Here is a 72,089-nt window from a genome sequence, read left to right on the forward strand (position 1 = left end):
GACTAAACTTATACCGTGCGAGCAGTGACCTCAGCCCAATCGACCGTCGCTCCCATTGCCTCTTGCTCAATAAACCACAACTTTGTTCCTATCCGAAATGCACATCGTGTCTCTACATCTGTAGGAAGACGACCCATCGCAGCTTGCTGTGGATCTAATTTACGAGAGTTAGAGTTAGCTAAAGTGCATGTAATATGTAGCAAAACAAATAGAACAATACATTAAATGAGAAGAAGTAGACTTACCACGGTTGCCTCGAACGCCAACCGTCCGCCTGCACCAAAGTGCGAAGTACCTACGACATCTAGCCATCTCTTCGAAGCCCTCCTCTAACCCTCGAACAATTTGGGATGGTCTCTATTTTGCTTCTTGAAGAACTTCCAATCAGCTTTGTCTCCCCAGCTAGGTTTAGCCAACCCTTTTGTGATGGAAGTATGCAAGGTTGATCTACGATGCTTCAAGACCAAACCCATGCACTCTCGCATATAATCCTCATTAAACTCCCGATTTGGTGGGATAGGGTATCTTTGTTTTAACTCATCGATGACCGCCTGCTTCTTTTGGCCATCTTGATACCACCAATCAGTAGCAATGCCGCTCTTAAAGTGATGACTCATCAGCCTCCTCATGGTGGCCATCACTTCTTTGCCCTTTCTATCTTCTATTATCTCTCTGACAGCTGTGATTTGATAGGAGAGATCCCCTGATGAGTAAGGAGGACTAACGGTAGTAGAGTCAGGAGGAGTCGAAGCTACGCGAGCACTTCCGGAGCGAGGAGTAGCAGTGGGAGTAGGACAGGGAAAGGGACCTGACTGATACTGTGTCTCCGGACCAAGTGGAGACCTGTAGGAACATGAGTGTGCTGACTCGTCTACATCTCCCGAGTTAGCACAACATGAGCCGCCCTTCCTACTCTTCCTTCCCTTATGAGAGGCATTCGAAGGTGATGACCCCGCAGTCGAAGGGGCACGAGGGGACGGTTGGGTAGTACGTCCACCCATCGGTGTAGGGGAGGGAATTGCTGAGGTCCTCTGAGATAGCAGAGAGAAAAACCTCGCTGCCTCCTCATCGCTCATCTATGCTACAAACTCGTTGGGACTCCCGACAAAGCCATGCACGGCTAGCAAAGGAGTTCCCCGAGGGGTAGTTGCAGTGCTACGTGGAAGAGGAGTCGGACCAGGGGTAGTTGTAGTGCTAGGTCCGAGAGGAGTCGGACCAAGGGTAGTCCTCGGGATAGTCACCTGAGAGGAATCAAAGTCCTTTGGAGCATAAAGATCATGAGCTCTTCTCCTGCGAGGCTATCCATACTCATCGGATGAGCGAGTTGATCCTATGTCTAACATAGACACAAACACAAAAACAAAAAACAAAAAAACAAACATAAGCATAGGCATAGGCAAAGAGGGAAAGAAGAGGAAGAAGAGGAAGAGGAAGAGGAAGAAGAGGAATAGGAATCTAAAGAATAGGGAGACAAGAGGGAAAAGAGAAGGGGGAGGAGAAAAGGAAGAAGAGGGAAAGGAAAGAGGCAAAGAAGAGGAGAGAAGAGGAAAAGGAAGAGGAACAAGAGGAAGAAGAGGGAGAGAAGAGGAAGAAGAGAGAAAGAAGAGAGAAAGAAAAGGGAAAGGAGAGGGGAAGAGAGAAGAAGAGAGAAGAGCATAAGAGAAGAGGAATCTCTTATGCTCATGCATAAGCATAAGCATTCTTATGCTCATGCTTATGTTTATGTGAGAGCATAAGAGAACGGGGAAAGAGAGAAGAAGAGGAAGAGAAGAGGAATCTGAAGAAGAGGGAAGAGAAGAGGGAAATGAGAGAAGAGGAATCTCTTATGCTCATGCTTATGCTTATGCTCATAAGAGAAGAGCATAAGAGGAAGAGAAGGGGGAAAAAAGAGCATAAGAGAAGAGCATAAGAGAAGAGGGAAATGAGAGAAGAGCATAAGAGAAGGGGAAAAAAAGAGCATAAGAGAAGAGGGAAATGAGAGAAGAGCATAAGAGAAGGGGGAAATAGAGAATAAGAGGGAAAGGAAAGAGGGAAAGGAAAGAGAGAAGGGGGAAAAAAGAGACATATGCTCATGCTTATGCATGAGCATATGTCTACTTCGCTTATGCTCATGCATAAGCATAAGCATGAGCATATGTCTCATTTTCTTATGCTCATGCTTATGCTTAAGTATAAGCATAAGCATAAGCTCATGCTTATGCTTATGCATGAGCATAAGAGAAGGGGGAAATAGAGAATAAGAGGGAAAGGAAAGGGGAAAGGAAAGCGAGAAGGGGGAAAGAGAGAATAAGAGAAGGGGGAAAAAAGAGACATATGCTCATGCTTATGCATGAGCATATGTCTACTTTGCTTATGCTCATGCATAAGCATAAGCATGAGCATATGTTCATTTTATTATGCTCATGTTATGCTTATGCATGAGCATAAGAGAAGGGGGAAATAGAGAATAAGAGGGAAAGGAAAGGGGAAAGGAAATCGAGAAGGGGGAAATAAAGAATAAGAGGGAAAGGAAAGGGGAAAGGAAAGCGAGAAAGGGGGAAGAGAGAAGGGGGAAACAGAGAATATGAGAAGGGGGGAAAAAGAGACATATGCTCATGCTTATGCTTATGCATGAGCATAAGAGAAGGGGAAATAGAGAATAAGAGGGAAAGGAAAGGGGAAAGGAAAGCAAGAAGGGGGAAATAGAGAATAAGAGGGAAAGGAAAGGGGAAAGGAAATTGAGAAGGGGGAAAGAGAGAATAAGAGAAGGGGGAAAAAAGAGACATATGCTCATGCTTATGTCTACTTCGCTTATGCTCATGCATAAGCATAAGCATGAGCATCTGTCTCATTTTCTTATGCTCATGCTTATGCTTAAGCATAAGCATAAGCATAAGCTCATGCTTATGCTTATGCATGAGCAAAGTGAGAAGGGGGAAATAGAGAATAAGAGGGAAAGGAAAGGGGAAAGGAAAGCGAGAAGGGGGAAAGAGAGAAAGGGAAAAGAGAGAATAAAAGAAGTGGGAAAAAAGAGACATATGCTCATGCTTATGCATGAGCATATGTCTACTTCGCTTATGGTCATGCATAAGCATAAGCATGAGCATATTTCTCATTTTCTTAAGCATAAGCTCTTGGTTATGCTTATGCATGAGCATAAGAGAAGGGGGAAATAGAGAATAAGAGGGAAAAAGAGGGAAAGAAAGAGAGAAGAAGAGGAAAAGGAAAGAGGGAAAAAGAGGAGGGAATAGATTGAAGGAGGGAAGAAGGAAAGAGTTTGAGGGGAAGAGAGGGTTCCTACGCCCATCACTGCAGCTAGCGCTTAAGGCACTAGCTGTAGGCTAGTGCAAATAACAAAAATAATAAATGGAACAAAGAGGAAGCACTTACCTGAAATAGTACGTCCGGCTCAGTGTTGTGGACTGGCCCTACAAAAGAGAGGAAACAACCCATTTTTAAAAAAATAAGATGTTAGAGGAAGGAGGACATTACAATAGTAACTTCTTGAAAGGAGGAGATTGAGGAGACAAGGAAAGGAGGAGATTGAGGAGACAAGGAGAAAGAGAAGGAAGAGAAATATAGAAAAAAGAGGTGAGTCTTCTTTCTTTCTTGAAATCTCGTTTTTGTTTCAATCCTTTGAAAACAAGCATGAAAACTAGTTTACAGGTTTAGCAATACAAGGAGAAGCACTCACAAAACTAAAGCTAATAAATAAACAACCTACATTATTGAAACAAACTCACCTCTTGAAGAACTTCCTCTCAGGAAAGGAAAGAGGGAAAAGGGTAGAGAGGGAGTACAAGAGCTAGGAGAAGGGTGAGCAGTGGGGAATAGAGTGGGAGGTTGTCGAAAATAGTTGGGAGGTCATCGAAAATAGGTGGGAAAAGAGATTGGCTTGCTTACTTGAGAGATTAGAGAATAGGATAAAGAAAGCACCGTGCGACGAAAGTCTCCAATTTTAACCCACAATGTTGCTATATAGTGACGCTTATCCGTTGCTATATAGCGATGTTTTTAATTAAAAACGTCACTATATAGCGATGGAACAGAGCAAAAAGGTCGCTATATAGCGACGCTTGTAGTCACTTTTTTGTTGTAGCATGAAAAAAACTCATAGATGCTCTTTTATAACTATTAATATCTCTTTTTCATGCTTATGTTGTGATTTTATAAGTGTAGATGGAAAGGACGAGTGGAAGCTCATCCGATGATGCGCCAATGCCCGGGAGCACGAAGTGGCTTACGGAGAGGTTATACTATCATTGCACTCATTGCAAGCGGCTTCAATGGATTCCACCCTAGCCTTCTCGATGCTCAACATAGAGATCTCTTTTTGAGATATCCACCTATTTCACATGTCCATGTAAGATGTTTTCATAATCAGTCTACAGATTAATCAGCTTAAATTGAAGAAACTACATTCAATGCGATTTGATAGTAAGCATACCTCACAATACCATAGATCTTGAATATAGCATTTCTAACATCTTCTTGTAAGCACCCTTTTATTGCAATTGGGAGGATGAACTATCAAAGCAACAATGAAGTCATGTCAACAATATAACATAATAATAATTACGCTAACGCATCACGATTATCGGTACCCTAATTCTACTTAGAATACTTGTAAGACCTTGTGCCAATCATGGGACTTGAGCCCACTAAGCTTATTGTCCTTTGAAAATGCTCCTTTCAAGCAACGCATGTACCATGTCGGTGTTTGAAAAGAGGCAATGTCTGCCTTGACCGCTGCCTCCTCCCTCGTAGAGAGGATCCACGTTGCTTTTGGGAGGACAACTTTTCCTGAAGCATGCACTTGGGGCCACAAACGAGACATCCTATTCATAGCATGCAAGTCTTCTCACACTCCTCTCAAGTCCTTGGAACCAACCAAGTGTGCCCAAATAGTAGCCCCCACATTCTTGAAGATATGCATGGGATCCAAGAGATGATTGATTTGTAATTGACCCCAATAAGGAAGCTCATGAAAGATCGATAGCCTCTTCATACCAGGAGGAGGTTCCTCTCCATTCACCCTCCAAGCTTGAATCTAGTCACTTGCCTTCAAATATGATGGTGGTGGATCAAGCTGACCTCCACGTGCGAGATGGTCAAGCGGAAGGTATCGAGCATGACTTGCATAAACATTTTTCCTCATATGTTTGGAGTAGCGTGCAAGCCATTTCAGAGTCGGTCCACAAACAGGACAAGCATGGTACCCACTTGTAACAAGTCCTGCACACGTGCATGAATGTGTTAGTACAAGACATGTGTGCAAAAGAGAGTCAAAAAAGCATAATCCCTTATTGTACCTCCACACTCTCCATATCCTGGGTAGTCATGCATGGTCCACATCAAGATATCCCTGACCAAAATATCATTGGTATGTCTAGGAGCTTTGGAAATATCAAAGACCTGCACTCCTCACTACAAGGCATAGGCCATTTTCTGATGAAAATACCGATGCTTTTTACATTAAAAAATTTTTTTTTCATGGGCACAAACGTCACTATAAGAGTCGCTAAAAGCATCGAAAAAGAACCGTCGCTATATAGCAACACTATTGATCATCACTATATAGCAACATTGGTAAACGTTGCTATATGGCGATGATTAACAGAACGAAAAAAAAAGGGTTAGTGGGGCTAAACAGGGCTTGCTATGGCCTTGTTTAGCCCCACTAACCCTTTTTTTTTTTGGTAATTACAAAACAAAGTTTTTTTATAACAAAATTTCCCTTGCGAAAAGGGTGATACAAAATCGCTCTTGTGAAATGATGAGCAACAAAAGCATATACATGTCGGACATATACAAAATTGTTTGTAATAAAATTACCCTTTCAAAAGGGTGATAAAAAATTGCTCAAATGAGCAAATATACAAAATAACATATAGGGCGAAGAAAATGCTACTACCACTACTACTCATCCAAATCCGAATCGTCCTTGTCTTGTTGGCCTATTCCTTGGTCCTCATCAGCTGTGTCTTCTCCCTCATTCTCATCACGTGCATCTGATCCTTGGCCCTATTGATCGCTCGCCTCCGATGATCGGACGCTTGAGCTTTGACCCTAAGAGTGAACCATATAAATCGAAACTAGATTGGAACTTAAAATAAAAAGTGAGATTACAAGTAGGAGTAAACTTATACCGTGCGAGCAGCCACCTCAACCCAATCGACCGTCGCTCCCATTGCCTCTTGCTCAATAACAACGGCTTTGTTTCTATCCGAAATGCGCATCACGTCTTTGCATCTGTAGGAAGATGACCCATCGCAGCTTGCTATGGATCCAATTTACGAGAGTTAGAGTTAGCTAAAGTGCATGTAATATGTAGTAAAACAAATAGAACAATACATTAAATGAGAAGAAGTAGACTTACCACAGTTGCCTCGAATGCATACCGTCCGCCTACACCAAAGTGCAAAGTACCTATGACGTCCAGCCATCTCTTCGTAGCCCTCCCATGACCCTCAAACAATTCGGGATGGTCCCTATTTTGCTTCTTGAAGTACTTCCAATCAGCTTTGTCTGCCCAGATGGGTTTAGCCAACCCCTTTGTGATGGAAGTATGCAAGGTTGATCTACGATGCTTCAAGACCAAACCCATGCGCTCTCGCATATAGTCATTATTAAACTCCACATTTGGTGGGTTAGGGTATCTTTGTTTTAACTCATCGATGACCGCCTGCTTCTTTTGGCCATCTTGATACAGCCAATCGGTAGCAATGCCGCTCTTGAAGTGATGACTCATCAACCTCCTCATGGTGGCCATCACTACTTTGCCCTTTCTATCTTCTATCATCTCTTTGGCAGTTATGATTTGGTAGAAGAGATCCCCTGATGAGTAAGGAGGACTGACGGTAGCAGAGTCAGAAGAAGTGGAAGCCACACGAGCACTTCCAGAGCGAGAAGTAGCAGTGGGAGCAGGAGATGGAAAGCGACCTGACTGATACTGTGTCATCAGACCAAGTGGAGACCTGTAGGAACATGAGTGTGCTGACTCGTCTACATCTCCTGAGTCAGCACAACATGAGCCACCCTTCCTACTCTTCCTTCCCTTACAAGAGACAAGCGCAGGTGATGACCCCGTGGTCGAAGGGGCACGAGGGGACGGCTGGGCAGTACGTCCACCCGTCGGTGTAGGGGAGGGAATTGCTGAGGTCCTCTGAGATAGCAGAGAGAAGCATCTCACTGCCTCCTCATCGCTCCTCTGCGCTACAAACTCGTCGGGACTCCCGACAAAGCCATGCGCGACTGGAAAAGGAGTTCCCCGAGGGGTAGTCGCAGTGCTACGTGGAAGAGGAGTCAGACCAGGGGTAGTCGTAGTGCTAGGTCCAAGAGGAGTCAGACCAGGGGTAGTCCTCGGGGTAGTCGCCTGAGAGGAATCAAAGTCCTCTGGAGCATAAAGATCATGAGCTCTTCTCCTGCGAGGCTGTCCGTACTCATCGGATGAGTGACATGATCCCACGTCTAACATAGACACAAACACAAAAACAAAAAAAAACAAACAAACATAAGCATAGGCATAGGCATAGGCATAGGCAAAAAGGGAAAGAAGAGGAAGAAGAGGAAGAGGAAGAGGAAGAAGAGCAAGAGGAATCTAAAGAAGAGGGAGAGAAGACGAAAAAGAGAAGGGGGAGGAGAAGAGGAAGAAGAGGAAAAGGAAAGAGGGAAAAGAGAAGGGGGAGGAGAAGAGGAAGAAGAGGGAAAGGAAAGAGGGAAAGAAGAGGATTTTAGAGGGAAAAGAGAAGGGGGAAAAGAGAAGGGGGAGGAGAAGAGGAAATAGAGAAGGGGGAAAGAGAGAAGGGAAAAGAGAAGGGAAAAGAGAAGGGGGAAAAGAGAAGGGAAAAGAGAAGGGGGAAAAGAGAAGGGGGAGGAGAAGAGGAAATAGAGAAGGCTTATGCTTATGCATGAGCTTATGCAGAAATAGAGAATAAGTGTTAGAGGAAATAGAGAAGGGGGAAAAAGAGAAGCACATTCTCTTTTAGAGGGAAAAGAGAAGGGGGAAAAGAGAATGGGAAGGATAAGAGGAAATAGAGAAGGGGGAAAGAGAGAAGGGAAAAGAGAAGGGAAAAGAGAAGGGGGAAAAGAGAAGGGGAAAAGAGAAGGCAAAAGAGAAGGGGGAAAAGAGAAGGGGGAGGAGAAGAGGAAATAGAGAAGGCTTATGCTTATGCATGAGCCTATGCGGAAATAGAGAATAAGAGTTAGAGGAAATAGAGGAGGAGGAAAGAGAGAAGCATAAGCTCATGCTCATGGATAAGAATAAGCATGAGCTTATGCTTACGCTTATGCTTATGCTTAAGCATAAGCTCATCCTTATGCTTATGCATGAGCTTATGCGAAAATAGAGAATTAGAGTTAGAGGAAAAAGAGAAGGGGGAAAGAGAGAAGCATAAGCATGAGCATAAGCTCATGCTCATGCATAAGCATAAGCATGAGCTTATGCTTATGCTTATGCTTATGCATGAGCTTATGTGGAAATAGAGAATAAGAGTTAGAGGAAATAGAGAAGGGGGAAAGAGAGAAGCATAAGCATGAGCATAAGCTCATGCTCATGCATAAGCATAAGCATGAGGTTATGCTTAAGCTTATGCTTAAGCATAAGCATAAGCATAAGCTCATGCTTATGCTTATAAATGAGCTTATCCAAAAATAGAGAATAAGAGTTACAGGAGATAGAGAAGGGGGAAAGATAGAAGCATAAGCATGAGCATAAGCTCACGCTCATGCATAAGCATAAGCATGAGCTTATGCTTATGCTTATGCTTATTCTTATGCATGAGCTTATGCGGAAATAGAGAATAAGAGTTCGAGGAAATAGAGAAGGGGGAAAGAGAGAATCATAAGCATGAGCTTAAGCTCATGCTCATGCATAAGCATAATCATGAGCTTATGCAAAAATAGAGAATAAGAGTTACAGGAGATAGAGAAGGGGGAAAGATAGAAGCATAAGCATGAGCATAACCTCATGCTCACGCATAAGCATAAGCATGAGCTTATGCTTATGCTTATGCTTATGCATGAGCTTATGCAGAAATAGAGAATAAGAGTTAGAGAAAATAGAGAAGGGGGAAAGAGAGAATCATAAGCATGAGCATAAGCTCATGCTCATGCATAAGCATAAGCTCATGCTCATGCATAAGCATAAGCTCATGCTTATGCTTATGCATGAGCTTATGCGAAATTAGAGAATAACAGTTAGAGGAAATAGAGAAGGGGGAAAGAGAGAAGCATAAGCATGAGCATAAGCTCATGCTCATGCATAAGCATAAGCTCATGCTTATGCTTATGCATGAGCTTATGCGGAAATAGAGAATAAGAGTTAGAGGAAATAGAGAAGGGGGAAAGATAGAAGCATACGCATGAGCATAAGCTCATGCTCATGCATAAGCATAAGCATGAGCTTATGCTTATGCTTATGCTTAAGCATAAGCTCATGCTTATGCTTATGCATGAGCTTATGCGGAAATAGAGCATAAGAGTTAGAGGAAATATAGAAGGGGGAAAGAGAGAATCATAAGCATGAGCATAAGCTCATGCTCATGCATAAGCTTAACCATAAGCATGAGCTTATGCGGAAATAGAGAATAAGAGTTAGAGGAAATAGAGAAGGGGGGAAGAGAGAAGCATAAGCATGAGCATAAGCATAAGCTGAGATTATGCTTATGCTTATGCTTAAGCATAAGCTCATTCTTATCCTTATGCATGAGCTTATGCAGAAATAGAGAATAAGAGTTAGAGGAAATAGGGAAGGGGGAAAGAGAGAAGCATAAGCATGAGCATAAGCTCATGCTCATGCATAAGCATAAGCATGAGTTTATGCTTATGCTTATGCGTAAGCATAAGCTCATGCTTATGCTTATGCATTAGCTTATGCAGAAATAGAGAATAAGAGTTAGAGGAAATAGAGAAGGGGGAAAGAGAGAAGCATAAGCATGAGCATAAGCTCATGCTTATGCTTATGCATGAGCTTATGCGGAAATAGAGAATAAGAGTTAGAGGAAATAGAGAAGGGGGAAAGAGAGAAGCATAAGCATGAGCATAAGCTCATGCTCATGCATAAGCATAAGCATGAGCTTATGCTTCTCCTTATGCTTATGCATGAGCTTATGCAGAAGAGGAAATAGAGAAGGGGGAAAGAGAGAAGCATAAGCATGAGCATAAGCTCATGCTCATGCATAAGCATAAGCTCATGCTTATGCTTATGCATGACCTTATGCGGAAATAGAGAATAAGAGTTAGAGGAAATAGAGAAGGGGGAAAGAGAGAAGCATAACCATAAGCATAAGCTCATGCTCATGCATAAGCATAAGCATGAGCTTATGTTTATGCTTATGCTTAAGCATAAGCTCATTCTTATGCTTATGCATGAGCTTATGCAGAAATAGAGAATAAGAGTTAGAGAAAATAGAGAAGGGGGAAAGAGAGAAGCATAAGCATGAGCATAAGCTCATGCATAAGCATAAGCATGAGCTTATGCTTATGCTTATGCTTAAGCATAAGCTCATGCTTATGCTTAGGTGGAAATAGAGAATAAGAGTTAGAGGAAACAGAGAAGGGGAAAAGAGAGAAGCATAAGCATGAGCATATGCTCATGCTCATTCATAAGCATAAGCATACGCTCATGCTTATGCTTATGCATGAGCTTATTCGGAAATAGAGAATAAGAGTTAGAGGAAATGGAGAAGGGGGAAAGAGAGAAGCATAAGCATGAGCATAAGCTCATGCTCATGCATAAGCATAAGCTCATGCTTATGCTTATGCATGAGCTTATGTGGAAATAGAGAATAAGAGTTAGAGGAAATAGAGAAGGGGGAAAGAGAGAAGCATAAGCATGAACATAAGCTGATGGTCATGCATAAGCATAAGCATGAGCTTATGCTTATGCTTATGCTTAAGCATAAGCTCATTCTTATGCTTATGCATGAGCTTATGCAGAAATAGAGAATAAGGGTTAGAGGAAATAGAGAAGGGGGAAAGAGAGAAGCATAAGCATGAGCATAAGCTCAAGCTCATGCATAAACATAAGCATGAGCTAATGCTTATGCTTATGCTTAAGCATAAGCATAAACTCATGCTTATGCTTATGCATGAGCTTATGCAGAAATAGAGAATAAGAGTTAGAGGAAATAGAGAAGGGGGAAAGATAGAAGCATAAGCGTGAGCATAAGCTCATGCTTATGTGTAAGCATAGGCATGAGCTTATGCTTATGCTTATGCATTAGCTTATGCAGAAATAGAGAATAAGAGTTAGAGGAAATAGAGAAGGGGGAAAGAGAGAAGCATAAGCATGAGCATATGTCTCATTTTCTTATGCTCATGCTTATGCCGCATAAGCTCATGCTCATGCATAAGCATAAGCATGAGCTTATGCTTATGCTTATGCTTAAGCATAAGCTCATGCTTATGCTTATGCATGAGCTTATGTGGAAATAGAGAATAAGAGGGAAAGGAAAGAGCGAAGGGCAAAAGAGAGAAGGGGGAAAGAGAGAATAAGAGAAGGGGGAAAAAAGAGAACAGGGAAAAAAGAGAATAAGAGAAGGGGGAAGAAGGAAAGAGTTTGAGGGGAAGAGAGGGTTCCTACACCCTGTTGGAATACTGAAAGGAAAGAGTAGAGTGGACACAAAATCAGAATACTTGCTTATGGAATGAAGAAAAGTGAGGTCCTTAAGTAGGCACCTCATACAAGGTCACTGACATCACTGATGACCTCAAAGCTCCACAATCATCTCCTCAATCTGCTCCTAGATTCTCTCAATCATCCTATGTGGCTCTTCCACCACCTAACTGTGCTTGTGGGCACCTAACTGTGCCTCTAGCACTCACACATAGAAACATAAGGTGTGCCTGAGGCATACACCTTGAGATATCCCAACAAACCCCCCCTCAAGGAAATGCCTCAGGCTATGTCAAGGATACATCTAGTCTCATAGTTTCTCATGCCATCTCATGGTGGTCAAGGATAAATCTATGGCTAGGTTCTCATGCTAGCAAGGGTTACCATGGGTGTAAGGTAAACAAAAGGGATACAAAAAGACCTTCCAATGGTTATCTCCCCTGCATGTACATGCACACAATGTCTGCAGGAGGTACCATGGAACAAAACATACACATGGCCTACATCATAAGGTGACTAGAGGTGTTTACAAAACACACAAAACACAATAGTTTATTTTCATTCAGTTTGGAGGACTATCCAGGCTGAGTACCTTGACATAAAAAGAGAGATCTAGAGCATACATAGAGATGTTTAAAATGCATAATCTTCATGGGATGCGTCATCTTGTGGAGGCTCAACTGTAAGTAGATTTGCATTTTCTGTCTTTGCTTTGTCTCTGCAAAACTTCTCACTATGGTTGTTTTTGCCACAGTGCTTGCATGGATTAACTTTGAAGCAGTCCTTTGAAAGGTGATTTGTCTTTCCACAGTGATTGCAAGGAGTATACTTGCCCTTTTGGAATTTCATAACATAAGCAGTGTCATTGCCTTTCCTTAGCTCCATATGTCTTTCTTCTTCTTGGAGAGCTGAGATAATGCCTTCAAGGTTAGGATTAGGAAGATTCTTCAAAGTGCTAACAATGTGATCAAAACTTTCAGGCATACTCTTAAGTAGTACTGCCATAGCATCATCAGGGGTGATAGGAGAGTTGATAGAAGCTAACTGAGTCATAAGACTCCGCATATAGTTGACATGAGCAGCTAAAGTAGTATCACTTGCCATCTTTAATTCAAAGAAAGAGATTTTAAGTGATAGTTTAGATATGTGAGAGCTTGCACCAAAAATCAAATCTAGCTTCTGCCATGCTTCCGATGGAGACTCCAAGTCAGATATATGATGTATGTAATCATCACCCAAAGCTACAGCAATTATACCATATGCTTTTTCTTCTCTTGCTGGATCCCTTGCCAGTCGTGTCGGAGCTGAAGATTCTCCAGCATTTGAGGCCGTAGAAGAAGCGGTAGGAGTATGTTGGCTCTTTCCTACTGCTTTCGTAGGAAGAGCTGGGTATTCTATGTTGCAGGGTTCCGAGGCTTTTTGTCACCTACAGATATATTGGAATTGTCGTTGTAGTATAAGTGTAGCTTAGGACCTCAAGTCGTGTTCTGGTGAGAGACGTAGGCTTAAGTGTGGTAAGCAAACAAAATGCAAGTATGTGTAAAAGGCACGTAAACCATTGTTGTTGGGGTAATGAAGGCTTTCGCCTTCATTGGGGGTTGTAGGGTTTAGGAGGAGTTTAAGGGTTGAGAAGGAGGTTCCAGGGTTTAGAAAGAGTTCAAGGGTTCAGAAGGAGGATCCAGGGTTTAGAAAGAGTTCAGGGTTAGAAAGAGTTCCAGGGTTTAGAAGGAGGTTCCAAGGTTTAGAAGGAGTCCAGGGTTAGAAGGAGGGTCCAAGGTTCAGAGTAGAGTACATGATGGAGAACTCGTCTCCCTCGTAGATCATGGAGTTTAAGGGTTTAGGAAAGCATAGGAGTGGGAGAGGAAGAAGGTGTAAGAGCATGGGTGAAGGAAGAGAGAGAGGAGGAAGGAGGAGGAGGGAAGAGGAGGAGGGAGAGGGAGGAGAGAGGAGGAGGAGGAGGAGGGAGGAGGAGGAGGAGGAGGAGGAGGGAGGAGGAGGAGGAGGAGGGAGGAGGAGGAGGAGGAGGAGGAGAGGGAGAGGGTGGATTGCAGGGTTGGAGGAGAGGGGAGAAGGGTTGCAAGGTTAGGACATGCTTTTGGACGTGCAGTGCAAGGAAGCATGGACACTTGAGACAAATGCTTGGAATACCAATGTAGACTCAACACAATGCCCCAAGAGTGTGGGCTTCATTCCATTATGGGGTATTTATACAAGTTGGAGAGCTTCTCTCTCTGCATGTAACACAAAGTCGTATCACAAAGTTGTAACACAAGGTTGTATCACAAAGTTGTAACACAAAGTTGTGTCACAAAGTTGTAACACAAAGTTGTGTCACAAAGTCTTAACACATTCTCTCTCTTCATGTAGAAGATGTAACACAAAGTTGTTACACAAAGTTGTTACACAAAGTTGTTACACAAAGTTGTAACACAAAGTTGTAACACAAAGTTGTGTCACAAAGTTGTATCACAAAGTCGTAACACATTCTCTCTCTTCATGTAGACAAACTCGTAACACAAAGTTGTTACACAAAGTCGTAACATAAAGTTGTGTCTAGAAGTTGTAACACAAAGTTGTAACACAAAGTTGTAACACAAAGTTGTATCACCTTCTCTTTCTTCATAAGTTCATGTTGGCACAGAGTCAACATACTCCCGGATCCATTTTATTACCCGTCCTCGGGTTATGGCTTATTTTGATTTCAGAGTTGGGATGCCATGTGCATAATTCAGTGGCTATTTAGCTTGTGGTATGCGAGTCGTTCCTGCTATAATGCTTTTGCACCACACAATTTGTAGTCAATAGTCAAGAAACTTATCTCCTCTTAAGGAGGGGTAGATGACTATGATTGCCAGAGGGGATCTCGTTGCTGAGGTTGCGGATGCTGCCATCGAATCTTCTTGGGAAGAGGTTTAGCGGGGGTCTCGTTGTGGAGGATTGGTATAAAAGGATGGTGGTCAAGAAGCTTATCTCCACTTAAGGAGGGGTAGATGACTATGAATGTCAGAGGGGATCTCGTTGCTGAGGTTGTGGACGCTGCCATCGAATCTTCTTGGGAAGAGATTTGGCGGGGGTCTCGTTGTTGAGGCTGTCATTTCTTGCTATCTTGCATACATGTTGGATGCGATTGCACCCGTAGCATTGAGCTTGTAGATAATTAGTATGCAAGTTTGATATTTTTGCATATAAGAGACGGCTGTGATGTTTGGCGGGGGTCTCGTTGCGGAGGCTGCAGACTCTGTTGCCAATTCATCTTGAGTTTTGGCATAGCTTTGTGTACTACGTGTGAATTCATTGCATGCTTTGAGAGTATGGAATGAAAGTGTGTGATACTATTTTTTATGCAATCTATTATGTGCCTATGCAAAATCATGTGAGTGCATGTGATGTGTCTAACTATATGCTTATTTGTGGGATTTGATAGGGAAACTAAGACTCAAACATCCCTAATGTGCAAAAAACGTGCGTATGCAGTGAGTGTGCGTGTAACAATCTAGTGCAAACTATATGTGCAAAAACGTGCATATGCGAGTGAGTGCTTGTGATACAATCTAATCCTAACTAAGGAAGACTTGGTTTCCCAAATCTTCATTTTTGTCGGGGATGGCTCGCGTGTTGATGTAGTAGCGCTTCAGTCGGCTCCCGTTTATTGTTGTGTTGAATTGGACTCCATCTAGTGTTTCAAGTAGCACAGCTCCAATGGGATTCATCTTTCGTACTCGGTAGGGTCCTTGACCTAGATACTTCAGTTTTCCCTTGTGTACTTTGGCATTGTATAACAGGACTAAGTCGCCTTCCTTGATGTCTTTAGCTTTCAGATTCCTGTCAAACCATGCCTTTCTTCGACGTTTTTCTGTTGTCATGGCATGATAAGCAACTAGTCTTGTCTCTGTATGCTTTTCCAACTGACAGAGCCTTTCTTTCAAGGACGCATGATCACCCATGCGTTCATGTATTGCGATGCGCAGACTTGGTATTACAAATTCGAGTGGGACCACGGCTTCAAGGCCGTACACCAATTGAAAAGGTGTGTTCCCTGTACTGACCTTGAATGTGGTTCTGTATGCCCATAAGGCTGCATTCAGTTTCTCTGCCCAATCAGAACGCTGTGGTTCTACTACCTTGGTGAGGATATTGCATATGATTTTGTTTGTGGATTCTGCTAGTCCATTCCCTTGGGGGTAGTAGGGTGTGCTTTTTCTATGGATGACCATGAAGCCAGACAAGAGTTCTTGGATTACCTCATTGACAAAATGTGTGCCTCTATCCGACACAATTTCAATGGGGCATCCGAGTCGGGTGATCACATGTTCGTACAAGAATCTTGCTGTACTTTTGGCATCTACCTTTCTGACTGCTTTAGCTTCAGTCCATTTTGTAAAGTAATCAGTGGCCACAATGATGTAGCGTGCCTGTGTTCCTTTTGCTGCTGGATGTATGGGACCCACATAATCAATCCCCCATTTTTCAAATGGCTGTTGTGCAACAACTGTTGTTAGGGGATTGAAGTCTTTGTGTTGTGGTTTAATAGTTCGTTGGCATACATCACAGCCTTTTACATATAACACCTATTTCATTAATTTTGGACTTTTTGTGTTGTTTTTGGACGAAGCCCAAAAATCCTTCCCAAATGAAAACTTTACTTTATGAAAATATCCTTTCCAAATCAAAATTTTACTTTCTAAAAAGTTTCTTCCCAAATCAAAAGTTCACTTTGTGGCACTGTCATATTCACATAAAAATATTGTTTTTTCAATCTATACTTTTGCACCAACATGCAAGAATTTGAAATAATCCTATATTAGAAATTCTAGCTATATCTAAGTTATTTGTTAATTTAATTATTTTTAATATTTTTCCTTGATGTTTTTCCTTCCCAAATCAAAAGTTCACTTTGTGGCTCTATCATATTCACATACAAATATTGTTTTTTCAATCTATACTTTTACACCAACATGCAAGAATTTGAAATAATCCTATATTAGAAATTCTAGCTATATCTAAGTTATTTGTTAATTTAATTATTTTAAATATTTTTCCTTGACGTTTTTCATTGACATGATAAATTTATAAATCCATGAAAGGAGACTTAAATATTTCATGAAAATAACATTGTCACTCGGCAATATGCACAAAATTTAACAAAACTTTTAATAAATAGAAAGAAGACATGATGCCATAAGACCAAAGAGGGATAATAGCAATTGTAGCTAAATTATGTATATGATTACATTGAGAGACGTTGCTCTTAGCTACAGTCTTTATATCCAAAATGATATAGATTGAACATATGTTTACAATTTAAATTGTTGCTCTTAAAGAGCCTCAATTCGTGCCATCTGCATAATTTGACACCCCATTGTCTTATTGCTCAATGTCACGACAGTCCCTTGCCAGTTGCCATCTGCATAATTTGACCTAGGCTTGTCTTGCCAAGCCTTGCCCCTTGGGTGCATTGACTCCCCATTGTCTTATTGCTCAATGCGATAGTCCCTTGCCAGGTGCCATCTGCATTAACTCCCTGTTGTCTTGCCAAGCCTTGACCCTTGGGTGACATCCAGTGCAAAATACAGGTGCCATCTGCATTAACTCCCACAAGTTATCTTGCCAAGCCTTGCCCCTTGGGTGCATTGACTCCCCATTGTCTTATTGCTCAATGTGATAGTCCCTTGCCAGGTGCCATCTGCATTAACTCCCTATTGTCTTGGCAAGCCTTGACCCTTGGGTGACATCCAGTGCATATTTTGACTCTTATTTGACATACGAGGTGATGACTCTGATTATAATTGTCTTGGATTGGCTCCTTGCCTAGTACCCAAATAAAATCCTTCTGAATCAATGGACTTCAATACAAAGCTTTAATCATGGACATTCTTCATTTGCGCTATCTCCTTCTACTTCCTCCATGGCGAGCATCCTTAAAAATTCGTGTATGACCCTTGGGTGACATCCAGTGCAAAATACAGGTGCCATCTGCATTAACTCCCACAAGTTATCTTGCCTACCCTTGCCCCTTGGGTGCATTGACTCCCCATTGTCTTATTGCTCAATGTGATAGTCCCTTGCCAGGTGCCATCTGCATTAACTCCCTATTGTGTCTTGGCAAGCCTTGACCCTTGGGTGACATCCAGTGCATATTTTGACTCTTATTTGACATACGAGGTGATGACTCTGATTATAATTGTCTTGGATTGGCTCCTTGCCTAGTACCCAAATAAAATCCTTCTGAATCAATGGACTTCAATACAAAGCTTTAATCATGGACATTCTTCATTTGCGCTATCTCCTTCTACTTCCTCCATGGCGAGCATCCTTAAAAATTCGTGTATATGCAAAATAGTTTGTTGTGGTATTTTTATTTTTCCTTCTACCTCATATCCCATGTGCTTCTTTGATTTCTTTGCCCTTGAATGCCAAGACACTATGATTGTCTCTGTCGAAACTTGAGAGACTGCTTCATCATTTGGGACCCACTCCTTCATTATACAATTAGTATATAATGTGTTGTTATCCATATTCTCCTTCCTGCCCTTTGGCTCATACCATACCGCTGTAAATGTTGTAGCTCTCCCTTGGTCATCTCTTTGCACATCAACTACTTTTGCAACCCAAAACTTCACATTCTCATATTCATCATCCGATGGCCGAACCACAACAAAACAATCAACCTCTATATCTACTTGTGGCATAAACTCTCTCTTCTTCGGTCCACAATATGGACGTGGGAGTAATGATACAAAATCATTTTCAAAGACTGGAGCTGGGCGCAAATCGTTATGAACATTTGGCCAAAACATATTGCATTCTTCCTTGACATCCTTTGAGCCTCGCATTCTCTCAAGGTCCTTTATTAAATTTCGTGTCTTGTTAATTACAGTGGTAGTGTGTTCTCTCCAAGCAGGCTTCGAATCAGGATATCTCTGGAGCATTTCCTCTTTGTATGTAATAAATGCTTTTAATCCATCTATTTCACAATTAGACCTCTCATTAAATTCTTGTATAGGAGCCCATGTTGGATACCTTTCCTTGCTGGGAATTGAAGTTAAGAGACTGTAAGGTTCTTCAGGTTCCCATTTTGTATCATGAGAATACTGTTGCCATTGCATTACGGGTTTTTCATCTTTTAAAAAAAAACGAAAGTAGTGTGGATTGGTATGACCTGTCAATGCATCACCACCCGTTTGTATGAAAGGTAGAATGAAGCTCTTCCAATCATACATTCTTTCGAGCCTCTCACATACTGTACTTTCCTTACGACCACCAACTTGCCTACCACATCTTCTTACCAAGTCATCTATTGTCTCCACATCCTTGCATTTAAGCTCCCTTGAGACTGTGCTAAAAACTTGATCGATATCCTCATGTGTATGCCCAACATACAAAAATCCACATTCGACCTCATTGAAGATTCGATGAGCAACTAGCATGGAGCAGAAGGCAAACATAAGTACATTCTTATTTTCTCGCCAGCAATTATCAGCTTGTATTCTCAAAGTCGGTGGCAGGCGACCTTTTTCTGCATGTACATTGCGAATTGCCTTCATAATAGATGTTACAACCTGATTGCTATCATGTAGATGCAAGGAATCAATCCATATATCTGCAAAGAACTTAATTCCATGCACTAACACTCCACATAGATGTGTCTTTAGAAAGTGCTTTCCTTGTAATTTAGGTGGAGTGGCAACAAAACGAGGCAATGTTGTTGTATTCTGATCCATGCCATCTACAATAAGACACATGTAGTCATCAGGATGCGAAATAGCTTGCTCCTTCCAAAATGCATATTTTTGTCTGGAATGTCGAATAAGGTCATGATGAGATTTTCGGTTTTTTTTGTATAATTCCCTTTGATTTGGACATGTTGCACTCTCAATCGCTCGCTTTAAATCATCACAGACATTGCACTTTGACATTTTTTGCCTCCTTGGGATTTTAACATATCCAAAGTTCTTCTTCCAAAGAGTATACAAAGTATGAGAAGAAGCTACAGCATCCCCTCTTTGCCTTTGCTTTTCTGCAATAGAGTCAAATACTTCGAGCTTTGTCAAGCCCATTGGAAGGTGCATTTCAGTGATCGCGTCACCGTTAGGGAGTTTGGTAGATATATGGGGTTGAGGCAAAGCATTTTCATGTATGAAGTCTTGTAAAATTGCTGCTGCCCTGACAGTTGAGATTCTTGATTTGGACCTTCCTCTATTACCGTGAATGCTAAATTTGTTGCCGCCCTTTGCCTTGGTGACTAAATCCCAATATGTACCATGGGATAATCCAGTAATATTGCGATATGCCTTATTGCAAATCCTTTTTCCATTTACGAGAGGTTTTACCTTTTGTCTTGAACTTAGCCTTTTATTGCCATTCTGAAGAAAGCAAGAGAGACTTGTGAGAAGGTATTCATTTCTTTCGCTTCCCCTTCTTTGCCACACGTGTCCTCTACATTCCCTGATGTCTGCAAGATCAATGAAGCGCATACATCTTCGCTTGCAACATAGATATCCCAATGCATTTAACATGTTCTCCTCCTTCATTACTCTCTTCCTCTTTGGTTGCTTTTGTGGATCTGCCTGGATTCTCTTTCTCTTCATGCATATGTATGACCGTTTTCGTTCCTCGTACACATTGTTATCTGTATTTATGCACTTCTTCTCCTCACATTTGTTTGTAACCAAGCATCCATGATTGGTCGTTGCATCCTTGTTCATATCACAATCAAAGTTAAATACTGAATAATCCTCTGTTGATCTCATCCTCATTTTTAACATACTCTTAGGACCATTCAATGAATTCAATATTCTACGAGAGTATTGAGAACCTTGAAACTCTTCCACTCCTGAGAGAACATCACTCATTGGGACATCTTGCATGGATTTCACAAATCCACAACCTTGATTGACACCAGGTTTGTTAATATGCATGAACTCATCCACACTTGACAAGACATCGCTATTGAAACCTTTGCCCTTCTCACTGTGCAAGAATTCATCCACCCCAGATAAGGCTTCGCTTCTAAAATCATTTTGTTTCTTGGAACCAATGAACTCATCCACTCCAGATAAGATGTCACTTCTATAATTGAGTATATTGAAATCATCCACATTTGAAGTGATAGAGCCTGGCACATGGGCACGCTTTTTAGGTCCTTTGATATTGTAGTATGCGTTGTCTTTATCATTGAAAACCACGTGCCTCTTTCTCATGTTTAAAAATTGCATGCTCCATCTCATATTCTTGCCTACCTCATAGTAGGGATCACATAAGGATGTTATGTTATCAACCATACCATCATCAGTGACTTTTAGAATCCTCATCTGCGCAAATGACCATTGCTCCACTTGTTCAAATCCCAATACTTCACCTTCTGCTACAATCTTATTTGCAAATGATCTCATTTGTAGAATGTCCCCTATAGTAAAATCCAAGGTGGTGCACTTTGTATTCTTGATAATGTCTGTTGCATAAGTCTCATCTTTGTCCCATGCTATAAATGATTTGTTGGATGTATTGTAGGGCATAACATCTCCAAGTGTTTCCATATCTCCACATTTATACTTTAGCTCAACATGTGCGCTAAGAATCTTTGATACAGTAACTGCTACCTTATCTTCGCCAAGTCTTCGAAAGTGGCAAAGAGAATTGGGATCACTATCATGGATTGTAGCAAATGCAACTACTTCTCTTTTGCTACATAAAATCACATCCATCCCTGGAACAAAATCTATAGCCATCTCCTTTGTGAGAGTCCTTCGCAAGCAAGCTGCAGTGGCAACAATTACATAAATATTAGTCTCTTTTTAATAATCTACTTATTTATTATAATTTTTAATTAGTACTTAATTTATTAGTGGGAGAAGTTATGCGATCAAATACTCATCAGATGGACATGCCAAGTTATCCTTTGCATGGTCAATCTAGCATTAAATACTATTTTTGCTCTAGTGTCATGCACATCCGTAAAAAAACATGAGCCTACTAGGTACGTTATCCAATCAAACACTAGGTACGGATGCGGGTGCCACTTTGCATGTAAGTCAATTCCACCTAGTTGAGGTGTACAAAAAGTGTTGTGCCCATCGGATATGCTTTGCATGGTCCATCGAGCATTAAATACTATTTTTGCTCCTATCATGCACATCCATAAAAAAAACACGCTGCTAGGTGTGTTATCCGATTAAGTACTTATGCGATGGGAATGCCACTTTGCATGTAAGTCAATTCCACCTAGTTGAAGGTGTGTGCAAAGTATTGTGCCCATCCAATATGCTTTGCATTGTCGATCAAGCATAACACACTATTTCTGCCTTACTGTCATGCACAACCATATAAAAACATGGCCATAGGTGTGTTATTCAAATAAGTACTTATCAGATGGGGGCTCCACTTTGCACACAAGTCCGTTTTAACTACATTGAGGTGCATGCAAAGTATTGTCACCATCGGATATGATTTGCATGGTCGATCACGCATTATACACCATTTTTTCCCTAATGATATGCACATTCGCACAAAAACACGCCATTAGGTGTGTTATCTGACCAAGTACTTATCGGATGGGTGTGCCTCATTGAGAACATTTCAATACCACCTAGGTTGAGGCGTAAAAAAAGTTTTGTGCCCATTGGATATCCTTTGCATGGTCGATCGAGCATTAAATACCATTTTTGCCTTAGTGCCATGCACATTCGTCAAAAAACGCAGTCCTAGATGTGTTATTCAGACTAGTACTTATCGGATGGGGGCTCCAGTTTGCACGCAAGTCTGTTTCAACTAGGTTGAGGTGTGTGCAAAGTATTGTCACCATCAGATATGATTTGCATGGTCGATCACGCATTATACACCGTTTTTCCCTAGTGGTATGCACATCCGCAAAAAAACACGCCCTTAGGTATGTTATCTGACCAAGTACTTATCGGATGGGTGTACCTCTTTGACAACATTTTAATACCACCTAGGTTGAGGTATAAGAAAAGTATTATGCCCATCGGATATGCTTTGCATGGTCGATCGAGCATTAAATACCATTTTTGCCTTAGTGCCATGCACATTCGTAAAAAAACACGCTGCTAGGTGTGTTATCCGATCAAGAACTTATGCAATGGGAATGCCACTTTGCATGTGAGTCAATTACACCTAGTTGAAGATGTGTGCAAATTATCTTGGCCATCCAATATGATTTGCATGGCTGATTGAGCATTAAATACCATTTTTGCCTTAGTGCCATGCACATCCGTAAAAAAACACGCTGCTAGGTGTGTTATCTGATCAAGCACTTATGCGATGGGCGTGCCACTTTGCATGTAAGTCAATTACACCTAGTTGAAGGTGTGTGCAAAGTATTGTGTTCATCGGATATGCTTTGTATTGTCGATCGAGCATAACACATCGTTTCTGCCTTAGTGTCATGCACAACCATATAAAAATACGGCCATAGGTGTGATATTCAAATAAGTACTTATCAGATGGGGGATCCACTTTGCACGCAAGTTCGTTTCAACTACGTTGAGGTGCATGCAACGTATTGTCACCGTCAAATATGATTTGCATGGTCGATCACGCATTATATACTATTTTTTTCCTAATGATATGCACATCCGCAAAAAAACACGCCATTAGGTGTGTTATTTGACCAAGTACTTATCGGATGGGTGTGCCTCATTGAGAACATTTCAATACCACCTAGGTTGAGGCGTACGAAAAGTTTTGTGCCCATCGGATATCCTTTGCATGGTCTATCGAGCATTAAATACTATTTTTACTCTAGTGTCATGCACATCCGTCAAAAAACACGTTTCTAGGTATGTTATAGGATCAAGCACTTATGGGATGGGCATGCCACTTTGCATGTAAGTCGATTCTAGCTAGTTGAAGGTGTGTGCAAAGTATCGTGCCCATCGGATATGCTTTGCATGGTCGATCGAGCATTAAATACCATTTTTGCCTTAGTGCCATGCACATCCGTAAAAAAACACGCTGCTAGGTACGTTATCTGATCAAGCACTTATGCGATGGGCGTGCCACTTTGCATGTAAGTCAATTACACCTAGTTGAAGGTGTGTGCAAAGTATTGTATTCATCGGATATGCTTTGCATTGTCGATCAAGCATAACACACCGTTTTTGCCTTAGTGTCATGCACAACCATATAAAAACACGGCCATAGGTGTGTTATTCAAATAAGTACTTATCAGATGGGGGCTCCACTTTGCACGCAAGTCCGTTTTAACTACATTGAGGTGCGTGCAAAGTATTGTCACCATCGGATATGATTTGCATGGTCGATCACGCATTATACACCATTTTTTTCCTAATGATATGCACATCCGCAAAAATACACGCCATTAGGTGTGTTATCTGACCAAGTACTTTTCGAATGGGTGTGCCTCATTGAGAACATTTCAATACCACCTATGTTAAGGTGTAAGAAACGTTTTGTGTCCATCGGATATGCTTTGCATGGTCGATCGAGCATTAAATACTATTTTTGCTCTAGTGTCATGCACATCCGTCAAAAAACACGTTGCTAGGTATGTAATCCAATCAAGCACTTATGGGATGCGCGTGCCGCTTTGTATATAAGTCTATTCCACCTAGTTGAAGGTGTGTGCAAAGTATCGTGCCCATCGGATATGCTTTGCATGGTGGATCGAGCATTAAATACCATTTTTGCCTTAGTGCCATGCACATCCGTAAAAAAACACGCTACTAGGTGTGTTATCTGACCAATTACATATCGGATGGGTGTGCCTCATTGCGAACATTTCAATACCACCTAGGTTGAGGCATACGAAAAGTTTTGTGCCCATCGGATATGCTTTGCATGGTCGATCGAGCATTAAATACTATTTTTGCTCTAGTGTCATGCACATCCGTCAAAAAACATGCTTCTAGGTATGTTATCCGATCAAGAACTTATGGGATGGGCGTGCCACTTTGCATGTAAGTCGATTCCACCTAGTTGAAGTTGTGTGCAAAGTATTGTGCCCATCGGATATGCTTTGCATTGTCGATCAAGCATAAAACACCGTTTTTATCTTAGTGTCATGCACATTCGTCAAAAAACGCAGTCCTAGATGTGTTATTCAAACTAGTACTTATCGGATAAGGGCTCCAATTTGCATGCAAGTCCGTTTCCACTAGGTTGAGGTGTGTGCAAAGTATTGTCACCATCGGATATGATTTGCATGGTTGATCACGCATTATACACCGTTTTTTTCCTAGTGGTATGCACATCCGCAAAAAAACACGCCCTTAGGTATGTTATCTGACCAAGTACTTATCGGATGGGTGTGCCTCTTTGACAACATTTTAATACCACCTAGGTTGAGGTATGAGAAAAGTATTATGCCCATCGGATATGCTTTGCATGGTCGATCGAGCAGTAAATACCATTTTTGCCTTAGTGCCATGCACATCCGTAAAAAAACACGCTGCTAGGTGTGTTATCCGATCAAGCACTTATGCGATGGGAATGCCACTTTGCATGTAAGTCAATTCCACCTAGTTGAAGGATCGTGCCAATCGCGGATATGCTTTGCATGGTCGATCGAGCATTAAATACCATTTTTGCCTTAGTGCCATGCACATCCGTTAAAAAACACACTTCTACGTTTGTTATCTGATCAAGCACTTATGCGATGGGCGTGCCACTTTTCATGTAAGTCAATTCCACCTAGTTGAAGGTGTGTGCAAAGTATTGTGCCCATCGGATATGCTTTGCATGGTCGATCGACCATTAAATACTATTTTTGCTCTAGTTTCATGCACATCCGTAAAAAAACACGCTGATAGGTATGTTATCCAATCAAGCACTTACGGGATGGGCGTGCCACTTTGCATGTAAGTCAATTCCACCTAGTTAAAGGTATGTGCAAAGTATTGTGCCCATCGGATATGCTTTGCATGGTTGATCGAGCATTAAATACCATTTTTGCCTTAGTGCCATGCACATCCGTAAAAAAATACGATGCTAGGTGTGTTATCTGATCAAGCACTTATGCGATGGGCGTGCCACTTTGCATGTAAGTTAATTCCACCTAGTTGAAGGTGTGTGCAAAGTATTGTGCCCATCGGATATGCTTTGCATTGTCGATCAAGCATAACACACTGTTTTTGCCTTAGTGTCATGCACAACCATATAAAAACACGGCCATAGGTGTGTTATTCAAATAAATACTTATCCGATGAGGCCTCCACTTTGCACGCAAGTTCGTTTTAACTACGTTGAGGTGCGTGCAAAGTATTGTCACCATCGGATATGATTTACATGGTCGATCACGCATTATACACCGTTTTTTCCCTAGTGGCATGCACATTCGCAAAAAAACACGCCCTTAGGTATGTTATCTGACCAAGTACTTATCAGATGGGTGTGCCTCTTTGACAACATTTTAATACAACCTAAGTTGAGGTATAGGTAAAGTATTATGCCCATCAGATATGCTTTGCATGGTCGATCGAGCAATAAATTCCATTTTTGCCTTAGTGCCATGCACATCCGTAAAAAAACACGCTGCTAGGTGTGTTATCTGATCAAGCACTTATGCGATGGGCGTGCCACTTTTCATGTAAGTCAATTCCACCTAGGTGAAGGTGTGTGCAAAGTATTGTGCCCATCGGATATGCTTTGCATGGTCGATCGACCATTAAATACTATTTTTGCTCTAGTTTCATGCACATCCGTAATAAAACACGCTGATAGGTATGTTATCCAATCAAGCACTTACGGGATGGGCGTGCCACTTTGAATGTAAGTCAATTCCACCTAGTTAAAGGTATGTGCAAAGTATTGTGCCCATCGGATATGCTTTGCATGGTTGATCGAGCATTAAATACCATTTTTGCCTTAGTGCCATGCACATCCGTAAAAAAATACGATGCTAGGTGTGTTATCTGATCAAGCACTTATGCGATGGGCGTGCCACTTTGCATGTAAGTTAATTCCACCTAGTTGAAGGTGTGTGCAAAGTATTGTGCCCATCGGATATGCTTTGCATTGTCGATCAAGCATAACACACTGTTTTTGCCTTAGTGTCATGCACAACCATATAAAAACACGGCCATAGGTGTGTTATTCAAATAAATACTTATCAGATGAGGCCTCCACTTTGCACGCAAGTCCGTTTTAACTACGTTGAGGTGCATGCAAAGTATTGTCACCATCGGATATGATTTACATGGTCGATCACACATTATACACCGTTTTTTCCCTAGTGGCATGCACATTCGCAAAAAAACACGCCCTTAGGTATGTTATCTGACCAAGTACTTATCAGATGGGTGTGCCTCTTTGACAACATTTTAATACAACCTAAGTTGAGGTATAGGTAAAGTATTATGCCCATCAGATATGCTTTGCATGGTCGATCGAGCATTAAATTCCATTTTTGCCTTAGTGCCATGCACATCCGTAAAAAAACACGCTGCTAGGTGTGTTATCCGATCAAGCACTTATGCGATGGGAATGCCACTTTGCATGTAAGTCAATTCCACTTAGTTGAAGGTGTGTGCAAAGTATCGTGCCCATCGAATATGCTTTGCATGGTCGATCGAGCATTAAATTCCATTTTTGCCTTAGTGCCATGCACATCCGTAAAAAAACACGCTGCTAGGTGTGTTATCTGATCAAGCACTTATGCGATGGGCGTGCCACTTTGCATGTAAGTCAATTCCACCTAGTTAAAGGTATGTGCAAAGTATTGTGCCCATCGGATATGCTTTGCATGGTGGATCAAGCATTAAATACCATTTTTACCTTAGTGCCATGCACATCCGTAAAAAAACACGCTGCTAGGTGTGTTATCTGATCAAGCACTTATGCGATGGGCGTGCCACTTTGCATGTAAGTTAATTCCACCTAGTTGAAGGTATGTGCAAAGTATTGTGCCCATCGGATATGCTTTGCATTGTCGATCAAGCATAACACACTGTTTTTGCCTTAGTGTCATGCACAACCATATAAAAACACGGCCATAGGTGTGTTATTCAAATAAATACTTATCAGATGGGGCCTCCACTTTGCACGCAAGTCCGTTTTAACTACGTTGAGGTGCGTGCAAAGTATTGTCACCATCAGATATGATTTGCATGGTCGATCACGCATTATACATCATTTTTTTCCTAATGACATGCACATTCACAAAAAAACACGCCATTAGGTGTGTTATCTGACCAAGTACTTATCGGATGGGTGTGCCTCATTGAGAACATTTCAATACCACCTAGGTTGAGGTGTACGAAAAGTTTTGTGCCCATCGGATATCCTTTGCATGGTCTATCGAGCATTAAATTCTATTTTTACTCTAGTGTCATGCACATCCGTCAAAAAACACGTTTCTAGGTATGTTATATGATCAAGCACTTATGGGACGGGCATGCCACTTTGCATGTAAGTCGATTCTACCTAGTTGAAGGTGTGTGCAAAGTATTGTGCCCATCGGATATGATTTGCATTGTCGATCAAGCATAAAACACCGTTTTTATCTTAGTGTCATGCACATTCGTAAAAAAACGCAGTCCTAGATGTGTTATTCAAACTAGTACTTATCGGATGGAGGCTCTAGTTTGCACGCAAGTCCGTTTCAACTAGTTTGAGATGTTTGCAAAGTATTGTCACCTTCGGATATGATTTGCATGGTTGATCAAGCATAACACACCGTTTTTGCCTTAGTGTCATGCACAATCATATAAAAACACGGCCATAGGTGTGTTATTTAAATAAGTACTTATCAGATGGGGGCTCCACTTTGAACGCAAGTCCGTTTTAAGTACATTGAGGTGCATGCAAAGTATTGTCACCATCGGATATGATTTGCATGGTCGATCACGCATTATACACCATTTTTTCCCTAGTGGTATGCACATCCGCAAAAAAACACGCCCTTGGGTATGTTATCTGACCAAGTACTTATCGGATGGATGTGCCTCTTTGACAACATTTTAATAACAATTAGGTTGAGGTATAGGAAAAGTATTATGCCAATCGGATATGCTTTGCATGGTCGATCGAGCATTAAATACCATTTTTGCCTTAGTGCCACGCACATCCGTAACAAAACACGCTGCTAGGTGTGTTATCCGATCAAGCACTTATGCGATGGGAATGCCACTTTGCATGTAAGTCAATTCCACCTAGTTAAAGGTGTGTGCAAAGTATCGTGCCCATCGGATATGCTTTGCATGGTCGATCGAGCATTAAATTCCATTTTTGCCTTAGTGCCATGCACATTCGTAAAAAAACACACTGCTAGGTGTGTTATCTGATCAAGCACTTATGCGATGGGCGTGCCACTTTGCATGTAAGTCAATTACACCTAGTTGAAGGTGTGTGCAAAGTATCGTGCCCATCGGATATGCTTTGCATTGTCGATCAAGCATAACACACCGTTTTTGCCTTAGTGTCATGCACAACCATATAAAAACACGGCCATAGGTGTGTTATTCAAATAAATATTTATCATATGGGGGCTCCACTTTGCACGCAAGTCCGTTTTAACTACGTTGAGGTGCGTGCAAAGTATTGTCACCATCGGATATGATTTGCATGGTCGATCACGCATTATACATCATTTTTTTCCTAATGACATGCACATTCACAAAAAAACACGCCATTAGGTGTGTTATCTGACCAAGTACTTATCGGATGGGTGTGCCTCATTGAGAACATTTCAATACCACCTAGGGTGAGGCGTACGAAAAGTTTTGTGCCCATCGGATATCCTTTGCATGGTCTATCGAGCATTAAATACTATTTTTACTCTAGTGTCATGCACATCCGTCAAAAAACACGTTTCTAGGTATGTTATAGGATCAAGCACTTATGGGATGGGCATGCCACTTTGCATGTAAGTCGATTCTACCTAGTTGAAGGTGTGTGCAAAGTATTGTGCCCATCGGATATGCTTTGCATTGTCGATCAAGCATAAAACACCATTATTGCCTTAGTGTCATGCATAATCGTCAAAAAACACGATCGTAGGTGTATTTTTCGAACAAGTACTTATCGGATGGGGATGCCACTTTGCACACAAGTCAATACTGCCTAGGTTGAGGAACGTGTAAAGTCTTGTGTCCATTGGATATGCTTTGCATAGTCTGTCTCACATGATACACCATTTTGTTCCTAGTGTTATGCACAATCGTCATAAAATACATAGGAGGTGTGTTATCCGAACAAGTACTTATGAGATGGGTGCACCACTTTGAATGCAAGTCAATAAGACCTAGGTTGAGGAGTGTACAAAGTTTTATGCCCATTGGAGAAATGTAGATGCGATAATATTAGAAAATTCTCGGTATATGTATATGTGTGTGTGTGTGTGGCAAACAATTTTGGCACAAAGTAAACACCTAGTGCACAAATTATGCACTTCATACCTTGAGTAAATAAGCTTGTTGATGAGGATAAATATACCCTTGAATAAAAGCACAGTTGTTGTATGACCACAATAGGATCGCTTTGACACCTGTGATTTTGCCCATATGTAAGTTTACAAATAGTATAAAAAATCATGTAATAATATATTAATAGTTTGCAAATGTGTATAGCAAGTGAGTAATGGGAAGTGGAAGTGGGAATGAGGAGGGAGGAGTGGAATAGGATAGGGAAGTAATAAGGGTGTATGATAATTAGTATAAAAAATAGTATAATAATATATTAATAGTTTTTAAATGGCAAGTGAGTAATGGGAAGTGGAAGTGAGAGTGGGGAGGGAAGAATGGAATGGGAGAGGGGAAAGTAATAGGGGAGTAGGCTAATAAGGGAGTGAAATGAGTGAGGAAGTTAATAGGGGATGAAAAAGAGAAGGGTGAGATGGGGAAGTATGGGATTTTGGAAAATGGGACGTGGTGGAAATGTGGGATGGGAGTGGTGGCAATGGGGAGGAAGAAGAAATGGATGGATGGGAGGAGGGCTAATGGATGAGGGATGGGGGTTCAATAGGAGAGGGGGAGTAATGGGAGCCAATGGGAGAGGAGATAAATGAAAAGCCAATAGGAGAGAGGGGAGGAATGGAAAGCCAATAGGAGAGGAGGAGGAAAACCTAATTTTTCTTATATATAGTCTTCCTTCATTCATTCTTTCTCCCCTCATTTCATTCAAGCAAGAAAGCAAGGACGATCAAGAGAGCAAGGAAGGAAGAGCAAGAAAGCAAGAAAGAGCAAACTTACAAACTGTTTCCAGGTACTTGCAAACTTTTTTTTCTAGTTTCTTTTTTAAAATTTAAAGAGAGAGAAATTAGAGAGAGAAAGGTTCAGGGGAGGGGAGGGAGGAGGAAGGGAGGGGAGGAAGAGGGTGGGACGGGAGGGAGGAGGAAGGGAGGGGAAGAAGGGGCGAAGAGGGAGGTGGGTGTGAGGGTGGGAGGGGAGGCTGGCGCGGCGGGTGGGAGGGAAGCGGGTGGGTGCAGAGGGGAGGCTGGGAGGAGGAGGGGGGAGCGGCTGAGAGGGGGAGGGGGGGGCGCAGCGAGAGGAGGGGGGAGCGGCTGAGAGGGGGAGGGAGGGGGCCGCGGCTGAGGGGGGGAGGGTGAAGAGGGGGGGGAGGGGGGAGGAGGGGGAGGGGGGGGGCGCCGTGAAGAGGGGGGGCTGGCGGCCGCGGGTGGGGGAGCGGCTAAGGGGGGGAAGGGGGGGTGGGGGAGGGGTTGCGAAAGGGGGGGGGGGGGGGCGGGTGAAGAGGAGGGGGGGGGGGGGCTGGGTGAGAGGGGGGGGGGGCTGGCGGCTGCGGCCGCCAGCCCAGGGAAGGGGGGGGGGTGGGTTGGGAAGCGGGGGGGAGGGTGAAGAGGGGGAGGGGCTGGGTGAGAGGAGGGGGGGGGGGGGTGCGGGGTGGGTGAGAAGGGGTTGGGGGCTGGCGGCCGCGGCCGCCAGCCCGGGTGAGAGGAGGGGGGAGAGAGGAGAGGGGGGGGGGGCTGGCGGCCGCGGCCGCCAGCCAGGGAGAGAGGAGAGGGGGGGCGGGTTGGGTGCGAGGAGGGGGGAGAGAGGAGAGGGGGGGGGGCTGGCGGCCGCGGCCGCCAGCCAGGGAGAGAGGAGAGGGGGGGCGGGCTGGGTGCGAGGAGGGGGGAGAGAGGAGAGGGGGGGGGGGGGGGCTGGCGGCCGCGGCCGCCAGCCAGGGAGAGAGGAGAGGGGGGGAGGGGTGGGGGGTGGGTGAGAGGAGGGGGGGGGGCTGGGTGCGAGGAGGGGGGAGAGAGGAGAGGGGGGGGGGCTGGCGGCCGCGGCCGCCAGCCAGGGAGAGAGGAGAGGGGGGGCGGGCTGGGTGCGAGGAGGGGGGAGAGAGGAGAGGGGGGGGGGGGGGCTGGCGGCCGCGGCCGCCAGCCAGGGAGAGAGGAGAGGGGGGGAGGGGTCGGGGGGCTGGGTGCGAGGAGGGGGGAGAGAGGAGAGGGGGGGGGGGGCTGGCGGCCGCGGCCGCCAGCCAGGGAGAGAAGAGAGGGGGGGAGGGGTGGGGGGTGGGTGAGAGGAGGGGGGGGGGCTGGCGGCCGCGGCCGCCAGCCAGGGAGAGAGGAGAGGGGGGGGGGCTGGGAGAGAGGAGAGGGGGGGGGGGGCTGGCGGCCGCGGCCGCCAGCCCAGGGAGAGAGGAGAGGGGGGGCTGGGTGAGAGGAGGGGGGAGAGAGGAGAGGGGGGGGGGGCTGGCGGCCGCGGCCGCCAGCCAGGGAGAGAGGAGAGGGGGGGCGGGCTGGGTGAGAGGAGGGGGGAGAGAGGAGAGGGGGGGGGGGGCTGGCGGCCGCGGCCGCCAGCCAGGGAGCGGGATGGGTGGGGAGGGGTGGGGGGTGGGTGAGAGGAGGAGGGGGGGGCTGGCGGCCGCGGCCACCAGCCAGGGAGAGAGGAGAGGGGGGGGGGCTGGGAGAGAGGAGAGGGGGGGGGGGGCTGGCGGCCGCGGCCGCCAGCCAGGGAGAGAGGAGAGGGGGGGGGGCTGGGAGAGAGGAGAGGGGGGGGGGGGCTAGAGGGGGGGGGGGCTGGCGGCCCCGGCCGCCAGCTGGGAGGGTGAAGGGGGGGGATGGGTGGGTTGCGAAGGGGGGGGGTGAGAGGAGGGGGGGGGGCTGGCGGCCGCGGCAACCAGCCCAGGGAGTGAGGAGAGGGGGGGGCTGGCGGCCAGCCCCAGGGAGGGCGGAGGGGGAGCTGGGTGAGAGGAGGGGGGGGTCGCCAAGGAAGGAGGGAGGGGGGGCCAAAGGGAGAGTGAGGAAGAGGGTGGAAAGGTTGGGGGGGTCGTCAAGGGGGGTGGGGAAAATTTAGGAAGGTTAAAAGGGGTAGGGGGAAAAAGGGGTAGGGGAGGAAGAGGTTAGGCGACGGGAGAGGGGAAGGGTAGCAAGAGGGGAGAGGGATTTTGGGGAAGGAGGGAGAGCGGAGGGAAGGGAGGAGTTTTGGCGGCGGAGGAAGGGGAGGGGAGGGAAGGAGGTTGGAGGAGAGGATTGGGTCGAGGGATGGATGGAGGGAAGGAGAGGAGAGAGAGGAGAGAGAGAGAAGGAGAGAGAGATGGGAGAGGAGGATTTGACTTACGAGAAGAATGAAAAGGACGTACGAGAATGAAAAGGACTTACATGAAAAGGACTTACGAGAATGAAAAGGACTTACAAGAATCGAGAAGAATGTTGAAGAAAGTATCAAGAAGAATGTTGAACATAAATTTGAATTCAAAAGGAACGTATAAGAAGAAAGTATAAGAAGAATGTTGAACACAAATTTGAATTCAAATTTATAATGAATTCAAATTTCCCTCTCTTTTTTGAAAATTCAAATTTATGTGTAGGAGTGGACTAGTTTTAACTCTCTCCTCGTTTCATTGAAGCAACCAAGAGCGGAAGAGAAAGGATAAGCCGAGCCTTACTTTTTTCACTTTTTCCACTTTTTCCAGGTACTTGCATTCTTTTTTATTCGTCTTGTAATTCTATTTCTTTACTTACAATTCTTTTCAATTAGTTTCTTAGAAGGCATTACAATTCTTTTTAAATTAGTTTCTTATTTGAGTTTTTGAGTTCTATTTTAATTAGTTTTTTATTTATATTCGAGTTTGTAAATTTGAGAAATGGGAGAATAGGGATTAGTTTCTTATTTGAGTTTTTGAGTTCTATTTTAATTAGTTTTTTATTTATATTCGAGTTTGTAAATTTGAGAAATGGGAGAATAGGGAGGGAGGGAAAGAGAGAAATTAAGAGAGAGAAGAGGGGCTCCTTAAGAGAGGGAGAGAGAGAGAGAGAGATTCACACAGAGAATAGGGGCTCCTTAAATGAGAGAGAAGAGTAGGGAGGGAAAGAAAGAGAGAGGAGAGAGGCGGAGAGAGATTAAGAGAGAGAAGAGTAGGGAGGGAAAGAAAGAGAGAGGAGAGAGGCGGAGAGAGATTAAGAGAGAGAAGAGTAGGGAGGGAAAGAAAGAGAGAGGAGAGAGGCGGAGAGAGATTAAGAGAGAGAAGAGTAGGGAGGGAAAGAAAGAGAGAGGAGAGAGGCGGAGAGAGATTAAGAGAGAGAAGCTGGTAAGGAGTGAGGAGAGAGGGGGAGAGAGATTAAGAGAGAGAAGCGGGTCTCTTGGGGGCCGTGGCTACTTGAGGGAGGGAGAGAGTAGGGAGAGAGAGGGAGAGAGAAAGAGAGAGAGGGAGAGAGAGAAAGAGAGAGAGGGAGAGAGAGAGAAAGTTTATAGGAATGAAACGTGGCGAGAGGAGAGAGGAAAAGAGAGAGAGAGAGAGAAGAGAAGAGGGAGACTTAGGGAGAGAGAGGGAGAGAGAGAGAGAGAGAGAGAGAGAGGAATGAAACTTCTGTGCTAGAGGGAGAGAGAGGGAGAGAGAGAATAAGTGGGATGAGGATAGAGAGAAAAATACTTAAGAGTTGTCAAAGAGAGAGAGAGAGAGATTAAGAGAGAGAATGAGGTGTCTTGACTATGACTACAAGGAGATTTAGGAGGAGAGAGAGAGAGAGAGAGAGAGAGAAAGTAAAGAGAGTTTTATATATTTACATCTTTTATATTATATTTTTAAATGAGAGAGAAGAGTAGGGAGAGAAAGAAAGAGAGAGGAGAGAGAGGGAGAGAGATTAAGAGAGAGAAGCCGGTTTAGGGTTTAGGGTTTAGGGTTTAGGGTTTAAGAGTTATAGAGAGAGAGAGAGAGATTAAGAGAGAGAATGAGGTGTCTTGACTATGGCTGCAAAGAGATTTAGGAGTAGAGAGAGAGAGAAAGTAAAGAGAGTTTTATATATTTACATACTTTATATTATACTTTTAAAAAATTATAAAAGAGTGAATTTATGGTTTATTTTGAAAGTGAGATAATGTTTTTATATATATTCATCTTTTAAATTGAAAAATGTTAACTTTTCTTTAGATACTTGTTCTTTATTTATATCACATGCAGGTTTAGCCTCTACATCACAACCCCTTCTTTTGCATATTTAAGCCTCTTAAACCCCAGCACATTAAAATGAACACAGAAAAAGAAATTATTTATTGCTTTTCTTCGCTTCGACGGTTGGTTTAGCATAGTTTAGCATAGATTAGATTGCCTTAGAGGAGAGACAATTCTCCAAGTTGCCAATCGAAGCCATGCTCAAATTTTTCTAACTAGTTCCTATTCGTTGTCAGTCCCTTCGCTCACATGCGGTTTAACACTCATAACATGCTATTAAATAAGACCTTTTACCATTTACCAAGAAGTTTATCAGTGGGCAGATTGCATGAGCAAATATCAGTGGACAGATTGCATGAGCAGATATCAGTGGACAGATTGCATATATCAGTGGACAGATTACATGTCATGGGACATATTGGAGCTTGATGATTATTGGTTATTTTTATTGCATTTGTATAAATATTTAAGCTCATTTATTGTCATTAAAATCCTTGTAAAGCCTTTTATGCTATTTTTTACATTTATTGTCATATGAAGCGCCTTGTAATAAACCCGACCATCCCGACCATTCACTAATTAACGAGTATCAGTGGGATGCATAAGTGGATATCATGTGGGCTGCATAAGTGGATATCAGTGGAACAGTTTTTAGTGGATAGATTGCAACAGTTGGGTATCAGTGCTCAGATATCAATGGATGGACAGATTACATGAATCTTCACGAAGATTGAAGCTTTATCACTAGACGACATTTTATATTACTTGTAAAGCTTTATTGGCTAATTCTTTTACATTTGTACAAATATTTAAGCCTTGTAAAGCCTTTTAGGCTATTTCCCACATTTATTGCCATATGAAGCCTTGTAAAGCCTTTTGGGCTATTTTCCACATTTATTGTATCAAGGGTTGTATATTGTACTTTACTTGTATGTATCTAAATTCTTCATTATCTTTTCTTGTAGGATTATGGAGCAATCAGCTAATGTGATGGCTATGCTAGATGACTCTGAGATCAGAGAATGGGTTTCTGATGTCACTTTGAATTTCAAAGGAAAGGAATATAGCCCCAATGGCTTTGGTAGGTGGACTCGATATCACATGGGTAGAAGAGCCTGGTTTCTTCATCAAAAGGAAAAGAGACTCTTTCTACTTATGTCAAAAAGGGAGTTCAATGGTGTTGAAGATCCATGGGATGCTACTTTCTTCAAAAAAGATATGACTTCAAGCCTTGTAGTAGGCATAATAATTCAGCGAAAAGACACCTTTGTGGATATTTTAACAAAGAGTTCAGATCCTGAAGTTGGCGGTATGCATTTTATTGTGTCAAGGAGAGACGCAAAGACCTTTGTGATGCCTCCTCCTCAACCATCAAAGTTTCCAGAGTTGCAAAGGGCATTGGAGACTCTTTCATATACTTGGGAGCAATTTCCTAGTGTGGTGGCAAAAAGGATGCATGCAAAGATAATGCTTGAATACTTTCAGGATGCAGAATATGCTCTCCATATGCAAGAATCATCACATGAAGGAGATCAAAAAGCTCAGACTTCAATGCAGGGACAAGAAGAACAGGCACACTGTCACAAACCTGTAGAAGATGAGCGCAAACTTGTAGAGCCAAAAATGGTGAATGTAACTAAGGATGATGAAAAACAAGCCTTGAGTGCACGGGAATTAGCAAAAATTGAAGAAGATCAAGGTCGATCCACTGCAGTTATGCTAGAAGCTCTTGCTAGCAAGCCACGACGTGAAATGCAAAAGGCTAGTACTGCAAGAGCCACGGTTCCAAGCAGTAAGAAAAGACATCGTCCCACTGTAGAGAAAGATAATGTGGATGAAAAACGGTCAAAAAAAGAGAAAGATGAAGAAGACTCAGAATCTGAGGCTGAAGATGATCAAGATGAACTCACATCAATTAAAAATCTTAATCTGCGTCTTAATGAAGCAGTTACAGATGATGATGTGGGATATATCTGGGGTCAAAGGACGTGGTTTGTGAATGCCAAAGATGTGGAAGCTGCAGCTCTGTTTACTAATAGCCGAAGCCTTGATATATCCTATGCAATGCAAATATACGAGGCTTTGAGAGATGGCAAGAAACCTGTGGCAAGTAATGTGGTCTTGCGCCCAATAATGTTTTGTCCAACCAAAAATAGTTTTCTGGATCAAATAACATTTACAGGGCCTACACATTTCGAGGAGATCTTCAGTCAATTCTTTAAAAACACTCTAAAAAATATTCCACATGAACGAGGCGAAGAGGCACAAGGAGAGAATATGCTAAAGGAAGTCAAGAAGGAATTTCTCCTTCATTGCAGATTCCAGCCCATTGATGGTCAACATTGGGCTTATGCTTGTAATCAGATCGCAAGGGAAGCAAAGGAGGGCAAAAGACTCACTCCAGAACAATTTGTAAAGATAAGCTCATTCCATTATTATCCTGCAACGATCTGTATATTCAAGCATGAGATTAAATATTTGATTGAGTCCGAAAGACTTAATCATTATGTCCATGGAAAGCGTAAGATATCCTCAACATCAGAGGTCTTACAGAAGGCAAGGGTGATATGGACAACATTTGGTTCCCCAAATCCTGATTTGAAGCGAAAGGTCACAAAAGCAGACGCCGACACACTCACAAACTTTTATACTTCTTTGAGTGCAGTTGTGCCTAGGGGAACCCAAGAGCGGGAAGAAAGTATGACAAGCCTCAAGGTGGTGAGGGACAGATATGCCGACTATACTTCTATCATCTTTCGTCCTGTTGAAGTGTTCAATGAGATGCTTGAAACGTGCATTGCTTGTGAGCGTGGACAGCTGACCTATGAAGCTCCTTTGTTTATCTCCGGCAAGTCAAAGGTAATGGATAAGAAGGAGTTGACAGCAAGGATGTGGAGGCCTATAAAGTACTTACCTGATAAGTATGCATCCATGGCAGCACAAAGAATTTTAAAGAAAGAATGGTTTTTTGGAAAAAAAGACAAAGACCACTGCATGGAAGAATGCATCAATGTACAGGTGAGGCGTGATGCAGTGCATAGTGCCATCAAGTATTTGCTGTCAGAGAAACAAATTCCACTTACTCATTGCAACATTGACTATAATGTGGTGAAGCATATAGCTTCTTTGTCAACACCCAAGGTAAAGCTATGGGCCAACAGGTGGATTAAAAAGGATGAAGATGGGTCGGAAATAGTAACCTCTTATATGAGAAAAGAGATCCCACAACAGGTGGTTGCATATGTGGAAAGATTAATCAGCGAGATAAGAATGCCAACAGATATGCACCAAAGCTTTCAATTCAATGTAGAGGTTACGGCAGAGTCTGGAAAGCTTGTCAACTTCAGGGGAGTCTCAGAAGATGACTTCTTTAAGAATGAGTCAGCATGGGATAAGCCACAACTATTCTTTATCAATGAAGTTTCTAGCGATGATATCCATAACTTCATTGATAGAATAGTATATACCACCATTAGCAAAGTGGCGATTTGTAACATTGTCATATTTGTTGATAAAAAAGACAAAGAAGCCATGCAGGTTACTCTAGAGCGAGCATATTCATCAGATTTGAAGATCTATAGTGGTGTTTATGCAGCAAAGAGAGGCAAGAGAGAATGTGGCATAGCGATTCAAACTCTTGAATCATTCTTTCTATGTATGCGGAGTCCCAACCCTGATCACTCTTTACAAAAGAACATAAGAGGGAATTCAAATAATTTGAGATTGATGCTAGAAGAGCAAGATATTCCCAGGTCCATACATTATCAGAAAAACAACTACGGAAGTCCTGCAAAAAGTGGGAGTCTCTTGCTTACCATGATGGAGAATTTGCTGCCGGCAGGTTGGGAGGTCACCTTGTGCAGGATGGGATATTTATTTGAGGATCTCCTAAGAAAAGGCAACTCCACCAATATTATTGAAAATAAGCATTTCATGGCCTATTTCCAGCTTCAAGCAGATCTAACCACAGGCTATGAAAAAGAGATAGACCACAAGGACACCGATGACATGGATGATTACCTTGAAGATCATAATGTCCCAGTTGTTAATGATGAAAAGATGGACTTACATGACCCATTCACAGAGAGGTTGGTGGATGAAGACAAATATGATGATGCCCTCTTTGATAATTATGGCTCTCAGGGTTATGAAAAAAGGCCACTACGACAATACTTAGCGGTATGAACTCTCTATTTCTCAACTAAATACAATTTTTTAAATAAGATTTAAATTTAAAGATAATGACTCTAATCTCTCATATTTATTTACAGGCAATAGAGGGAGAAGAAATGGATGAAGTCAATACGGAGGCACTCCCTTCCACTTCAACAATGCAACCACCTCTAAATTTGATTGAAAAATCAAATTTAGCTGCATTAGATAAAATGGAGAGCTCATTTCAAGTTAAGATCGTTTTGAAACGAGAACCTCAGTATTTAAGCTTTGGTAGAGAGGAGGTTTCAATCCTCTCCAATCCTTTAAAAGAGGTTAATGACAATGTTATCTTGGCCATTCTCAGGTAATGTTTATTTATTTATTGCTACTTCAATAAGCTAACATTTGTTTATTTATTCACAGTTCAGTTATATATCAGTTTCCTAGTGCAGAATGCAAATCAATTCTATGAGCTAATGTTTGTTTATTTCTTGGTGCAGTGTAGTTATTTCTCAACTTCCTAGTACAGTGCAGCATCGTGTCTACATGCTCGATGCTCTCCTTTCTTCTATTCTTAGCTCTCCTCAAAAGACTATAGAAAATGTCTGTACCTGGTTAAGCCCTTTGAATTTAGATGGGGTGCGAGTCATCTTAATGCCTTATCATGAGGCGTAAGTATCAACTCTAACCTTATTTTTACTATTTCTTTGGCAAGTTTGTGTAAAACAATAATCATTTTTATTCTGGTCGTGTAGCTCACATTGGAGTCTGATCTTCTGGGACCTTGAACTCAACCATTTATGGTTTGTGAATTCAATAGAAGGCTATCATGCCAACTCCCCAAGGTAATTATTCTCTTAATATTTTTGATACTTTCTTATTTTGTATCTTATGATCATGACATATTAATATATTTCATATGTCATGCTCGACAGTGCTGCATATCGGCTAGTATCTACTGTCAGAACAACCACGGAGCAACAAGATCAAGTAGAATTCAAAAGACGTCTGCCAGTGGAGCAAAAAGATGGACACAGTTGTGGGTGGAGAGTCGCCTACAACTGCATGTTGTTTCTTAGAGAGATTTTTGATCTGGAGTTACCAGTCAAAATGGAATCATATACAGAAGCTGATCTGCTAGCATTTCGGGCTGAGAGTATTCAGCATCTAATTACTACCATTGGGAAACAACATGAAAATATGACTACATTGCAGCATGTATAAAACCTTATCTTTATACTTGTATACTTGTTCCAGCCTTTAAGTGGGATGTATAAATCTCATGACTTTTTTATATTTTCCTCAAAAGGAGAAGAGAATGAGTTTAATGAAAGCATACTATCTTTATACTTTTATAATTATTTAAACCATTAATTTTATTTGGGATGTATAAATCTCATAACTTGTCTAATGAAAGCATGCTATCTTTATACTTCTATGATTATTTAAACCATTATTTTTATTTGGGATGTGTAAAAAATTTTTCATCCAAGAGAAGGAGAGACTCACTCTAATGAAAGCGTGTATGAAACCTTTTTAAATTTTTGCTCCAAGCAGAGGAGAGACTTACACTAATGAAAGCATATATGAAACCTTATCTGCTTGTTTAAGCCTTTATTTGGGATGTGTACATCGCATAACTTTTTTATATTTTTATGGCAAAAGGAGGATGTGGAGGACATAGCAAGTGAAGAAGAATACGATGTAGACTACTCCCTCAATAAGATGAGTCATAAAAATATGAATCTATTGGAGCAGATTGGAAGTTCATTCACTGCTATGTTGTTAATTCGACAACAACCTCATTTTTTGAATTTGGTGAAGAAGAGATTTCAATCCTCTTGAATCCTAAGAATGAGGTTAATGTCAAAGTCATTACAACCATCCTCAGGTTTGATGCAGCCTTTTCCTTGGCTTTATACTTTGCTTATTTTGATTAAACCCAAGAAGCTAATACTTTTTTTTTAAATATAGCAATGTTATAGCAAATTTTCCGCAAAATATACAAAGCGTTTCATATATGCTCGATCCTCATATTTCGGAAGTGCTTATCAACAAAGAAGAAACCATAGAGAATGTTTGCAAGTGGTTGAAGCACATTCCTATGAATGACGCACGAGTTATTTTTACAGCATATTATGAGAAGTAAGCATCAAACCCTACTTGTTTTTCCTATTGCATTTGCTAGAATTGTCTCAAACACAGTAATTATTCTTTATTGATAATGCAGCTCACATTGGAGTCTGGTAGTCGTGGACATCCTTGCGAAGAAGTGCTTCTTTGCAAACTCAATGACATCCGTCCATGGCAATGTGTTAGAGTAAGTATAGACTACACTTGTTGTCACTTCTTGACATGTAGATTGATATGCAATGCACATATTCACTGTTGTTATATGTTTTGATATGCAGATCAGCTCGAAAATTAGTAGATGCTATCGACATAGTAATGCGGCAATGTGGCTTGGCACAACAAATAGAGTATATAACATGTCAGGTGTCACATCAAGATAATAGCCACATCTATAATTGTGGATGGAGGGTGGGCTACAATTGCTTTTTGGTACTTGGTCAAATTTTTGAGATGCAAAATGACACCACACTATCAACATATACGGATTTGCATCTCTATGCATTTATAACATGTACCATTCGAGCAATCATTGATTGCGAAATGAATGCCATCAAAGAGTCAAAGAGGATAGATGACCTCAACTCTACAAACATGGCCTCATTAAAAGAATTGGGAAGCTCTTTTAATGTTAGGGTTATGATTCAACATAGACCTCAGTATCTTGAATTTGGGGGAGAAGAGATTTCAATTCTCTCTAGAGCTTCAAATGAGGTCAATAACAACGTTATGATGGCCATTCTCAGGTTTGATACAAACTTTTTCTCTACTTGATAATTCAATATTTTGATTTAATCTAATAAGCTAATAAGCTAATATTCATTTATTTTGATTAAATCTAATAAGCTAATATTCATTTATTTGTTGGTGCAGTATAGTTATCTCACGATTTGGTAGAGTCGTACAAAATCGTGCGTATATGTTGGATTCCCTCCTTTCTCCTATACTTAGCGATAGCAGAAAGACAATAGCCGATGTTTGTAAATTATTACAGCCTTTACATTTACATGGCGTGCGAGTCCTATTTATGGCATATCATGAGATGTAAGTATCATGGCAACCTTTATTTTCATCTTGTACTGGCAACATTGTGTTAAATAATAATGGTTCTTAATTATTCGTGTAGGGAACATTGGAGTCTGGTGGTTTGGAACCTTGAAGACAACTATTGTTGGTTTGTTAACTCCATTGCAGGCTTTCATGGCTCAGTGCAAACGTAAGTATTCTATTAATCTGTTGTTACTTCTATATTATGTACCTTATGTGATAGATACACTAAGTTTTTTTAATATGTCACGATGAGCAGGTCGATTGAGAAGTTGGTATCTGCTATCAGAGAAACAGGACAGTACAAAGACTCGGTAGACTTCCAAAAGCGTTTAGTAGTAGAGCAGGAAGATGGGCATAGTTGTGGGTGGAGAGTTGCCTACAACTGCATGTTGATTTTCAAAGAAATTTTCTCACTTATGCCACAGATCTCATCGGAAGACTCTTTGGAGCTCAAATATTCAGAGGAGGATATACAATTGTTTAGGGCTGAAATCATTCGAGACCTAATTGCTACCATTAGAATACAACGTGCAACTGAAGCAATACCAGAGCTTTCCTTTAAGGAAGAGGAGACTGAGTCTACTATGAAAGCACTGCATACTACAGAAGAAGTAGAGACCCAATGTACACCTACAGCACCACAGCCTCCACTGGAAGCATCAGAAGAGTTGCCACCGCCTCCGCTTGCATTTAAGGAAGAGGATACTGAGTCTACTCCGAAAGCACTACATACTACAAAAGAAGTAGAGACCGAGTGTACATCTACAGTACCACAGCCTCCATTGGAAGCGTCCGAAGAGTTGCCAGAGTCTCCACTAGAAGCATCACAAGAGTTGTGATGCATGTATGATGTTGTGTTTGTAGTTTTTGTTGATTATACACCAATTTGTGACTTATTACTTAAGTGGCATAATCATGATATTTATATAATTTCTTTATGCACACAATTTTATGATATGAATGTGTGATGATGTGATTATTTGGAAATAAATCCTTGTGTGATGGGAATTCTGATATGAATATTTGATGATGTAATATTTGTAATATATTTATTTCATGCACACAATTTTATGATATGAATGTGTGATGATGTGATTATTTGAAAATAAATCCTTGTGTGATGAGAATTTTGATATGAATATGTGATGATGTAATATTTGTAATATATTTCTTCATGCACACAATTTTATGATATGAATGTGTGATGATGTGATTATTTGAAAATAAATCCTTGTGTGATGAGAATTTTGATATGAATATGTGATGATGTAATATTTGTAATATATTTCTTCATGCACACAATTTTATGATATGAATGTGTGATGATGTGATTATTTGGAAATAAATCCTTGTGTAATGAGAATTTTATTCAGTTGGACAGTCTCCACTCACTTAAAGTAGAGCATTCGCAATGCTTCTCTCACTTTATTCCAACCCTTATCCTTATCATCTCCACTCACTTAAAGTAGAGCATTCAATCTCCACTCGCTTTATTCCAACCCTTATCATAGTGAACACATCGTGCCACTCACTTTATTCCAACCCTTATCCTTATCGTAGTGAACACATCGTGCCTTAGTGCACTTGTATTCTTCCATCCTAGTCTTTCCACAAACACTCTCTTATTTCTTACATCCTAGTCCTTCTGAGTAACTTGTATTCTTCTATCCTAGTCCTTCCGCAAACACTCTCAGAGTCTTCTTTCATCCATCCTGATAACCAAGTATCCTTCTGAGTAACTTGTATTCTTCTATCCTAGTCCTTCCCCAAACACTCTCAGAGTCTTCTTTCATCCATCTTGATAACCAAGTATTCTTCTATCCTAGTTCTTCCACAAACACTCTCTTATTTCATCCATCCTAGTGCTTCTCACATTAACTTGTATTCTTCTTGTATTCTTCTATCCTAGTCCTTCCGCAAACACTCTCAGAGTCTTCTTTCATCCATCCTGATAACCAAGTATTCTTCTAGCATAGTTCTTTTGCAGACACTCTCTTCTTTCTTGCATCCTAGTGCTTCTCATTAACTTGTATTCTTCTATCCTAGTCCTTCCGCAAACACTCTCAGAGTCTTCTTTCATCCATCTTGATAACCAAGTAATCTTCTATCCTAGTTCTTCCTCCGCAGACACTCTCTTCTTTCTTTGCATTGTAGTCCATCTCCCTTTCTTTATCATCTCCCCACCCATGGATGTCCTTGGCATTGTCGAAGACGTGGAGTTCGGAATTAACAATCTCAAAGAATGGATTGCTGACCAAGGAGCACAGAGAGAGGCCAGAATTCGACAAGGTTCTCCTTTGACACACATGGAGAGAGAGGAATTTGCTGCACAAAGGCACGCAGAGAGGGAGGAGACTCTCAAGATAGCAGACAGTGAAAGACTTCTAAGACGTATGATAAAAGCACGACAAGATCTATTAGATTTCTTAAGTAACCTGCATTATCGTAGCTCTCGTCATGGGCGATTTGATGCGGATGCTGAGAGAACAATAAGAGCCTCTCAGAGAAATTATAAAGAAACAATTTGTGATTGCTTAAACTTCTTCTTCTCATGTAATTATGTTGAGGATACAGCTGTGGAGGCAGTGAAGGATTGGGTTGTTGAGAAGATAAGAGAGACCAATGATGAGATCTTCTAGACTTAGATAAGAGAGACTGTATTAAGGTGTTTTTTGACACCATATGGCTTTGTATTAAGGTGTTTTTTGACACCATATGGCCTTGTATTAAGGTGTTTTTTGACACCATATGGCTTTGAGTAATATGATCTAGTACTTCTTGTACAAATGTGATGTTAAGATGATGTTAAGAGAGACTGTATTAAGGTGTTTTTTGGCACCATATGGCTTTGAGTAATATGATCTACTTCTTTACAAATGTGATGTGCTCTTTTTGAAATGTACTCTAGTTTTCATAACATGTCACGCCATTTTTTCTAATTTGATTTTTTAAAATCTTACTTTTTTGTCTCTTTTAACAATGTGATGTACTCTATTTTTAACATCTCACGTCATTTTTTCTAATTTGATTTTTTAAAATCTTCTTTTTTGACTCAATGTTTTGTTTTATAAGAGCCTCTTTTTTTGAAATGTTTTATCCAGAATTATCTCACAAAATGAATTTGGACAGTGCAAGAGTCCAAAATTAATGAAATAGGTGTTATATTCATAGGCATCTGCCCACAGTGTTGGCCACCAGTAGCCTGCGAGGAGAACTTTTCTTGCTGTGGCTTCCCCTTGGAAGTGTCCTCCTGCAATGCCTTCATGGACTTCACTCAGGATTGTTGGCAGGATCTCATGAGGCATTACACATCTTCTTAATATCTGGTCCTTGCCCATCTTGTATAGTTGTCCTGCAATGAGTTGATATGGTGCAGCCTTTAGAATCAATTTTCTGGCATCTACTGCTTTCATGTCAGGGGGTGGTCTTCCTGCCATCAAGTACCCAATGATATCTCCACACCATTCTGGAACAACATCTATTTGAAATAGTGTGGCATCTGGTAAGTCATCTTCTATTCTAGTGGCTTCTTCTCCTGTCTTGACTCGAGACATGTGATCGGCAATGTAGTGTTGGGCACCTTTGCGGACCACAATTTTGAAGTTGAATTCTTTTAGCAAGAGGAGCCATCTGGTTATTCTTCCTGTGGTACACGGACGGTTCACAAGATATAGCAATGCTTGATGGTCGGTGTAGAAGACAAAATCATTTGCGAGAAGATAGTGCCGAAATTTCTTTACACTGTACACCATTGCTAGGGCTTCTCTTTCTGTGGTTGTATAGTTGATCTCTGCATCATTGAGTTGTCTACTGGCGAAGTAGATGGGGTGGTCTTTCTTATGTTCACCAGGTTGACAAAGCACACTCCCAATTGCATACTTGGATCCATCAGTATGAACATGAAAATCAATATCCCAATTGGGAGATAGAAGGATGGGTGTTGTGATTAGGCGCCACTTTAAAAGCTCAAAGGCTTGGTCGCATTCTTCGGTCCATAAGAACTCCACTAATAATTTGTAAAGTGGTCTAGCTATCATGGCATACCGCAATATAAATCTTCTATAATAGCCGGCATGTCCCATAAAGACCTGTACACCTTTGGAATTTGTAGGAGGAGGCAATTCCATGATGATTTTGATTTTGTCCATGTCAGTTGCAATCCCATGTTGAGAGACGATGTGTCCCAAAACAACTCCGTGGGTGACCATGAACTGGCATTTTGTTGGATTTAGGGAGATGCCATACTCCCTGCATTTGATTAATACTTCTTCCAGACATTTGAAGTGGTCCTGTTTGGTTGAATGGATGCACAAATCATCCAAGAAGACCTGTAAAAACTTATTCAAAAATGACTTGAAAGCTATGAACATGACTCGCTGGAATGTGGCTGGGGCATTACAAAGGCCGAATGGCATGACTCTATATGCAAAAATACCCCATTCTGTAGCAAATGCTGTTTTTGATTGGTCTTGAGGAGCAATTTGTACTTGGTTAGAGCCACTGAAGCCATCCAAGAAGCTATATATTTCGGATCTTGCCACCTTTTCCAACACTGTTTCTGTTAAGGGTAGGGGGTAGTGATCCCTAATTGTGGCAGCATTCACATTTTTCAAGTTTACGCATATTCTGAGCTTCTTGTTGCGTTTAGGCACAATGACAATGGGTGAAACCCAATCAGTGTGCTCTATCTCGTAGATGAATCCGGCATCTAGGAGTTTTTCCAGCTCGTCATAAACCATGGTGCCATATTTAGGATTTGTGTGATAAGGTCCACATACCTTAGGGCGAGCACCTTCCCTTATAGGGATCGTGTGAACTGCCACTTCTGGTGAAATTCCTTTCATCTCTTTGTATGACCATGCTAGGCAGTCACGGTATTCCATTAGGAGGTCTTTGAGTTTGCTTTCATCTTCTTGACGGAGCTGTTTCCCAATGAAAACCAACTTCTCTTCCTCCCCTTCAAGGGTGAGGTTTATTGTGCGTGTTTTTGCCGGTCCCTCATAGATTGGAGTTTCTCCAATGCTATCGGTTTCTTGAACTTCAGATTCTCTGATTGGTCTTGGCATGGCTATTGGTGCATTGCCACTTGTATAGTTCTTAAAGTATTCTGGCACTGCTCGAAGATCGGCCTCTGATGGGGTTGAACTAGCGTGAGATGTGTCATGAGTACTGGGTGGCATAGTTGCATTTAGTAATTTGTGAGGCTCTTCTTTCCTTTCTTTTTCTGAAGTCTCTTGATCGAGCTTCATCCGCACATGTGGCTTATATTTCCGAAACTTCTTACGTTGGGAACTGTGGGGTAACTTTTCCACTGGCAAGGTGTTTCCAAGTAAGGGTTCATGTGCTGCACATACTCCTTCCAGTCCCTCAGGGGACCATTCAAGAGGTGGTGGTTTTGACTTTGAGGGGACTGCCTTTGCAAGATACAATTCCACAATCCGTGTTTGGACTCGTTCGAATTCATTGAAGTGCTCGGCCTTGGCTTTTCTGCGATTTCCTCCTGCAGCTTTCTTGCAGGATCTTCTGCTGTTATGCAACTGTGGAGGTTCAACTTTTGGGAGCTCAACTGCCATTAGGGCATGCAGAATGGCTAGGTCATTATCAAAGATTTGATCTTCAATTTCAGCATTCGCAGCCTCTGTTTCAAGGTCCCAAGGAAAATCTGAGTCATCATTGGTATGGGTACCTTCTTCAGGTTCATTATCCCATTCGAGGTCTGCCATAAAGAATGGCATCTCTAGATCGATTGGTTCTTCATGCGTCGGTGGAGGATCGACCTGTAGTGCGTTAACATCTATCTATGAGAAGATGGGGTCTAATGAATGACAGTTGTCGATGGTTGCCAATGTTTGTATCCAGTTATTGACATTGCTTTGTGAGTCACCTGCTATGGCATGCTGTTGCAAGGGATCTGATTTGCTCGAGATTGTCGTGGAAGATGTGTCATCCAATGCTCTAGGAACAATGGGTTTAATAGCTCCTGTCCCCACATTCACCCTGACTGCAGTGTCTCAATTCTAGATTGTCAATCTATCAGTGCCCCAGTCATGGAGGACTGATGCTTCCCGTAACCAAGGACGTCCCAGTAAGATTTGATAGGATTTTTTGGGTAGATCCAAGATTGTGAATTGAAGGGAAAAGCGGACTCCTGCGATCTTTGTGGACACGCCATTCACTATTCCCAAGGGTTTAGCCCGTGAATCATCGGCAAGGCGTATGTTGAAATTAGCCTTTTGCATTGGTGGGAGACCCCATTCTTCGTAAAGCTCCTTTGATAGGACATTGACACCTGCTCCACCATCCACTATGGCTTGGATTTCATTATATGCCTTGTGGATCAAAGGCATAGTGATGTTGCGTATGTCATCTTTCTCACCCATCCGCACAGGGATATCATCAATGTCGTTCATAGGTGGAGGGGGATTTGCGAATTCAATCCATCCTTTGAAACTCTCCCAGAGATTGGGACAATTTTGTAAGAGGATTCCGATGGGAATGGACACAGGGCAACTCAGGATGCTAGAGAGTGCAGCTCCTTCAAGTTGACGTGGCGGTACCTTCTGTTGTGGAGTTTGTTGTTGGAACAAGGGCTCGAGTACAGTATCAATACTTTGTGGGGCCAAGTCATGGAGTGGGTCTTGAGCTTGTTTCTGAGCCTCAAATTGAGCTTGTTCATTTTGGACCCATTGCTAAAGTGTCTGAAAACGAGCCTTCTCCACCTCTGCATTCGGGAATGGAGCTTCTTTTATTCGAGGCTCGGGAGTTGATGTAGATGAACTCGGCTGCTCATTGCTTGGCGGAGGTGGAGGCACTTGTGCTTTCTTTCTCAGAAGTCGCTTCGGTTGGATTGGAATGATAGGGTCCTTCGTGGCCGCTTTCTGTTGGCGTGTAATTACATTGATAGGTTGTGACCTTAGACTTGCCGGACCCAGACTTTGATGGTCCACCCCAATGATGCCGATGGGGACGTCAGGCTTAACCTCTGTTTGGTCTGGGACCTTATTTCTCATGGGACAATCCATACAGGCATGTCCTATGCCACAATCTCTGCAGAGTGGTTGGAAAGTGGCTGGGCTACCGCGATGAGGGCACTCTGCGATTCTATGATTTTCTCCACAACCGTAACACTTGATTGGTGCGCGAAATGTGTGGGGTCGCACTTGATTTGCATAGACTGGTATTAGACCCTCTGCACCTTCTACATAGTACACTGGGTACTCTGCTTCATACTCAAATAGTGAGTCTACTTCTTCGGCTTGTAATTGATGTATGGGAACTGCCTGAGGAGCTAGATTTGGTGCTCTTGGATACGGTCCTGGATTCGGATTCCTGAGTAGTTGTGGGACTTGTGTCCGAACGGGAACAGGATTTAGTCTCGGAGCTGGGGGTGCTTGTGCAAGTGCCGGTTGCCTGTATACTGGCATGGGTGCCGCTTGGTATTGTGGTGGTCGAGGCGGATTGTTGCGCATGTTGAAGATGCAACTGGTCTCATCATGGCCGCCGACGACACAGATATGGCACCACAACCGTGGCAGTGGATTTGCTTGTGCATTGATTCTTGCTCTTAGGACTGGGCATTCATTTGCTGTATGATTGGCCAAGCAGTGTGGGCACCAGACATTCTCGCCGTGGATATGTTTGAGTTGGCGGCTGAGACAAGTGAATTTTTTGATCCATGGCCTGCATCATATCTTCTTTCAGCTTCAAGGTCATGGCCTCGAGGCGATCTTCATTGGATGTTTCGACAGTGTCCTTTGATTTACCTTTTTTCGAGCGCTTATCTCGTGTATTTGATCTGGCATCATCACTGCTAGTGTCTGAATCTGTCATGCCATCTTCGATGTCAATGGTTGCTGCATGAGCAGCACTGAATGTTTCATAGCTACTTATCTTTTTCATATCCTTGCAGATTTTCTTTCGTAGACCTGCTATGAACCATGCCGTGAGGTACTTTGCATCTGGGCGTGGGTCACATTTGGCGATCAATCTCTTCATCTTTCCCAGGTATGTGCGTACATCTTCCCTCCGGCCTTGTTCGATCTTGCTGAGTTGGAGAGCGGGATCATCTTGTAGCCTCTCCGTTTGGAAGCGACGTTTGAATTCGGTTTGAAGTAGGTCCCATGTGGCACGTTCTTCCATAAGAAGGTCGAGGTACCATTCTGACGCCTCATCAGTTAAGGCCATTGGAAACCAAGCCACCTTAGTTTCATGGGATTGATCACCACCTGCTCGACATGCGGCATCAAAATGTTGGAGGAAGCGAGCAGGGTCTCCCCTACCATTATATTTGGGAAGTTCCAGTTTTCCCAAGGGGCGTCGGCCGTGATTGTTGTGATTTCGTCGATTGAAGAAGTTGTCAGCCTCGGCATCGAGCTCGATGTCCCCATCATGCTCAGGACGGCGTCCAGCCAAGTTGGGGCATGGAGGAGTTAAAGGAAGTTGTTGAACCTCAGGGGGGGATTCGGGGTAGAGGATTGGCGGGGGCGGTTGTTGCAGTGGAGTAAGTTGCGGATTGGGTGAGCGTTGGAGTCGAAGTCGTTGGCCGGAACGTAACTGCATGCAGATGGTGCGTGATTGGCTAAGGGGATCGCTACCCCAAGGGCGGGCGTGGAGGTGGTGTCGTTAGGAGAGTTAGAGTGACGTTAGTTTGTGTAGGGACCGTCGTGTTAATAATGTGCCTAGGATTGTCCTACGTGTGTAGGGAAATGTGCCGGTGCAGACGGATCGTTAATCGAAGGTCGCGGCGTGAAAATACGAGTGAATTAATGCAAAATGAGGCCCACACGGGGGCGCGAATGAACGTGTGCTAGGGATGCCGAAATGGTGTGCAATGGGCTGAAAAAATACCCCGTAATGTGGTGTTTCCGTGTGTGAAATCTGGGTTCAAACGGGGTTCAAATTGGGTCCCAAACGGATGAGTTTCGAGGGGTTAAAGGAGGGGTAAATTTGGCGTTTGGGGGGTCCTAATGGTGGTGTGAATGGACTTTAAGTCCAACCGAGGGGTTGAAACTAAGTGACTCTAGTTAGACTAACTAACCTAGATCCTCCCAGTTACTGTAACTAGGAGGTTTAACTAACTGTAGTTAGATACTAACTAAAGAGTTAGTCTAACCTAACTGAGGGCTAATTAAACTAACCTAACTTCGATTACTACTAACCTAACCTACGTCAACTAATCTAACCGAGGTTAACTAACCAGCCTAGTTATCCTAACCTAACTAACCTAACCTAACTGTGGTTAGGACTAACTAACCTAGGGTTAATCGACTAACCTAACCGTAGTTAGTAACTAACCTGAGGTTAGTTTCAGGTTAGGTTTTTTTTTTTGGGGCTGCCCGCGGCGGCGGGGGTGGCGCGGGCTGGGGAGCGCGGGGGTGGCGCGTGGCGGGTGGGGGAGGCGGGCGAGGGGGTGCACGGGGGGTGTGAGGGGGGTGCGAGGGGGTGCGAGGGGGGTGTCTGCGAGGGGGGTGTCTGCGAGGGGGTGTGTGAGGGGGGTGCGGGGGGTGGCGCAAGGGGGGAAAGGGGCGGGGGGTGGCGCAGGGGGAAGGGCTGGGGGGGAAAGGGCGGGGGGTGACGGGGGGTGCATGAGGAGAGGCGGCGGGGTGGGTGCGGGGGGTGGGAGGGGGGTGCGAACGCGGGCGCAGGGCGGGCGAGGGCGGAGGGTGAGAGAGGAGAGGGGGCGGGTTGAGTGCGGGGCATGGGGCGGGGCCAGGGGGGCGACGCTATGTGCATTGCCGCGGTGGCCGGGGCAGGTAGCCGAGGGGCGGCGCTGTGTGTGTTGCCGCGGCCGCGGGCAGGGGGGCGTGGGGCGGGGGGGCGCGGGGGAGGGGGTTCGAGACGGGCGGGTGAGGGGGTGCCGCCGCTGGCGGCTCGGCCGCTGGCGAGGCGGGCGGGGCGGGTAGCCGGGGGGCGGCGCTGTGTGCGCCGCCACGGCGACGGGCGGGGTGGGGGAGGGTTAGAGAGGGGGTTAGAGAGGGGTGGCGGGCGGCGGCGGCGGCGGCGCTGCGGAGCGCCGCCGCGGGAGGGGGTGGGGTGGGGTGGGATGGGGTGGGGGGTTTGAGCGGGGTAAGGGGGGAGAGAGAGAGGGGGTGGGGGAGAGAATGAGGGGGAGAGAGGAGAGAGTGAGAGAGAGTGGGGGGAAAGGGGGAGAGAGGAGAGAGTGAGGGGGGAAAAAAGAGGAGAGAGAACAGGGGGAAAAGGGGAAAGAGAGAGGGGGTGGGGAGGGGGAGGTGGAGGTGGAGAGGAAGGGGGAGGGGAGAGGTGGTGGTGGAGGGGGAGGGGGAGGGGGAGAGGGGGAGGGGGGAAAGATGGTGGTGGAGGGGGAGAGGAGGAGGGGGGAGGAGGTGGAGGGGGAGGGGGAGAGGGGGAGGGGGAGAGGGGGAGGGGGGAGGTGGTAGTGGAGGGGGAGAGGGGAGGTGGTAGTGGAGGGGGGAGGGGGAGAGGGGGAGGTGAGGGGGAGGTGGAGATGAAGGGGGGGGGGAAGAGGGGAGGTGAGGGGGAGGTGGAGATGAAGGGGGGGGGAAGAGGGGAGGTGAGGGGGAGGTGGAGATGAAGGGGGGGGGGAGAGGGGAGGTGAGGGGGAGGTGAGGGGGAGGTGGAGATGAAGGGGGGGGGAGAGGGGAGGTGAGGGGGAGGGGGAAGAGGGGGAGGTGAAGGGGAGGTGAGGGGGAGGTGGAGATGAAGGGGGGGGGAAGAGGGGAGGTGAGGGGGAGGGGAAGAGGGGGAGGTGAAGGGGAGGTGAGGGGGAGGTGGAGATGAAGGGGGAGGGGGAAGAGGGAGGTGGTAGTGGAGGGGGAGGGGGAGAGGGGGAGGTGGTGGTGGAGGGGGAGGGGTAAAAGAGCAACAAAAAAAACTGAAAGACGGAAATTGAAAAGCAAGGCGAAGTAGTTACCTGATGCTCTCCAAGTCTTTCTCGATGGAACGGGATTGTCGCGGAACAATGGACGGTGGGTGGAAGGCTAGGTCATCGCTGCGAGAAGGGCTCGATGTCACCTTACATGGCGAGGATAGGAGTAAGGGGGCGGTCGATGGAGAGGGAGGAGTGTCTTGCGTGGGGCTCAGAAGGAGGAAGAGAATGGAGGCAAAAAGTGAAAGATGAAGAATGAGGGGGGGTGGAGTAGGTTTTTATAGGTTTGGATTTTAGGTTTAGGGTTTAGGTTTAGGGTTTAACCCTAAACTCTTCCGAGCCATAACTCTTTATGGAGAGCTCGGTTTGCCTTTCTGTTAAAAAGGTAAAATGATCGTAATTAAAGGCTCTACGCAACGGCGCCAAATGTTGGCTCTTTCCTACTGCTTTCGTAGGAAGAGCTGGGTATTCTATGTTGCAGGGTTCCGAGGCTTTTTGTCACCTACAGATATATTGGAATTGTCGTTGTAGTATAAGTGTAGCTTAGGACCTCGAGTCGTTTTCCGGTGAGAGACGTAGGCTTAAGTGTGGTAAGCAAAAAAATGCAAGTATGTGTAAAAGGCACGTAAACCATTGTTGTTGGGGTAATGAAGGCTTTCGCCTTCATTGGGGGTTGTAGGGTTTAGGAGGAGTTTAAGGGTTCAGAAGGAGGTTCCAGGGTTTAGAAAGAGTTCAAGGGTTCAGAAGGAGGATCCAGGGTTTAGAAAGAGTTCAGGCTTAGAAAGAGTTCCAGGGTTTAGAAGGAGGTTCCAGGTTTAGAAGGAGTCCAGGGTTAGAAGGAGGGTCCAAGGTTCAGAGTAGAGTACATGATGGAGAACTCGTCTCCCTCGTAGATCATGGAGTTTAAGGGTTTAGGAAAGCATAGGAGTGGGAGAGGAGAGGGGGCAGGTTGAGTGCAGGGCGCGGGGCGGGGCGGGGGGGTCGGCGCTGTGTGCGCCGCCGCGGGGGCGGGGGTGGGGGCGGGTAGCCGAGGGGCGGCGCTGTGTGCGCCGCTGGGCGGCGGGCGGGGCGGGTAGCCGGGGGGCGGCACTGTGTGCGCCGCCGCGGTGGCGGGCGGGCGGGGGAGGGTTAGAGAGGGGGTTAGAGAGGGGTGGCGGGCGGCGGCAACGGCGGCGCTGCGGAGCGCCACCACGGGAGGGGGTGGGTGGGGTGGGGTGGGGTGGGGTGGGGGGTTTGAGCGGGGTAAGGGGGGAGAGAGAGAGGGGGTGGGGGAGAGAATGAGGGGGAGAGAGGAGAGAGTGAGAGAGAGTGGGGGGAAAGGGGGAGAGAGGAGAGAGTGAGGGGGGAAAAAAGAGGAGAGAGAAGAGGGGGAAAAGGGGAAAGAGAGAGGGGGTGGGGAGGGGGAGGTGGAGGTGGAGAGGAAGGGGGAGGGGAGACAGTGGTGGTGGAGGGGGAGGGGGAGGGGGAGAGGGGGAGGGGGGAAAGATGGTGGTGGAGGGGGAGAGGGGGAGGGGGGAGGAGGTGGAGGGGGAGGGGGAGAGGGGGAGGGGGAGAGGGGGAGGGGGGAGGTGGTAGTGGAGGGGGAGAGGGGAGGTGGTAGTGGAGGGGGGAGGGGGAGAGGGGGAGGTGAGGGGGAGGTGGAGATGAAGGGGGGGGGAAGAGGGGAGGTGAGGGGGAGGTGGAGATGAAGGGGGGGGGGAGAGGGGAGGTGAGGGGGAGGTGAGGGGGAGGTGGAGATGAAGGGGGGGGGGAGAGGGGAGGTGAGGGGGAGGGGGAAGAGGGGGAGGTGAAGGGGAGGTGAGGGGGAGGTGGAGATGAAGGGGGGGGGAAGAGGGGAGGTGAGGGGGAGGGGGAAGAGGGGGAGGTGAAGGGGAGGTGAGGGGGAGGTGGAGATGAAGGGGGAGGGGGAAGAGGGGAGGTGGTAGTGGAGGGGGAGGCGGAGAGGGGGAGGTGGTGGTGGAGGGGGAGGGGTAAAAGAGCAACAAAAAAAACTGAAAGACGAAAATTGAAAAGCAAGGCGAAGTGGTTACCTGACGCTCTCCAAGTCTTTCTCGATGGAATGGGATTGTCGCGGAACAAGAGAAGGGCTCGATGTCACTTACATGATGTCACTTACATGGCGAGGATAGGAGTAAGGGGGCGGTCGATGGAGAGGGAGGAGTGTCTTGCGTGGGGCTCAGAAGGAGGAAGAGAATGGAGGCAAAAAGTGAAAGATGAAGAATGAGGGGGGGTGGAGTAGGTTTTTATAGGTTTGGATTTTAGGTTTAGGGTTTAGGTTTAGGGTTTAACCCTAAACTCTTCTCGAGCCATAACTCTTTATGGAGAGCTCGGCTTGCCTTTCTGTAAAAAGGTAAAATGATCGTAATTGAAGGCTCTATGCAACCGTGTCCACTACCTAGCCGAATTGTACATCATGTGGCTTTTACACCTACCTACGCATGTTTACTCGCTACTTGAGACGCTAGGCTCCCCGACAACGGCGCCAAATGTTGGCTCTTTCCTACTGCTTTCGTAGGAAGAGCTGGGTATTCTATGTTGCAGGGTTCCGAGGCTTTTTGTTACCTACAGATATATTGGAATTGTCGTTGTAGTATAAGTGTAGCTTAGGACCTCGAGTCGTGTTCCAGAGAGAGACGTAGGCTTAAGTGTGGTAAGCAAACAAAATGCAAGTATGTGTAAAAGGCACGTAAACCATTGTTGTTGGGGTAATGAAGGCTTTCGCCTTCATTGGGGGTTGTAGGGTTTAGGAGGAGTTTAAGGGTTCAGAAGGAGGTTCATGGGTTTAGAAAGAGTTCAAGGGTTCAGAAGGAGGATCCAGGGTTTAGAAAGAGTTCAGGGTTAGAAAGAGTTCCAGGGTTTAGAAGGAGGTTCCAAGGTTTAGAAGGAGTCCAGGGTTAGAAGGAGGGTCCAAGGTTTAGAGTAGAGTACATGATGGAGAACTCGTCTCCCTCGTAGATCATGGAGTTTAAGGGTTTAGGATGTTGAGATATCAAGCTCTACCCCCGATATATCTCCTGGATGACTATCATTTATGTCACCGCCTATGTTAGTTGTACTCGTGGTGTAGTTAGACTACCACGTATGTTTTTGGTTTGGGTTCACATATGAACCACATATTCTAGGATTTGACATAAAGGGTATTTCCCTCTTCTATTGTATTGTTGTTGTGTGCAAAAGTGAAGAAAGGCTTCACCCTCCAACCTTGTGTCCTCTCTCTTTTTGTGTGTTGTGAAGAAAGCTGAACTTGAGTCTCCTATCTCTCTCCCTTATTCTTTACATGGTATCAGAGCCTTGTTCGTGGTAAGGAGCTCAAGAAAGCAAGCCATGTTTGTGGTGTCCTGGTAAGAGGACCAGTGTTGCTTTCTTATTTCGAGTTTGGGAGCAAATCTCTGCAGGTAGCACAGCCAGAAGTGCAGGAGTGCACTAATTCAGATTGAGAGGCCCTTCGCGGTGTGGCGAGAGCGCAGTATATGCTGCGGGTAAGGGCAAAGCCCTTGGTGACTTTATTTTTTTGATTTGAGGCCGTTTCGGGGCCCGTTTTGAAGGCGGAAGTTCTTCGCAGGCACTCAAAAAAAAGCCCTGTTTTTCGCTGTGCGACCACTGCGCGGCTAGTCGGTGGAAAGGTGCCACAGAAATTGCATCGTATGCCTGTGTGCAGAGATATTGGGAGTTGCAGATTCATGCCTGTTGCCTGTTGATGCAAAATCATCACTAGGAAGTGACTGTGTGGTAAAATACCACTTTCGTCAGTGTTGCAGATCTGCCCCTGTGAGGCTTTCTGCAGAAGTTTTGCTATTTGCCCTTGTGAGGCATTTGCTATGTTTACAGGTTGCTGTTGCAATTCGTGATTTGTAAAATGTCTGAGAATCTGTCTACCATTGTCACTGAGAAGCTTGACAAGAACAACTTCCAAGCATGGAAGTTTAGGATGACAAACTTCCTTATGGGAAAGGGAGTTTGGGAGTACATCAGTGGTGAAACTACAGAACTAGTTTTGGGTGCTGCTCCCACTCCTGCTGAATTGAAGGCCTTTAAAGAATGGCATGAAAAAGCCAGAAAATGCCTGTATTGGCTGTCTGTTAGCATTTTAGATTCTATGATTGTGCATATACAGGATCTAGAGACGCCTAAGGAGGCATGGGATACATTGGTGAAGCTGTATAGCACAAATACCAAAGCACGAAAGATGCAGCTAAAGCAGGAGTTGCACAATGTGCAAAGGAAAAATCTGAATATAAATGAGTATTCCTTGAAGGTGAAAGGCCTTGCAGATTCTCTTGCCTCCATTGGAGCACCTGTTGATGATGAGGACTTAGTGTCCGTGACCTTGAATGGTCTTGGGAAAGATTATGCACAGTTTCGGACATCCATTGGAGTCCGTGAAACATTTCCTGATTTTCAGGAACTTATTGCTCTCTTGCTGAGTGAAGAGCAAAGGAATGGTGGTTCAGCCACCTCAACTTCTCAAGAGACTGTTTTCTACTCGAATACAGGTAGAGGCAGAGGTAGAGGAAGAGGCCGTTTTGGTGGTCGTGCAGGAAATCAGAACCAACAGCAACAACAGGAAAACCAGTCCTATGGAGGAGGACGTGGTAGTTCTAGAGGCAGGGGGAGCCAAAGAGGCCGTGGTTCATGGCAAAGGAATCAGCAAGTAAATAGCAGCACATAATGCTATTATTGTGGAAAGCTTGGACACAAGGAGAATACATGCTATAAAAAGCAGAATAACATCAAAAGTGGGAAGTTGCAGCAAAGCAACTATGCATCATCAAGTGGGCATGGTGACGACAGAAATGAGCACCTTTTTGTGATGCAGCATATGGTTAACTCCATGTCAGGAGATGCTGCAGCTTGCAATGATGTTTGGTATGTTGATTCAGGTGCCTCTAACCACATGACCAGTCATGGTGAGTGGTTTCATGATGTTAGAAATTTGGATAAGCCAGGTTATGTTGAAACAGGTGATGATACTGCGCACCCAATTACGCAGGTTGGTAAAGTGCCATTGGCTATGCAGGATGGCAAAACGAAGTACTTGGCAGATGTACTTCATGTTCCAAAAATCACTAAGAACCTGGTTTCAGTTGGCCAGATGGTTGAGCAAGGTCTGCAGGTTAGATTTAATCCTGATGGATGCTTTGTTGAGGACTTTAAAATAAGTGCCGCTTGGTTGCGAAAGGCAACAAAAATGGCAGAATGTTCACCTTGGATGTTGATATGCCTGAGGTGAAAGCTGCTATGTTTGCGCATGGGAGAGGTGTCATTGCAGATATTGAGATATGGCACAAGCGCATTGGGCACGTGAATATACAAAGGCTGAAATCTATGCAAACGAGAAACATTGTTGCAGGTTTGCCTAAATTCAGAGTTGAGGGAATGCAAAAGGTATGTGAAGCATGCCAAATGGGTAAGCAGGCCAGACATGCATTTCCCAAAAATGCTAAGGTGAGCAGAAGACCTTTAGAAGTGATCCATTCAGATGTTTGGACAACCAAAGCTGCTTCTATTGGTGGATGCCATTATTATGTGACGTTTATTGATGATTACACTAGGAAGGTGTGGATTTATTTTATGAAGCACAAAAGTGAAGTGTTCAGCCATTTCAAGGCTTTTAAGGCCATGGTTGAAAAAAGAGAAAGGTGTGCATATTAAAGTGCTAAGATCTGATGGAGGGGGAGAGTACTTTTCAGAAGAATTTTGTGAATATCTAAAAGAACAGGGAATTCAAAGGAAGTACTCATGCAGGTCTACCCCTCAGCAGAATGGGGTTGCAGAAAGGAAGAACAGGCATATTGCAGAAGTAGGACGGGCGATCCTAAATGAGAAAAACATGCCTGATTATTTTTGGGTTGAAGCAGTAGCAACTGCTGTTTATATTATGAACAGAACCCCCACTGCAGCTATCCATGGCATGACGCCTGAAGAAATGTATACAGGCCAAAAACCAGATATTTCTCACTTGAAGGTATTTGGTTGCATAGCTTATGTTCATGTTCCTGATGAGAAGAGAACAAAGCTGGATCCAAAGGCAAAAAAATGCATCTTTATTGGATATGCTCTGCACTTCCACCCGCAAAATGCAAGTGAGCAGAGATGTTTTTGATGAAATGAGCAGCTGGTATGCACCAATTGTTATGGTAGGAGATGCAGATGCAGGAAATGGGAATGCTGCAATAAATGCAGAGCAGCAATCTCAAGCCTTGAGTGGACCGAGAGAGTTCTCTACTAGTGGATCTAATGCATGGACAGGGAGATTGAGATCTAGTGAATCGTCACATGGCAGCCCTGATAGTGTTGTGCAGGTATCACATAAGGGAAAAGAAAAAGTAGACCATGCTCCAGTGTTTGATGTGTCTGCTGGTAGCTCTCATGTTGATGGAGAGTCAAGCGGCTCTGAAATGAGCCTTGATGAGGAACTTGGGATTCCTTCTGTTATTACACCTGGTGCAAGGAAAAGCAGGCATCATTTAAAGACTCCTGCAACTGATCCAGTTGTACAGAGGTCCACGCGTATTAAGTATCCAATTGACAGGCTGAGATATGATGGGTATACAGCACATCACTATGCTTATATGGTCAAGGTTCTAGAGGAGCCAGAGCCCACATGTTTTGAGGATGCAGTAGGGCATAAAAATTGGGAAGCAGCTATGGATGAAGAGATGGCTACCTTGGATGCAAACCACACTTGGGATTTGATGCCTTTGCCTCATGATAAGAAGGCTATTGGCTGCAAGTGGGTTTACAAAGTAAAGCACAATGCTGATGGGTCTGTTAGCAGGTACAAGGCAAGATTGGTTGCCAAAGGTTTTGCGCAGACATATGGAATTGACTATGAGGAAACTTTCAGCCCAGTTGCAAGGATGGCAACCGTGAGAGCAGTAATTGCTATGGCTGCTGCAAAGGGATGGTCTTTGCATCAGATGGATGTGAAAAATGCCTTCTTGCATGGTGATTTGCAGGAAGAGGTTTATATGATGCAGCCAGAAGGTTATGAGGATAATTCACACCCCGATTTTGTATGCAGGTTGTGCAAAGCCTTGTATGGCTTAAAACAGGCGCCGAGGGCATGGTCAGACAAGATAGGGCAATATCTTGTCACTATTGGATTTCAGATTTCCAATTCAGATTTTTCACTTTATGTGAAAAGAACAAACAGAGGGATTGTGCTTGTGGTCATCTATGTTGATGACTTGATTATTACAGGTGATAGTGATGCAGACATTAATGAAGTGAAGCTGCTGTTGAAGCAGAAATTTGAGATGAAGGATTTGGGAGAGCTGCGTTACTTCTTGGGCATTGAGGTTATTAGATCCCCGAGTGGGATATGGCTGTTGCAAAGGCAATACGGTTTGGACATGCTGTCCAAATATGGGATGACAGGCTGTAAGCCTATCTCTGTTCCATTGGAGCAGAATGTGAAGCTCAATGCAGAGACAGGTGAGCTTCTTGAAGATATTACTATGTACAGGCGCATAGTAGGTAGCTTGATTTACATGACTATAACCAGACCAGATTTGAGCTATGTTGTGGGGCTGGTGAGTCAGTTTATGCAGGCACCGAGGAAGCCACATTTGGATGCGGCTAGGCGCATACTGCGGTATGTGAAGTCCACATTGCATTATGGACTGTTTTATGAAGCTGGGTGTGCATTACAGGTACATGGATACACAGATGCTGACTAGGTTGGTAGTGTCTCAGACAGGAGATCTACTAGTGGTTTTATGTTTTCCCTTGGGAGTGGTGCCATCAGTTGGAGCAGCAAGAAGCAGCCAACAGTTGCCTTGTCGAGCACAGAGGCTGAGTACAGGGGTGCAGCAATGGCTGCATGTGAAGTAGCTTGGTTACGGAAGCTACTTGCAGATATGGGACAGTTAATTCATGCAGCAGTTGTCATTCATTGTGACAACATTAGCAGCATCATGCTTGCTAATAACCCAGTTTATCATGCTAGAACGAAGCACATTGAGGTGCATTATCACTTTGTGAGAGAGAAGGTTCTAGCTGGTGAGATTGATCTTGTCTATGTCAGCACTGAGGAGCAGGTGGCTGATATTTTTACGAAGGCATTGGGTACCGAGAAGCTTCGCAGATTTAGGAGCTTGCTTGGTGTACGTGAGATGGATTTGAGCTCGAGGGGGAGTGTTGAGATATCAAGCTCTATCCCCGATATATCTCCTGGATGACTATCATTTATGTCACCGCCTATGTTAGTTGTACTCGTGGTGTAGTTAGACTACCACGTATGTTTTTGGTTTGGGTTCACATATGAACCACATATTATAGGATTTGACATATAGGGTATTTCCCTCTTCTATTGTATTGTTGTTGTGTGCAAAAGTGAAGAAAGGCTTCACCCTCCAACCTTGTGTCCTCTCTCTTTTTGTGTGTTGTGAAGAAAGCTGAACTTGCGTCTCCTATCTCTCTCCCTTATTCTTTACATAGGAAAGCATAGGAGTGGGAGAGGAAGAAGGTGTAAGAGCATGGGTGAAGGAAGAGAGAGAGGAGGAAGGAGGAGGAGGGAAGAGGAGGAGGGAGAGGGAGGAGAGAGGAGGAGGAGGACGAGGGAGGAGGAGGAGGAGGAGGAGGAGGGAGGAGGAGGAGGAGGGAGGGAGGAGGAGGAGGAGGAGGAGGGAGGGAGGAGGGAGGAGGAGAGGGAGAGGGTGGATTGCAGGGTTGGAGGAGAGGGGAGAAGGGTTGCAAGGTTAGGACATGCTTTTGGACGTGCAGTGCAAGGAACCTCACAGCAAGGCAGGACTTGCAACTTGTGATCTGTTTGGAAGGGGGCCGCGCGAACGCGAGCCCCCACTACACTTGAGACAAATGCTTGGAATACCAATGTAGACTCAACACAATGCCCCAAGAGTGTGGGCTTCATTCCATTATGGGGTATTTATACAAGTTGGAGAGCTTCTCTCTCTGCATGTAACACAAAGTCGTATCACAAAGTTGTAACACAAGGTTGTATCACAAAGTTGTAACACAAAGTTGTGTCACAAATTTGTAACACAAAGTTGTGTCACAAAGTCGTAACACATTCTCTCTCTTCATGTAGAAGATGTAACACAAAGTTGTTACACAAAGTTGTAACACAAAGTTGTAACACAAAGTTGTGTCACAAAGTTGTATCACAAATCATAACACATCCTCTCTCTTCATGTAGACAAACTCGTAACACAAAGTTGTTACACAAAGTCGTAACGTAAAGTTGTGTCTAGAAGTTGTAACACAAAGTTGTAACACAAAGTTGTATCACAAAGTTGTATCACCTTCTCTTTCTTCATAAGTTCATGTTGGCACAGAGTCAACAGAGTAGGTTTGACAAGTCCCCATAAGTTCTCCCGCATCAATGCAAATTTTACCTTCATTTGCCATGTATGGAAGCCCTTTCCATTGAACTTCTCAAGATTATATAAAGTAGCTATGAGAGGGTCTAACCCAGATATTGGGCAGTGTCTATCTCTCTTACAAGGCAAAAAGAACTGAAATACTTCCAAAATATGAGCACTTGATGTAGCAAAGACTAGTGACCAAATTTCAAACAGTGATGCTTCTTCTTACATGCTTCACAGAGGTGGCTTAAAATGAGAACTTTCCAATCAAAACCAGGTCTAGTAATTCAAAACAAAACTGAATCCACACTTGTACTGAAGTTATTGAAAGCTTCAAAAAAACCAGAAATGCTAGAGTGGCATTTTATGTAGCATCATCTTCAAAAACTTGTACAAAACTGTCAAAACTGAAAACCTGAACTTGGAGGGCTTGTAGCTCACTCTTCAAAGCAAGGAAAAGAGGGCTTTCTAAAACAAAAGAAAGCTCATATACCAGAGAAGGTCCAGCACAGAGGTTGGACGAAATGGTGCGCACTTTTGCCCGGGAGAGTTGCTACAGGCTGAAACTGAGTTTTGACGATTTCTCCCTCATTACTGAACCAAATGACCTGAAAAATGGCTCAAAATCTTCGTCTTGATGTCGCCCATCTACTCCTAAGAGGGCTCAGGCAATGGCAGAGTAGGCAGGGAGTATTGAGCAATAGAAGAAATTCATTGTTTGGAGAATGGCAGCCACCACAGACGTTTTTTCTTCAATTGCTTGCAGGTGGAAGTTTGCCCATACTAGAGGAGTTTCCAGCTCAGAGGGTTTCGGCAATGGCCGTTTGTAGATGGAGAACCAAGCTCTCAAAGATTTTGGGAAGAAAGAGGAAAATGGAGAAGAAGAAGATGAAGAAGAAGATGATGATGTGGCAGAAATGGGCTCAAGGGGGATCAAAGGGCTCTGATACCATGTTGGAATACTGAAAGGAAAGAGTAGAGTGGACACAAAATCAGAATACTTGCTTATGGAATGAAGAAAAGTGAGGTCCTTAAGTAGGCACCTCATATAAGGTCACTGACATCACTGATGACTCAAAGCTCCACAATCATCTCCTCAATCTGCTCCTAGATTCTCTCAATCATCCTATGTGGCTCTTCCACCACCTAACTGTGCTTGTGGGCACCTAACTGTGCCTCTAGCACTCACACATAGAAACATAAGGTGTGCCTGAGGCATACACCTTGAGATATCCCAACACACCCATCACTGCAGCTAGCGCTTAAGGCGCTAGCTGCAGGCCAATGCAAATAACAAAAATAATAGATGGAAAAAAGAGGAAGCACTTACCTAAAATAGTATGGCCCGCTCGGTGTTCCTGACTGGCCCTTCAAAAGAGAGAAAACAATCCATTTTTTCAAATAAGATGTTAGAGGAAGGAGGAGATTACAAAAGCAACTTCTTGAAAGGAGGAGATTGAGGAGACAAGGAGAAAGAGAAGGAAGAGAAATATAGAAAAAAGAGGTGAGTCTTCTTTCTTTCTTGAAATCTCATTTTTTGTTTCAATCCTTTGAAAATAAGCATGAAAACTAGTTTACAGGTTTAGCAATACAAGGAGAAGCACTCACAAAACTAAAGCTAACAAACAAACAACCGACATTGTGGAAACAAACTCACCTCTTGAAGAACTTCCTTTCAAGAAACCAAAGAGGAAAAATGATAGAGAGGGAGTACAAGAGCTAGGAGAAGGGTGAGGAGTGGAAAATAGAGTGGGAGGTTGTCGAAAATAGGTGGGAGGAGATATTGGCTTGCTATCTTGAGAGATTAGAGAATAGGATAAAGAAAACGCCACGTGACGAGAGTTTCGGGTTTTAACCCATAGCATCGCTATATAGCGACGCTTATCCGTTGCTATATAGCGACGTTTTTAATGAAAAACGTCGCTATATAGTGACAGAACAGAGCAAAAAGTTCGCTATATAGCGATGCTTACAGTCACTTTTTGTTGTAGCATGAAAAAAAGCTCATAGATGCTATTTTGTAACTGTTAATATCTCTTCTTCATGTTTATGTTGTGATTTTATAAGTGTAGATGGAAGGGACGATTGGAAGCTCGTCCGATGATGTGCCAACGCCCGAGAGCATGAAGTGTCTTACGGAGAGGTTATACTGTCATTGCACTCATTGCAAGTGAGAAGTACGACATTAATGTCATATTATCTTGCACCACTTGCGGATGTATGGGAAGGAGCCAGAACCACTACCCACCATTGGTGTTGCACATGTTGATGGACCATCGGTAAGTCAAAGCTATTTAAGTTCGCAGTCTTATTGTATACCAGGAAATAGAAGATCTTATATTTACACAAAATCTTAAAACAGGATGAGGAGGGTGACGAGGGTACGCATATACCTTCTCACTTTCAGCAAGACTATAGTCTCCCGGATGATGACGAGGGTATGGTCGACATGATGGATTCCATTTTTAGGGGCACTACATCCCATGTACACGTGATGTCAGAGTCTGAGGTCAAAATGCAAGAGTTGCAATCAACACAATTGTACAAGGGTGTTAGGATGTCTGAACTACGTGCTTGTCTCTCAATCTTCAATCTACAAGTAAATTATGGGTGGTCAGATACAAGTGTCTCGGCCTTAATGAGGTTAGCTCTTGCATTAATTTGACTCATTATTTGGATATTGTTTGTTTTGAGAATCATCATTTGGATAGTGCATACCGAATCATCATTGTTCGAAGCCCATGTATGTTTTGAATTGTCATAGTTTGCTCCAGAAGATGTTGCTTGCACCAAATACCATGCCCGCATCAAGAGATGAAGTAAAAAAGAAGCTAACAACGGTGGGTATGGATTATGATACCATCCATGCTTGCCGTAATGATTGTATTCTCTTTCGTCGTGAGCATGGAGATTTGGCTAGTTGTCCAAAGTGTGGGGAACAACAATATAGAGATGACTTGCAGGGTGAGCAGATATCGATAAAGGTCTTGAGACACTTTCCCATCATTGCAAGAATACAACACATGTTCTGATGCAAATCCATAGTGGAGTTGATGACATGGCATGCATCTCATCGGTCCACTGATGACACATTGAGGATTTCCGCAGATTGTGCAGCTTGGAAGCACATAGATAATCAGTGGCCAGACTTTGCGAGGGAGCCACACAACTTACATCTTGGGCTAGCCATGGATGGTGTGAATCCTTTCGGGCTACGCTCGACATCTTGGTCGACATGGCCCATAGTCATGGTGAATTACAATATCCCACCATGGCTAACAATAAAAAAGGGACACCTCATGCTTGCACTACTTGTGCTAGGAAAGTACAAGGCAAAAAACATGGACATGTACATGGCACCTTTGATAGAGGAGTTATAGATACTATGGAGAGGAGTGCAGGTCTTTGATATTTCCAGAGCTCCTAGACATACCAATGATATTTTGGTCAGAGGTATCTTGATGTGGACCATGCATGACTACCCAGGATATGGAGAGTGGGCAAGTACGTGGTTGTGTCTTTACATGTAGAATGAGGGATTATGCTTTTTTTACTCTCTTTAACACAGTATTAGATAAAGTGGGACAAAAGTTGCATTTTGGGAATTTCAAAATTGGGTGGATTTCATTAAAATTGGGAAAGGCTTCATTAAATTTGGGAAAATTTCCATTGATTGTGGGAATTTTATCAATATTGAATAAGCTAATATTTGGAATTCCAATGATTATGAAAAACTTCATTGGTTGTAAAATAGTTCATTGCGTATAAAAACCGGAACAAAGCATTTGTGGTAGAGTTTGAAAATCATGTATTTGGTGGTGTTAATAAACACCGTCTAGGGACAACATGTATATTTTACTTGAGGTGTTAATAAACACCAGTTGGTGGTGTTAACAAACACCATGCATAGTGAGTTCCACTAGAAACAAAGCAGTTGTTGGTGAAGGTCAGCTTCTGAAAACTGTCACATTAATAATATGCAAATACCCATTGACAAGATAACAACAATTGAGAAACATCACATGAGAACACACCTTACAATGGAAGTTTGGGAGATTAAGAGGGAGAAAATCGACACCATTTTCTATGCTCTGATACCAAGCAAGCTCTTCTGTGCTTTGATACATATGCTCTATGGAATTTTGATCTTCTTGGGTCTATTTATGGATTTTGATGTCCATGACTAGACAATTGCATCAATACACTCCCATACCTATGGATCCAACCTATTCTTTGCCCAATACTTATTCCAGCAATCAACATAGGCATCTGCATCACTGAGCCCCTTTCTCTTAACTGATGGTGCCCAATACTAAATTAATAATTTCTTGAAATTAGGAGAAGCAGCATCCATCTCGGCACTTGATATGGCAACCCCAAGCCATATGGGGTATATAGGATCTAATGGCCTCACCAAGACGAAGTCACCTTGCTTAACATCCACCATTGGTCTAAACTCTTCCCTCAGCTTACCTTTTAGAGGCCCACAATAGTGATCATTCCATTCCTCATAGCCTTGGAAATCATTAATGCAAGCATCTATATCATCCTCCTCATCAGGAGATTGTGTTCTTGGCCAAAACTCTCTGTACACTCCTATCTCTAAGATGTTTTCCTGTTCGAGCTCACCGATCATGGTTTTCCAATAGTCTATCACTGGCCTAATGTAGGACTCATAGGATGCATTCTTTCCACTTGCACATTTCTCCCAAAACTTAATGTAATCCTTTATCCCTGATATTACTTGCAAGTGATCTCTCACAAATGCAGCCATTGGCAGTACATCCGGACAAGCTGTTGGCAACAATGATCGACCCTCACTATCTTTCTTCCATAGCTCAATTCCCCCTTCAATGGGCATCCAATTCAGTGATTTTGGATGCACCTTGTACTGCATCATTGGTATGTCACCTTGCATGTAAAATCGAAATTGTAATGGCTTTGCATGTCCAACTAGCATTTCTTGCCCATCACATAGGTAGCCATCTACATAATCCTTGAAGTTAGGAACCCGTGTAAGAACAAATGGTGCCGGTGAAGATGATGTACATTTTTTGAATGTATCCATCAGATGCGGGAAAGTGAATGTTTGTCCCACCCGCAAGCTCTCAGAAAACCTACTGAACATTGCATCAATGTCCTCATGTGTGTGCCCTACCATCAAGAAGCCCAATTGAACTGTCTTGAAAATGCCCCTTGCTACAAGAAGAGAAAGGTATGCAAACAAGTATCTATTTTTGTTCTCAGACCCACAATTATCTAGTTGGAGTAGCAAGTTCTTTGGAAACTTTTGGAATGGTGGCTCAATAGCAACACTCCCCTCTAAAGAGGGTGGGTTTTCTCTTGTATTTGACGAAAAAAAATTCACACATGTGTCTGTAGCCCTTGCAATGGAAGTTCTCATGGCCTCCCTGATAGACTTTGGGTCACTTTCCGATACAGTTTCTAGATTTGCATTTGTGATCGTGACATCTACATTTTCAGACAAGCTAGCTCCACTTGTGGAAACATGTGCACCTTTAATAGAACTGTAATGGGAGTCCAAAGCGTTTCTTGAACATAGAGCATTCAAAAGGCGAGCATTGCTTCTAGGAATCCCATTGGTAGCAAGGACTCCAAGGTCATGCATATCCATCCTCTCGAGGTTGCGCAAACAAATTGAGAGTGATCAAATCGTCAGGTTGGGATCAGATGGCCACAAACCATTGAGGGTGAAGTGTCCATAATGACCGTTTCCATGCCCATGGGTAATCATTCCAATGAGTGAAACCTATAATTGCCATGCAGAATTGGTGTCCTTGGACCTCACCCGAAGTCTTGGAATTGCCGTCTTTTTTTGTCCATCTTATCATGGATTATGCATACATACTTTTTTGGATCCATCTCGAAGTACCTACACCATGCATAGTATAAGTTCCTACAACTTTGTTGTTGTATCATATGCATCTTTCTCTCTTCCATCAGTGAATTGCACTCACCTTGACTTTTTGTGGCTGCCAATTGAGCCTTGATCCGTGAGCCTTGATCCGGCTGGACAAGCTACATTTAGAGATTTCACTCGTCTTAGCAAGGGCTACCTTTTTTAAGTCTGATTTTCAAATTGTGCCAAATGTGGATGTTTGATAACCACGTTGATTAAGTGAAGTGTTGACCTCACGTAGAATGTCTATCTTCTTATACACTTCAGGTATCACTTGCTGTGTCTCTCTAGAACCATCCTGCATGGTTCTACTCTTGTGAGGCATATGCTCTGTGCTATTATCGACAAAGTGTTGAATGAGAGCCCTTCCCATACCTATATGCTCCCTGCTCCTCCTCATAATCCCTGAATTGCCATGCACATATCACTGCACACCACTCTCAAATTGCTCCCTGTATCGATAAAATGATGTCCTTGGAATTCCATGCATCTCATACCATGCTCTACAATAGACATCCCGACTATTTATCCTGAAGTTGTAGCATATCCTCCCTGTGTAGTCATGATGCCAAGCCGTTGACAACACATCGTATATAAAGTTTGTACGAGACTCCAAGTAGCTGCCCCAAAAGTTCTTCCTTAGATTCATTAAGAGATCTTGCTCTGCATGTTGGCAACACCTACTCCCACAACAATCGATGGAAGAAACCTGCTGCATCGACTCTAGTGACATTTTGTACATTGCTATTGGAGGCTCTCTTTGTTTAGGCACCCTGTTAATGAAAGTGTACCTTCTTTTCTTTGATGTTGGATCATCCCTTTTCAACATTTGATCATTGACCAACTCATATATACCAGCAACGTGGTCCATGGGCACATATTGTTGTAATGGGCTTCCTTCAAGTAAGGTAATCTACTTGATGGACCACTTTACTAGGTTGAGAGAGCCGACATCTTACATAGAAGACCCTGAGTCACTTCCTCTAATTTGTTCTTTCTTTTCAATACCCACACCAATGAAATTGTTACCCAATAGGTCAAAGTTTATAGAGTCTCCCGGGAAAAAATATAAGATCACACCTTCCCCCATGGTCTTTGTTTTGCTCTCATCCCATAAGACAACCTTTTTCTCTTTCTAAGATTCACGAATGAAACTGTTAGTTTCTAATGAAGAAACTGGCATTGCCTCAACATAAGGTTGCTCAGGCTCACTTGGTGCAGCTTCTTCAGTTACCGCATCATCTAAAGAATTACCAACATGTTTTAGAGAGCCCTTAGGCCACTTGAAAACACTCCAAATTGCCTCACCAACAAGCACTGCATCCATAGTGGGAAATGGCAAGAGCATTTCACTATTGATAGAATTCTCCACTATCACCGATACATTTTCTGTCCCAATCTTCACACCACTATAGTAGGCCTCCGGATCTATTGCACACACTCCATTAATTCCAACCACTTCATTCCCCACGATCATCATGACCTTCTCCCCCCTTCTGATAGCCATCCCCTGTCATTACGATTACGAAGAATTAATTATGAACAAATTACAACCAAAGAATTTCATAAGACCATCAAACATGTCGTTCTAGAGGGGAAGAATGGCATTGGTGCAAATCTCTATAAAGCATGAATGAGTCTATACAAAATTTTCATGAAAGCATGAATTATTTCCCTAAAAATTTTAGCAATTTGATAAAACTTTTTCTAAAGCATGAATTATTTTCACCATCATCATGACCTGATTCATGCATCTGATAGTAGCCATCCCCTCTCATTACGATGACAGGAAATTGATTATCAACAAACTACAACCAAAGAATTTCATAAGACCAACAAAGTTGTCCTTGTAGCGGGGGGAGAATGGCACCAGTTCCATTCTCCATGTGAATTTGGCTAACCTATGGAGAATCGCATATCCCATCTTTGAAAAGGGGAATGGCACCAGTGCCATTCTCCCCATGCATTGACTTGAGAAAAACATTTGTCTTCATAAGAGGAGAACAGACTAGTGCCATTCTTCCTTTGGAAGACAAAATTTTGACTTGGGACTTTGCCTTGGGAGAATGCCAATGGTGCCATGCTCCCTTTGCAAAGCCAAAATTTTATATTAGGACATTGCAATGGGAGAATGGCACTGGAGAATAGGAAAATGGAGAATGGCACTAGTGCCATTCTCCCAATGGAATGTCCCAATGGAATGTCCTAATTTTTTGGCTTTGTAATAGGAAAATGGAGAATGGCACTAGTGCCATTCTCCCAATGGAGTGTCCTAATTTTTTGGCTTTGTAATAGGAAAATGGAGAATGGCACTAGTGCCATTCTCCCATTGGAAAATGGAGAATGGCACTAGTGCCATTCTCCCAATGGAATGTCATAATTCAAAATTTTGGCTTCACAAAGGTAGAAGGGCACCAATGCCATTCTCCCATTGGAATTAGTGGAATGTCAATCTATAGGTTTAGTGCCATTCTCCATTGTAATAGGAAAATGGAGAATGGCACTAGGAATAGGAAAATGGAGAATGGCACTAGTGCCATTCTCCCAATGGAATGTCCTAATTTTTTGGCTTTGTAATAGGAAAATGGAGAATGGCACTAGGAATAGGAAAATGGAGAATGGCACTTGTGCCATTCTCCTCCCAATGGAATGTCCTAATTTTTTGGCTTTGTAATAGGAAAATGGAGAATGGCACTAGTGCCATTCTCCCATTGGAAATTGGAGAATGGCACTAGTGCCATTCTCTCAATGGAATGGAATGTCCTAATTCAAAATTTTGGCTTCACAAAGGTAGAAGGGCACCAATGCCATTCTCCCATTGGAATTAGTGGGATGTCAATCTATAGGTTTAGTTTGTCTAGATTACCACTAGCGGAGAATGGCAGTGATGCCAATCTCATACTAGCAACTACATAATGACATTGAGATCATCAAACTCACATGTGGAATGGAATCGGACACCACTCTCCTATGATCACAGTCTCTGCTCTGTAGAGTTCATATGGATTTGTGTCAATCTCTGTGGAGAATGGCAGTGGTGCCAATCTCATACCATGAACTAAAAACATGCACAAGGAATCCTAAACTCACATGTGCATTTGCACTTTTGCCATTATCCTACTGTAGCCAATAAAATTAGTGGAATGTCAATCTATAGGTTTAGTTTGTCTAGATTACCACTAGGGGAGAATGGCAGTGATGCCAATCTCATGCTGGCACCTACATAATGACACTGAGATCATCAAAATCACATGTGCCATTTTGACTCTGTGAAGCCAAAACTTTGAATCTGGGAGAATGGAACTAGTGCCATTTCCCCTTTGCACAGCCAAGATTTGAATCAGGAAATCACAATGGGAGAATGGCACTGGTGCCATTCCCCCTTTGCAATGGGAGAATGGAAGTGGAGCAAATTTAAAAAAAATTAGCTTTGTAAAATGGGGAGATTGGAGGATGGCTGTGTGTGTGTGTGTGTGTGTGTGTGTGTGTGTGTGTGTGTGTGTGTGTGTGAACGTGGTATTCATTTGAAACCATACACTATTTTACTTCCATTTATTCATATATGTGGTAAAGATGATTGATATTACTTTATGAAACCTAGCTCGTTATGTGAGTTTATTCACGTTAGTTTGGTTATGCTAGGTTGGTTAAGTTACAAATTTTTATGTTAGAGTATGTTTTTCTTGATCAAGGTCCAAGTAATGTAAAATTTTGCTTTTCATATATCTCGTCGTCCTTGCTGCCTTGGCTCAAGAG

Source organism: Dipteris shenzhenensis, chromosome 19 (assembly GCF_047967505.1).
Source record: "Dipteris shenzhenensis isolate YYH24624 ecotype China chromosome 19, Dip_SZ_1.0, whole genome shotgun sequence".
NCBI classification, from domain to species: domain Eukaryota; kingdom Viridiplantae; phylum Streptophyta; class Polypodiopsida; order Gleicheniales; family Dipteridaceae; genus Dipteris; species Dipteris shenzhenensis.